The following is a 71,184-nucleotide window of genomic DNA, read 5'->3' on the forward strand; positions in this document are numbered from 1 at the left end:
AACAAGGTGTGCGCTAACTATGTCTACAGATGGTGAATGTAGGAAATGGTGCTTTCTGAGGCTCCTTACAGTTCTTCTTCATCAAGCGTAGGCTCCGGGATGATATTTACTACGATCCCATCACGTTGCACACCGGCCTGCAGGCAGTTGCCATCCATATTACTCTCCCCACTTTTACGTTTTCCTTTTGTACCATTTACACTCCATCGTCATCTGCCGTTACCAGGGCAGACATGATGCAACTTATTGCTCAGCTACCTACACCATTTTTGTTAACTGGAGACTTCATTGCCCACCATCCCCTTTGGGGCTTCTCAGCATCCTGCCCGAGGGGCTCCTTGTTAGCAGACCTTTTCAACCAGCTCAATCTTGTCTGCCTCAATACTGGCTCCCCTACATTTCTTTCAGACACATCTCACACCTATTCCCATTTAGACCTCTCTATCTGTACTCCCCAACTTGCACGCTGGTTTGAGTGGTATGCACTTTCTGATACATATTCGAGCGACCATTTCCCGTGTGTTATCCATCTCCTACAGCATTCCCCCTCTCCGTGCTCCTCTAGTTGGACCATCTCCAAGACAGACTGGGGGCTCTTCTCTTCCAGGGCGACCTTTCAGGATCAAACCTTCACAAGCTGCGATCGTCAATCGCACACCTCATGGAAGTCATTCTCGCTGCTGCTGAATATTCCATCCCTCACCCTACTCCTTCTCCACGTCGCGTACCGGTCCCCTGGTGGACCACAACATGTAGAGACGATTTACGTGCTCGTAGACGTGCTTTACGCACATTTAAACGCCACCCTCCAGTGGCGAATTGTATCAATTATAAACCATTACGTGCTCAGTGTCGTCGTATTATCAAAGAAAGCAAGAAAGCCAGCTGGGCTGCTTTCACAAGCACCTTCAACGGTTTTACTCCTTCTTCTGTTGTCTGGGGTAGCCTGCGCCGGCTATCTGGCACTAAGGTCCACTCACCAGTTTCTGGCTTGACGGTCGCGAATGACGTCCTTGTGGCCCCTGAGGCTGTCTCCAATGCCTTCGGCCGCTTTTTCGCAGAGGTTTCGAGCTCCGCTCATTACCACCCTGCCTTCCTCCCCCGCAAACAGGCAGAGGAGGCTAGGCCACCTAACTTCCGCTCCTCGAATTGTGAAAGTTATAATGCCCCGTTCACCATGCGGGAACTCGAAAACGCACTTGGCCGATCACGGTCCTCCGCTCCAGGGCCTGATTCTATTCATATTCAGATGCTGAAGAACCTTTCTCCTGCGGGTAAAGGTTTTCTTCTTCGTACATACAATCGCATCTGGATTGAGGGACATGTTCCCGCATGCTGGCGCGTGTCTATTGTTGTCCCGATTCCTGAGCCGGGGAAGGACAAGCACTTGCCTTCCAGTTATCGACCTATCTCGCTTACCAGCTGTGTCTGTAAAGTGATGCAGCGAATGGTTAACTCTCGATTGGTTTGGCTGCTCGACGCTCGACGCCTACTTACCAATGTACAATGTGGATTTCGTAGGCGCCGCTCTGCTGTTGACCATCTGATTACCTTGTCGACCTTCATTATGAATAACTTCTTGCGGAAGCGCCCGACCTCGGCTGTGTTCTTTGATTTGGAGAAGGCTTACGACACCTGTTGGAGGGCGGGCATTCTCCGCACCATGCATACATGGGGCCTTCGCGGTCGCCTCCCTCTTTTTATTCGTTCCTTTTTAATGGATCGACAGTTCAGGGTATGTGTGGGTTCTGTCCTGTCCGACACCTTTCGCCAGGAGAATGGGGTGCCACAGGGCTCAGTTTTGAGCGTCGCTCTCTTCGCCATCGCGATCAATCCAATAATGGATTGCCTCCCAGCTGATGTATCAGGCTCTCTTTTCATGGACGATTTTACCATCTATTGCAGCGCGCAGTGTACACGTGTCCTGGAGCGCTGTCTTCAGCGTTCTCTTGACCGTCTTTACTCCTGGAGTGTCGCCAATGGCTTCCGCTTTTCTGCCGATAAGACGGTCTGTATTAACTTCTGGCGCTACAAAGAGTTTCTCCCACCGTCCTTACGACTCGGTCCCTTTGCTCTCCCAATCGTGGAGACAAACAAATTTTTAGGCCTTACATTTGACAGGAAACTTAGCTGGTCTCAACATGTGTCATATTTGGCCGCCCGTTGTACCCGTTCTTTAAATGTCCTTCGTGTTCTCAGTGGTATGTCGTGGGGAGCGGATCGAACCGTCCTACTTCGTCTATATCGGTCGATCGTCCGCTCCAAGCTGGATTATGGGAGCTTCGTATACTCCTCTGCACGGCCATCCATCTTACGCCGCCTCAACTCCATACAAGATCGGGGTTTACGACTTGCGATCGGAGCATTTTATACTAGTCCCGTAGAGAGTCTTCATGCTGACGCTGGCGAATTGCCACTCACCTACCGGCGCAATATACTGCTTTGTCGGTATGCCTGTTGGCTACTGTCAATGCCCGACCACCCGTCTTATCGTTCATTTTTTTATGACTCTCTCGACCGTCAATACGGGTTGTATGTCTCTGCCCTGCTACCCCCTGGAGTTCGCTTTCATCGCCTCCTTCAACACCTTAATTTTTCACTCCCTGCAACCTTTCGAGTGGGCGAGAGCCACATGCCACCTTGGCTCCAGGCTCAGGTCCGTGTTCACCTTGACCTCAGCTCGCTCCCAAAAGAGGTTACCCCCGGTTTGGTCTACCACTCCCGTTTTTTGGAACTTCGTTCGAAGTTCATCAATATGACTTTCATTTATACAGATGGCTCTAAGACAAATGACGGGGTCGGGTGTTCTTTTATTGTCGGGGCACAAAGTTTCAAATACCGGCTCCATGACCATTGTTCGGTCTTCACAGCTGAGCTCTTTGCCCTCTACCAGGCTGTTCTTTACATCTGCCGCCACCGACATTCTGCTTATGTCATATGCTCAGATTGCCTGAGTGCCATCCAGAGCCTCAGTGATCCTTACCCGGTTCACCCTTTCGAACACCGGATCCAATGCTCTCTTCAGCAGCTTGTGGACGTCGGTTCTCTGGTTAGCTTTATGTGGGTTCCTGGCCATGTCGGTATCCCTGGGAACGAAGCTGCAGATGCCGCGGCCAAGGCTGCGGTCCTCCAGCCTCGGACAGCTTTTTGTTGTGTCCTTTCGTCCGATTTTAGCAGGGTCATTTGTCGGCGCATTTTATCGCTGTGGCATGCCTATTGGGCTGCACTTACAGCCAACAAGCTTCGGGCCTTAAAACCTCTTCCCGTGGCATGGACGTTCTCCTCACGCCCTTCTCGGCGGGAGGAGGTAGTTTTGGCCCGGTTAAGAATTGGCCACTGCCGGTTCAGCCATCGCCATCTGCTAACGGCTGCGCCGGTGCCATTCTGCCCATGTGGGCACTTGCTGACGGTTCGACACATTTTAATGTCCTGTCCAGATTTTAACACACTGCGACTAGATCTTAACCTGCCAAGTACTTTCGATGCCTTTTTAGCGGATGACCCACGAGCAGCTGCTCGTGTTCTTCGTTTTATCAATTTGACAAACCTCGCTAAGGACATTTGATGATGCTGTTTTTTAATCCTATGCCTGTCAGTCTGTCTTTTATCGTGTTTTCCCTTTTAGTTGTTGTTGTCAACTTGGGCCTCGCGGTGCATTCTTAGTCAGGGCGCTAATGACCATTGAAGTTGTGCGCCTTAAAATCACAAACAAAAAAAAAAAAAAAAAAAAAAAATCAAGCGTAGGAAGTAAGTGATGCAAGGTCAGGTGTGCGCTAACTATTTCTAGAGAAGGTGAATGTAGGAAATGGTGCTTTCTGAGGCTCCTTACAGTCCTCCTTCATCTAGGGTAGAAAGGAAGGGAAAAATATAAAGATCTGCGCTAGTAATGTCTACAGATGGTGAATGTTGGAAATGGTGCTTTCTGAGGCTCCTTACAGTTCTTCTTCATCAAGCGTAGAAAGTAAGGGAGGCAAGGTCAGGTGTGCGCTAACTATGTCTACAGATGGTGTATTAGGAAATGGTGCTTTCCGCAGTTCCTTACAGTCCTCCTTCACCTACGGTAGAAAGGAAGGGAGATATGTACAGCTGTGTGCTAGTAATGACTACAGATGGTGAATGTTGGAAATGGTGCTATCTGTGGCTCCTTACAATTCTTCTTCATCTAGCGTAGAAAGTAAGGGAGGCAAAGTCAGGTGTGCGCTAACTATGTCTAGGAAGGTGAATGTAGGAAATGGTGCTTTCTGAGGCTACTTACGGTACTCCTTCACCTAGGGTAGAAAGGAAGGGAGACATGTACAGCTGTGTGCTAGTAATGTCTACAGATGGTGAATGTTGGAAATGGTGCTTTCTGAGGCTCCTTACAGTTCTTCTACATCAAGCGTAGAAAGTAAGTGTGGCAAGGTCAGGTGTAAACTAACTATGTCTACAGATGGTGAATGTAGGAAATGGTGCTTTCCGCAGCTCCTTACAGTCCTCCTTCACCTAGGGTAGAAAGGAGGGGAGACATGTACAGCTGTGTGCTAGTAATGTCTACAGATGGTGAATGTTGGAAATGGTGCTTTCTGAGGCTCCTTACAGTTCTTCTTCATCAAGCGTAGAAAGTAAGTGTGGCAAGGTCAGGTGTAAACTAACTATGTCTACAGATGGTGAATGTTGGAAATGGAGCTTTCCGCAGCTCCTTACAGTCCTCCTTCACCTAGGGTAGAAAGGAAGGGAGACATGTAGAGCTGTGCGATAGTAAAGTATACAGATGGTGAATGTTGGAAATGGTGCTTTCTGAGGCTCCTTACAGTTCTTCTTCATCAAGCGTAGAAAGTAAGGGAGTTAAGGTCAGGTGTGCGCTAACGATGTCTAGAGAAGGTGAATGTAGGAAATGGTGCTTTCTGAGGCTCCTTACAATCCTCCTTCACCTAGGGTAGAAGGGAAGGGAGACATGTACAACTGTGCGCTAGTAATGTCTACAGATGGTGCATGTTGGAAATGGTGTTTTCTGAGGCTCCTTACAGTTCTTCTTCGTCAAGCGTAGAAACTAAGGGAGGCAAGGTCAGGTGTGCGCTAACTATGTCTACCGATGGTGAATGTTGGAATTGGTGCTTTCCGCAGCTCCTTACAGTACTCCTTCACCTAGGGTAGAAAGGAAGGGAGACATGTACAGCTGTGCGGTAGTAATGTCTACAGATGGTGAATGTAGGAAAAGGTGCCTTCTGAGGCTCCTTACAGTTCGTCTTCATCAAGCGTAGAAAGTAAATGAGGCAAGGTCAGGTGTGCGCTAACTATGTTTACAGATGGTGTATGTTGGAAATGGTGCTTTCCGCAGCTTCTTACAGTCCTCTTTCACCTAGGGTAGAAAGGAAGGGAGTCATTTACAGCTGTGCGCTAGTAATGTCTTCAGATGGTGAATGTTGGAAATGGTGCTTTCTGAGGCTCATTACGGTTCTTCTTCATCAAGTGTAGAAAGTAAGGGAGGCAAGGTCAGGTGTGCGCTAACTATGTCTACAGTGGGTGAATTTTGGAATTGGTGCTTTCCGCAGCTCCTTACAGTACTCCTTCACCTAGGGTAGAAAGGAAGGGAGACATGTACAGCTGTGCGGTAGTAATGTCTACAGATGGTGAATGTAGGAAAAGGTGCCTTCTGAGGCTCCTTACAGTTCGTCTTCATCAAGCGTAGAAAGTAAATGAGGCAAGGTCAGGTGTGCGCTAACTATGTTTACAGATGGTGTATGTTGGAAATGGTGCTTTCCGCAGCTTCTTACAGTCCTCCTTCACCTAGGGTAGATAGGAAGGGAGACTTGTACAGCTGTGCGCTAGTAATGTCTACAGATGGTGAATGTTGCAAATGGTGCATTCTGAAGCTCCTTTCAGTTATCTTCATCAAGCGTAGAAAGTAAGGGAGGCAAGGTCAGGTGTGCGCTAACTATGTCTACAGATGATGAATGTTGGAAATGGTGCTTTCCGCAGCTCCTTACAGTCCTCCTTCACCTAGGGTAGAAAGGAAGGGAGTCATTTACAGCTGTGCGCTAGTAATGTCTTCAGATGGTGAATTTTGGAAATGGTGCTTTCTGACGCTCATTACGGTTCTTCTTCATCAAGTGTAGAAAGTAAGGGAGGCAAGGTCAGGTGTGCGCTAACTATGTCTACAGAGGGTGAATTTTGGAATTGTTGCTTTCCGCAGCTACTCACAGTACTCCTTCACCTAGGGTAGAAAGGAAGGGAGACATGTACAGCTGTGCGCTAGTAATGTCTTCAAATGGTGAATGTAGGAAAAGGTGCCTTCTGAGGCTCCTTACAGTTCGTCTTCATCAAGCGTAGAAAGTAAATGCGGCAAATTCAGGTGTGCGCTAACTATGTCTACAAATGGTGTATGTCGGAAATGGTGCTTTCCGCAGCTCCTTACAGTCCTCCTTCACTTAGGGTAGAAAGGAAAGGAGACATGTACATCTGTGCGCTAGTAATGTCTACAGGTGGTGAATGTTGGAAATGGTGCTTTCTGAGGCTCCTTACAGTTATTCTTCATCAAGCGTAGAAAGTCAGGGAAGCAAGGTCAGGTGTGCGCTATCTATGTCTAGAGAAGGTGAATGTAGGAAATGGTGCTTTCTGAGGCTCCTTCCAGTCCTCCTCGACCTAGGGTAAGAAGGACGGGAGAGATGTACAGCTGTGCGCAACTAATGTCTACAAAGGGTGAATGTTGGAAATGGTGCTTTCTGAGGCTCCTTACAGTCCTCCTTCACCTAGGGTAGAAAGGAAGGGAGACACTTACATCTGTGCGCTAGTAATTACTACAGATGGTGTACGTTGGAAATGGTGCTTTCTGAGGCTCCTTACAATTCATCTTCATCAAGCATAGAAAGTAAGGGAGGCTAGGTCAGGTGTGCGATAACTATGTCTTCAGATGATGAATGTTGGAAATGGTGCTTTCCGCAGCTCCTTACAGTCCTCCTTCAGCTAGGGTAGAAAGGAAGGGAGACATGTACAGCTGTGCGCTAGTAATGTCTTCAGATGGTGAATTTTGGAAATGGTGTTTTCTGACGCTCATTACGTTTCTTCTTCATCAAGTGTAGAAAGTAAGGGAGGCAAGGTCAGGTGTGCGCTAACTATGTCTACAGAGGGTGAATTTTGGAATTGGTGCTTTCCGCAGCTACTTACAGTACTCCTTCACCTAGGGTAGAAAGGAAGGGAGACATGTACAGCTGTGCGCTAGTAATGTCTACAGATGGTGAATGTTGCAAATTGTGCTTTCTGAGGCTCCTTTCAGTTATCTTCATCAAGCATAGAAAGTAAGGGAGGCAAGGTCACGTGTGCGCTAACTATGTCTACAGATGATGAATGTTGGAAATGGTGCTTTCCGCAGCTCCTTACAGTCCTCCTTCACTTAGGGTAGAAAGGAAAGGAGACATGTACATCTGTATGCTAGTAATGTCTACAAATGGTGAATGTTGGAAATGGTGCTTTCTGAGGCTCCTTACAGTTATTCTTCATTAAGCATAGAAAGTAAGGGAAGCAAGGTATGGTGTGCGCTAACTATGTCTAGAGAAGGTGAATGTAGGAAATGGTGCTTTCTGAGGCTCCTTACAGTTCTTCTTCATCAAGCGTAGAAAGTAAGGGAGGCAATTTCAGGTGTGCGCTTACTATGTCTAGAGAAGGTGAATGTAGGAGACGGTGCTTTCTGAGGCTCCTTACAGTCCGCCTTCACCTAGGGTAGAAAGCAAGGGAGGCATGTACAGCTGTTCGCTAGTAATGTCTACAGATGGTGAATGTTGGAAATGGTGCTTTCTGTGGCTACTTACAGTCCTCCTTCACCTAGGGTAGAAAGGAAGGGAGATATGTACAGCTGTGCGCTAGTAATGTCTACAGATGGTGAATGTTGGAAATGATGCTTTCTGAGGCTCCTTACAGTCCTCCTTCACCTAGGGTAGAAAGGAAGGAACACATGTACAGCTGTGCACTAGTAATGTCTAAAGATGGTGAAAGTTGGAAATGGTGCTTTCTGAGGCTCCTTACTGTTCTTCTTCATCACGCGTGAAAGTAAGGGAGGCAAGGTCAGGTGTGCGCTAACTATGTCTAGAGAAGGTGAATGTAGGAAATAGTGCTTTCTGAGGCTCCTTACAGTCCTCCTTCACCTAGGGTAGAAACGAAGGGAGACATGCACAGCTGTGCGGTAGTAATGTCTACAGATAGTGAATGTTTGAAATTGTGCTTTCCGCAGATCCTTACAGTCCTCCTTCACCTAGGGTAGAAAGGAAGGGTGACATGTACAGCTGTGCGCTAGTAATGTCTACAGATAGTGAATGTAGGAAATGGTGCTTTCTGAGGCTCCTTACAGTCCTCCTTCACCTAGGGTAGAAAGGTACGGAGACATGTACAGCTGTGCGCTAGTAATGCCTACAGATGGTGAATGTTGGAAATGGCGCTTTCTGATGCTCTTTACAGTTCTTCTTCATCAATGGTAGAAAGTAAGGGAGACATGGTCAGATGTGCACTAACTATGTGTACAGATGGTGTATGTTGGAAATGGTGCTTTCTGCAGCTCCTTACAGTCCTCCTTCACCTAGGGTAGAAAGGAAGGGAGACATGTACAGCTGTGCGCTAGGAAAGACTACAGATGGTGAATGTTGGAAATGGTGCTTCCTGAGGCTCCTTACAGTTCTTCTTCATCAAGGGTAGAAAGTAAGGGAGACATGGTCAGATGTGCGCTAACTATGTCTACAGATGGTGAATGTTGGAAATGATTCTTTCTGCAGCTCCTTACAGTCCCCCTTCACCTAGGGTGGAAAGTAAGGGAGACATGTACAGCTGTGCGCTAACTATGTCTAAAGATGGTGAATATTGGAAATGGTGCCTTCTGAGCTCCTTACTGTTCTCCTTCACCTAGGGTAGAGAGTAAGGGAGACGTGTACAGCTGTACGCTAACTATGTCTACAGATGCTGAATGTTGGAAATGGTGCTTTCTGAGGCTCCTTACAGTTCTTCTTCATCTGGGGTAGAAAGTAAAGGAGACATGTTCAGTTGTGCGCTAACTATGTCTCCAGATGGTGAATGTTGGAAATGGTGCTGTCTGAGGCTCCTTACAGATCTTCTTCATCAAGGGTAGAAAGTAAGGGAGACAGGGTCTGATGTGCGCTAACTATGTCTACAGATGGTGAATGTTGGAAATGGTGCTTTCTGAGGCTCCTTACAGTTCTTGTGCACCAAGCGTAGAAAGTAAGGGAGGCAAGGTCAGGTGTCCGCTAACTATGTCTAGAGAAGGTGAATGTAGGAAATGGTGCTTTCTGAGGCTCCGTACAGTCCACCTTCACCTAGGGTAGAAAGGAAGGGAGACATGTACAGCTGTGCGCTAGTAATGTCTACAGATGGTGAATGTTGGGAATGGTTCTTTCTGAGGCTCTTACGTTCCTCCTTCACCTAGGGTAGAAAGGAAAGGTGACATGTACAGCTGTGTGCTAGTAATGTGTACAGATGATGAATGTTTTAAATGGTGCTTTCTGAGGCTCTTTACAGTTCTTCCTCATCAAGCGTAGAAATTAATGGAGGCTAGGTCAGGTATGCTCTAACTGTGCCGCCAGATGGTGAATGTTGGAAATGGTGCTTTGCGCAGCTCCTTACAGTCCTTCTTCACCTAGGGTAGAAAGGAAGTGAGACATGTACAGCTGTGCGCTAGTAATGTCTACAGATGGTGAATGTTGGAAATGGTGCTTTCTGAGACTCCTTACAGTTCTTCTTCATCAAGTGTAGAGAGTAAGGGAGGGAAGGTCAGGTGTGCGCTAACTATGTCTAGAGAAGGTAAATGTAGAAATGGTGCTTTCTGAGGGTCCTTACAGTCCTCCTTCACCTAGGGTAGAAAGGAAGGGAGTCATGTACAGCTGTGCACTAGTAATGTCTACAGTTGGTGAATGTTGGAAATGGTGCTTTCTGAGGCACCTTACAGTCCTCCTTCACCTAGGGTAGAAAAGAAGGGAGACATGTACAGCAGTGCGCCAGTAATGTCTACAGATGGTGAATGTTGGAAATGGTGGTTTCTTAGGCTCCTTACAGTCTTCCTTCACCTAGGGTAGAAAGGAAGGGAGACATCTACAGCTGTGTGCTAGTAATGTCTACAGATGGTGAATGTTGGAAATGGTGCTTTCTGAGGCTCCTTACAGTTCTTCTTCATCAAGCGTAGAAAGTAAGGGAGGCAATTTCAGGTGTGCGCTTACTATGTCTAGAGAAGGTGAATGTAGGAGACGGTGCTTTCTGAGGCTCCTTACAGTCCGCCTTCACCTAGGGTAGAAAGCAAGGGAGGCATGTACAGCTGTTCGCTAGTAATGTCTACAGATGGTGAATGTTGGAAATGGTGCTTTCTGTGGCTACTTACAGTCCTCCTTCACCTAGGGTAGAAAGGAAGGGAGATATGTACAGCTGTGCGCTAGTAATGTCTACAGATGGTGAATGTTGGAAATGGTGCTTTCTGAGGCTCCTTACAGTCCTCCTTCACCTAGGGTAGAAAGGAAGGGAGACATATACAGCTGTGCGCAAGTAATGTCTACAGATGGTGAATGTTGGAAATACTGCTTTATGAGGCTCCTTACAGTCCTCCTTCACCTAGTGTAGAAAGGAAGGGAGACAAGTACAGCTGTGCACTAGTAATTTTTACAGATGGTGAATGTTGAAAATGGTGCTTTCTGAGGCTCCTTACAGTCCTCCTTCACCTAGGGTAGAAAGGTAGGTAGACATGTACAGCTGTGCGCTAGTAATGTCTACAGATCGTAAATGTTGGAAATGGTGCTTTCTGAGGTTACTTACAGTCCTCCTTCACCTAGGGTAGAAAGGAAGGAACACATGTACAGCTGTGCACTAGTAATGTCTAAAGATGGTGAAAGTTGGAAATGGTGCTTTCTGAGGCTCCTTACTGTTCTTCTTCATCACGCGTGAAAGTAAGGGAGGCAAGGTCAGGTGTGCGCTAACTATGTCTAGAGAAGTTGAATGTAGGAAATAGTGCTTTCTGAGGCTCCTTACAGTCCTCCTTCACCTAGGGTAGAAACGAAGGGAGACATGCACAGCTGTGTGGTAGTAATGTCTACAGATGGTGAATGTTGGAAATGGTGCTTTCCACAGCTCCTTACAGTTCATCTTCATCAAGAGTAGAAAGAAAGGGAGGCAAGGTCAGGAGTGCCCTAACTATGTCTAGAGAAGGTGAATGTTGGAAATGGTTCTTTCTGAGGCTCCTTACAGTTCTTCTTCATCAAGCGTAGAAAGTAACGGAGGCAAGGTCAGGTGTATGCTAACTATGTCTACAGATGGTGAATGTTGGAAATGGTGCTTTCCGCAGCTCCTTACAGTCCTCCTTCACCTAGGGTAGAAAGGAAGGGAGACATGTACAGCTGTGCGCTAGTAATGTCTGCTGATGGTGAATGTTGGAAATGGTGCTTTCTGAGGCTCCTTACAGTCCTCCTTCACCTAGGGTAGAAAGGAAGGGAGACATGTACAGCTGTGCGCTAGTAATGTCTACAGATGGTGAATGTTGGAAATGGTGCTTTCTTAGGCTCCTTACAGTCCTCCTTCACCTAGGGGGAGAAAGGAAGTGAGACATATACAGCTGTGCGCTAGTAATGTCTACAGATGGTGAATGTTGGAAATGTTGCTTTCTGAGGCTCCTTACAGTCCTCCTTCACCTAGGAAAGAAAGGAAGGGAGACATATACAGCTGTGCGCTAGTAATGGCTACATATTGTGAATGTTGGAAATGGTGCTTTCTGAGGCTCCTTACAGTTCTTCTTCATCAAGCATAGAAAGTAAGGGAGGCAAGGTCATGTGTGCGCTAACTATGTCTACAGATGGTGAATGTTGGAAATCTTGCTTTCTAAGGCCCCTTACAGTCCACCTTCACCTAGGGTGGAAATGAATTGAGACATGTTCAGCTGTGTTCTTGTAATGTATACAGATAGCGAATGTTGTAAATGGTGGTTTCTGAGGCTCCTTGAGGTTCTTCTTCATCAAGCGTAGAAAGTAAGGGGGGCAAGGTCAGGTGTGCGCTAACTATGTCTAGAGAAGGTGAATGTTGGAAACGGTGCTTTCTGAGGCTTCTTACAGTCCTCCTACACCTAGGGTAGAAAGGAAGGGAGACATGTACACCTGTACGCTATTAATGTCTACAGATGGTGAATGTAGGAAATGGTGCTTTCTGAGGATCCTTACAGTTCTTCACCTAGGGTAAAAAGGAAGGGAGACATGTACAGCTGTGCGCTAGTAGTGTCTACACATGGTGAATGTTGGAAATGGTTCTTTCTGAGGCTCCTTACAGTCCTCTTTCACCTAGGGTAGTAAGGAAGGGAGACATGTACAGCTGCGCGCTAGTAATGTCTACAGATGGTGAATGTTGGGAATGGTGCTTTCTGAGGCTCCTTACAGTCCTCCTTCACCTAGGGTAGAAAGGAGGGCAGACATGTACAGCTGTGCGCTAGTAATGTCAACAGATGGTGAATGTTGGAAATGGTGCTTTCTGAGGCTCCTTACAGTCCTCCTTCACCTAGGGTAGAAAGGAAGGGAGACATGTACAGCTGTGCGCTATTATAGTCTACAGATGGTGAATGTTGTAAATGGTGCTTTCTGAGGCTCCTTACATTTCTTCTTCATCAAGCGTAGAAAGTAAGGGAGGCAAGGTCAGGTGTGCGCTAACTATCTCTAGTGATGTTGAATGTTGGAAATGGTTCTTTCTAAGGCTCCTTACAGTCCTCCTTCACCTAGGGTAGAAAGGAAGGGAGACATGTACAGCTGCGCGCTAATAATGTCTACAGATGGTGAATGTTGGAAATGGTTCTTTCTGAGGCTCCTTACAGTCCTCCTTAACCTAGGGTAGAAAGGAAGGGAGACATGTACAGCTGTGCGCTAGTAATGTCTACAGATGGTGAATGTTGTAAATGGTGCTTTCTGAGGCTCCCTACAGTTCTTCTTCATCAAGCGTTAAAAGTAAGGGAGGCAAGGTCAGGTGTGTGCTAACTATGTCTACAGATGGTGAATGTAGGAAATGGTGCTTTCTGAGGCTCCTTACGGTTCTTCCTCACCTATGGTATAACGGAAGGGAGACATGTATCGCATTGCGCTACTAATGTCTACAGATGGTGAATGTTGGAATTGGTGCTTTCTGAGGCACCTTACAGTTCTTCTTCATCAAGCGTAGTTAGTAAGGGAGGCAAGGTCAGGTGTGCGCCAACTATGTCTACAGATGGTGAATGTTGGAAATGGTGCTTTCCACAGCTCCTTACTGTCCTCCTTCACCTAGGGTAGAAAGGAAGGGAGACATGTACAGCTGTGCGCTAGCAATGTCTACAGATGGTTAATGTTGGAAATGGTGCTTTCTTAGGCTCCTTACAGACCTCCTTCACCTAGGTTAGAAAGGAAGGGACACATCTACAGCTGTGCCCTAGTAATGTCTACAGATGGTGAATGTTGAAAATGGTGCTTTCTCAGACTCCTTACAGTTCTTCTTCTTCAAGTGTAGAAAGTAAGGGAGGCAAGGTCAGGTGTGCGCTAACTATCTCTAGAGATGGTGAATGTTGGAAATGGTGCTTTCTAAGGCTCCTTACAGTCCTCCATCACCTAGGGTAGAAAGGAAGGGAGGCAAGTACAGCTGTGCGCTAGTAATGTCTACAGATGGTGAATGTAGCTAATGGTGCTTTCTGAGGCTCCTTTCAGTCCTCCTTCACCTAGGGTAGAAATTAATGGAAACATGTACAGCTGTGCGCTGGTAATGTCTACAGATGGTGAATGTTGGAAATGGTGCTTTCTGAGGCTCCTCACAGTTCTTCTTCATCAAGTGTAGAAAGTAAGGGAGGCAAGGTCAAGTGTGCACTAACTATGTCTAGAGAGGGTGAATGTTGGAAATGGTGCTTTCTGCAGCTCCTTACATTCCTCCTTCTCCTAGGGTAGAAAGGAAGGGAGACGTGTACAGCTGTGCGCTAGTAATGTCTACAGGTAGTGAATGTAGGAAATGGTGCTTTCTGAGGCTCCTTACAGTCCTCCTTCACCTAGGGTAGAAAGGAAGGGAGGCAAGTACAGCTGTGCGCTAGTAATGTCTACAGATGATGAATGTAGCTAATGGTGCTTTCTGAGGCTCCTTTCAGTCCTCCTTCACCTAGGGTAGAAATTAATGGAAACATGTACAGCTGTGCGCTGGTAATGTCTACAGATGGTGAATGTTGGAAATGGTGCTTTCTGAGGCTCCTCACAGTTCTTCTTCATCAAGTGTAGAAAGTAAGGGAGGCAAGGTCAAGTGTGCACTACCTATGTCTAGAGAGGGTGAATGTTGGAAATGGTGCTTTCTGCAGCTCCTTACATTCCTCCTCCTCCTAGGGTAGATAGGAAGGGAGACATGTACAGCTGTGCGCTAGTAATGTCTACAGGTTGTGAATGTCGGAATTGGTGCTTTCTGAGACTCCTTAGAGTTGTTCTTCTTCAAGCATAGAAACTAAGGGAGGCAAGGTCAGGTGTGCGCTAACCATCTCTAGAGATGGTGAATGTTGGAAATGGTGCTTTCTGAGGCTCCTTACAGTCCTCCTTCACCTAGGATAGAAAGGAAGGGAGGCAAGTACAGCTGTGCGCTAGTAATGTCTACAGATGGTGAATGTAGGAAATGGTGCTTTCTGAAACTCCTTACAGTTCTTCTTCTTCAAGTGTAGAAAGTAAGGGAGGCAAGGTCAGGTGTGCGCTAACTATCTCTAGAGATGGTGAATGTTGGAAATGGTGCTTTCTGAGGCTCCTTACAGTCCTCCATCACCTAGGGTAGAAAGGAAGGGAGGCAAGTACAGCTGTGCGCTAGTAATGTCTACAGATGGTGAATGTAGCTAATGGTGCTTTCTGAGGCTCCTTTCAGTCCTCCTTCACCTAGGGTAGAAATTAATGGAAACATGTACAGCTGTGCGCTGGTAATGTCTACAGATGGTGAATGTTGGAAATGGTGCTTTCTGAGGCTCCTCACAGTTCTTCTTCAGCAAGTGTAGAAAGTAAGGGAGGCAAGGTCAAGTGTGCACTAACTATGTCTAGAGAGGGTGAATGTTGGAAATGGTGCTTTCTGCAGCTCCTTACATTCCTCCTTCTCCTAGGGTAGATAGGAAGGGAGACATGTACAGCTGTGCGCTAGTAATGTCTACAGGTTGTGAATGTCGGAATTGGTGCTTTCTGAGACTCCTTAGAGTTCTTCTTCTTCAAGCGTAGAAACTAAGGGAGGCAATGTCAGGTGTGCGCTAACCATCTCTAGAGATGGTGAATGTTGGAAATGGTGCTTTCTGAGGCTCCTTACAGTCCTCCTTCACCTAGGATAGAAAGGAAGGGAGGCAAGTACAGCTGTGCGCTAGTAATGTCTACAGATGGTGAATGTAGGAAATGGTGCTTTCTGAGGATCCTTACAGTCCTCCTTCACCTAGGGTAGAAAGAAGGGAGACATGTACAGCTGCGCGCTAGTAATGTCTGCAGATTGTGAATGTTGGAATTGGTGCTTTCTGAGGCTCTTCACAGTTCTTCTTCATCAAGAATAAAATGTAAGGGAGGCAAGGTCAGGTGTGCCCCAACTATGTCTACAGATGGTGAATGTAGGAAATGGTGCTTTCCGAGGCTCCTTACAGTCCTCCTTCACCTACGGTAGAAAGGAAGGGAGACATGTACACCTGTGCGGTAGTAATGTCTACAGATGGTGAATGTTGGAAATGGTGCTTTCTGAGACTCCTTACAGTTCTTCATCAAGTCTAGGAAGTAAGGGAGGCAAGGTCAGGAGTACGGTAAGTATGTCTAGTGAAGGTGAAGGTTGGAATTGGTGTTTTCTGAGGCTCCTTACAGTCCTCCTTCTCCTAGGGTAGAAAGGAAGGGTGGCATCTACAGCTGTGCGCTAGTATTATCTACAGATGGTGAATGTAGGAAATGGTGCTTTCTGAGGCTCCTTACAGTCCTCCTTCACCAAGGGTAGAAGGGAAGGGAGACATGTACAGCTGTGCGCTGGTAATGTCTACAGATGGTGAATGTTGGAAATGGTGCTTTCTGAGGCTCCTTACAGTCCTACTACACCTAGGGTAGAAAGGAAGGGAGACATCTACAGCTGTGCGCTAGTAATGTCTACAGATGGTGAATGTTGTAAATGGTGCTTTCTGAGGCTCCTTACAGTTCTTATGCATCAAGAGTTAAAAGTAAGGGAGGCAAGGTCAGGTGTGCGCTAACTATGTCTACAGATGGTGAATGTAGGAAATGGTGATTTCTGAGGCTCCTTACAGTCCTCCTTCACCTATGGTAGAAAGGAACGGAGACATGTACAGCTGTGCGCTGGTAATGTCTACAGATGGTGAATGTTGGAAATGGTACTTTCTGAGGCTCCTTATAGTTCTTCTTCATCAAGTGTAGAAAGTAAGGGAGGCAATGTCAGGTGTGCCCTAACTATGTCTAGAGATGGTGATTGTTGGTAATTGTGGTTTCCGCAGCTACTTACAGTCCTCCTTCACCTAGGGTAGAAAGGAAGGGAGACATGTACAGCTGTGCGCTAGTAATGTCTACAGATGGTGAATGTTGGTAATGGCGCTTTCTGAGGCTCCTTACAGTTCTTCTACATAAAGCGTAGAAAGTAAGGGAGGCATGTTCAGGTGTGCGCAAACTATGTCTAGAAAAGGTAAATGTTGGAAATGGTGCTTTCTGAGGCTCCTTACAGTACTCCTTCACCTAGGGTAGAAAGGAAGGGAGGCATGTACAGCTGTGCGCTAGTAATATCTACAGATTGTGAATGTAGGAAATGGTGCTTTCTGAGGCTCCTTACAGTCCTCCTTCACCTAGGGTAGAAAGGAAGAGAGACATGTACAGCTGTGCGCTAGTAATGTCTACAGATGGTGAATGTTGGAAATGGTGTTTTCTGAGACTCCTTACAGTCCTCCTTCACATAGGGTAGAAAGGAAGGGAGACACGTACAGCTGTGCGCTAGTAATGTCTACAGATGGTGAATGTAGCAAATGGTGCTTTCTGAGGCTCTTTACAGTCCTCCTTCACCTAGGGTAGAAACGAAGGGAGACATGTACAGCTGTGCGCTAGTAATGTCTACTGATGGTAAATGTTGGAAATGATGCTTCCTGAGGCTCCTTACAGTTCTTCCACATCAAGTGTAGAAAAAAAGGGAGCCAAGGTCAGGTGTGCTCTAACTATGTCTAGAGAAGCTGAATGTTGGAAATGATGCCTTCTGAGGCTCTTTACAGTCCTCCTTCACCTTGGGTAGAAAGGAAGCGAGACACGTACAGCTGTGCGCTAGTAATGTCTACAGATGGTGAATGTAGCAAATGGTGCTTTCTGAGGCTCTTTTCAGTCCTCCTTCACCTAGGGTAGAAACGAAGGGAGACATGTACAGCTGTGCGCTAGTAATGTCTACTGATGGTAAATGTTGGAAATGATGCTTCCTGAGGCTCCTTACAGTCCTCTTTCACCTAGGGTAGAAAGGAAGGGTGACATGTACAGCTGTGCGCTAGTAATGTCTACAGGTGGTAAATGTTGGAAATGGTGCTTTCTGATGCTCCTTACATTTCTTCTTCATCAAGCATAGAAAGTAAGGGAGGCAAGGTCAGGTGGGCGCTAACTATGTCTACAGATGGTGAATGTTGGAAATGGTGCTTTCCGCAGCGCCTACAGTCCTCCTTCACCTAGGGTAGAAAGGAAGGGACACATGTACAGCTGTGCGCTAGTAATGTCTACAGATGGCTAATGTTGGAAATGGTCCTTTCTGAGGCTCCTTACAGTTCATCTACAACAAGTGTAGAAAGTAAGGGAGGCAAGGTCAGGTGTGCGCTAACTATGTCTAGAGAAGGTGAATGTAGGAAATGGTGCTTTCTGAGGCTCCTTACATTCCTCCTTCACCTAGGGTGGAAAGGAAGGGAGACATGTACAGTTGTGCGCTAGTAATGTGTACAGTTGATGAATGTTGGAAATAATGCTTTCTGAGGCTCCTTACAGTCCTCCTTCACTTAGGTAAGAAAGCAAGGGTGACATGTACAGCTGTGCACTAGTGATGCCTACAGATGGTGAATGTTGGAAATGGTGCTTTCTGAGACTCGTTACAGTTCTTCTTCATCCAGAGTAGAAAGTAAGGGAGGCAAGGTCAGGTGTGCGCTAACTATGTCTACAGATGGTGAATGTTGGAAATGGTGCTGTCCGCAGCTCCTTACAGTCTTCCTTCACCTAGGGTAGAAAGGAAGGGAGACATGTACAGCTGTGCGCTAGTAATGTCTACAGATGGTGAATGTTGGAAATGGTGCTTTCTGAGGCTCCTTACAGTCCTCCTTCACCTAGGATAGAATGGAAGGGAGACATGTACAGCTGTGCGCTAGTAATGTCTACAGATGGTGAATGTTTGAAATGGAGCTTTCTGAGGCTCCTTACAGTTCTCTTTCATCAAGCGTCGAAAGTAAGGGAGGCAAGGTCAGGTGTGCGCTAACTATGTCTAGAGATGGTGAATTTTGGAAATGGTGCTTTCTGCAGCTCCTTACAGTCCTCCTTCACCTAGGGTAGAAAGGAAGGGCGACATGTACAGCTGTGCGCTAGTAATGTCTACAAATGGTGAATGTTGGAAATGGTGTTTTCTGAGGCTCCTTGCAGTCCTCCTTCACCTAAGGTAGAAAGGAAGTGAGATTTGTACAGCTGTGCGCTAGTAATGTCTACTGATGGTGAATGTTGGAAATGGTGCATTATGAGGCTCCTTACAGTTCTTTTCATCAAGCGTAGAAAGTAAGGGAGGCAAGATCAGGTGTGCGCTAATTATGTCTACAGATGGAGAATGTAGGAAATGGGGCTTTCTGAGTCTCCTTACAGTTCTTCTTCATCAAGCGTAGGAAGTATCGGAGGCAAGGTTAGGTGTGGGCTAACTATGTCTACAGATGGTGAATGTTAGAAATGGTGCTTTCCGCAGCTCCTTACAGTCCTCCTTCACCTAGGGTAGAAAGGAAGGGAGACATGTACAGCTGTGCGCTAGTAATGTCTACAGATAGTGAATGTAGGAAATGGTGCTTTCTGAGGCTCCTTACAGTCCTCCTTCACCTAGGGTAGAAAGGAAGGGAGACATGTACAGCTGTGCGCTAGTAATGTCTACAGATGGTGAATGTTGGAAATGGTGCTTTCTGAGGCTCCTTACAGTCCTCCTTCACCTAGGATAGAATGGAATGGAGACATGTACAGCTGTGCGCTAGTAATGTCTACAGATGGTGAATGTTTAAAATGGAGCCTTCTGAGGCTCCTACAGTTCTCTTTCATCAAGCGTCGAAAGTAAGGGAGGCAAGGTCAGGTGTGCGCTAACTATGTCTAGAGATGGTGAATGTTGGAAATGGTGCTTTCTGCAGCTCCTTACAGTCCTCCTTCACCTAGGGTAGAAAGGAAGGGCGACATGTACAGCTGTGCGCTAGTAATGTCTACAAATGGTGAATGTTGGAAATGGTGTTTTCTGAGGCTCCTTACAGTCCTCCTTCACCTAAGGTAGAAAGGAAGTGAGATTTGTACAGCTGTGCGCTAGTAATGTCTACTGATGGTGAATGTTGGAAATGGTGCATTATGAGGCTCCTTACAGTTCTTCTTCATCAAGCGTAGAAAGTAAGGGAGGCAAGATCAGGTGTGCGCTAATTATGTCTACAGATGGAGAATGTAGGAAATGGTGCTTTCTGAGGCTCCTTACAGTTTTTCTTCATCAAGCGTAGGAAGTATGGGAGGCAAGGTTAGGTGTGGGCTAACTATGTCTACAGATGGTGAATGTTGGAAATGGTGCTTTCCGCAGCTCCTTACAGTCCTCCTTCACCTAGGGTAGAAAGGAAGGGAGACATGTACAGCTGTGCGCTAGTAATGTCTAGAGATGGTGAATGTTGGAAATGCTGCTTCCTGAGACTCCTTACAGATCTTCTTCATCAAGAGTTAGAAAGTAAGGAGGGCAAGGTCAGGAGTGCGCTAAGTATGTGTATAGAAGGTGAAAGTTTGAAATGGTGCTTCCTGAGGCTCCTTACAGTTCTTCTTCATCAAGCGTAAAAAGTAATGGAGGCAAGGTCAGGTGTGCGCTAACTATGTCGAGACATGGTGAATGTTGGAAATGGGGCTTTCCGCAGCTCCTTACAGTCCTCCTTCACCTAGGGTAGAAAAAAAATGAGACATGTACAGCTGTGCGCTAGTAATGTCTACAGATGGTGAATGTTGGAATCGGTGCTTTCTGAGGCTCCTTACAGTTCTTCTTCATCAAGCGTAGAAAGTAAGGGAGCAAGGTCAGGTGTGTGATAACTATGTCTTGAGATCGTGAATGTAGGAAATGGTGCTTTCTGAGGCTCCTTACAGTCCTCCCTCACCTAGGGTAGAAACGAAGGGAGCACTGTACAGCTGTGCGCTAGTAATGTCTACAGATGGTGAATGTTGGAAATGGTGCTTTCTGAGGCTCCTTACAGTCCTCCTTCACCTAGGGTACAAAGGAACGGAGACAGGTTCAGCTGTGCGCTAGTAATGTCTACAGATGGTGAATGTAGGAAATGCTGCTTTCTGAGGCATCTTACAGTCCTCCTTCACCTAGGGTAGAAAGGAAGGGAGACATGTACAGCTGTGCGCTAGTAGTGTTTACAGATGGTGAATGTTGGAAATGGTGCTTTCTGAGGCTCCTTACAGTCCTCCTTCACCTAGGGTAGAACGGAAGGGAGACATGTACATCCGTGCGCTAGTAATGTCTACAGATGGTGAATGTTGGAAATGGTGCTTTCTAAGGCTCCTTACAGTTCTTCTTCATCAAGCGTAGAAAGCAACGGAGGCAAGGTCAGGTGTGCGCTAACTATGTCAAGAGAAGGTGAATGTAGGAAATGCTGCTTTCTGAGGCTCCTTACAAAGGTCCTTCACCTAGGGTAGAAACGAAGGGAGAAATGTACAGCTGTGCGCTAACTATGTCTACATATGGAGAATGTTGGATATGGTGCTTTCCACAGCTCCTTACCGTCCTCCTTCACCTAAGGTAGAACGGAAGGGAGACATGTACAGCCGTGCGCTTGTAATGTCTACAGATGGTGAATGTTGGAAATGGTGCTTTCTAAGGCTCCTTACAGTTCTTCTTCATCAAGCGTAGAAAGTAAGGGAGGCCAGGTCAGGTGTGCGCTAACTATGTCTAGAGATGGTGAATGTTGGAAATGGTGCTTTCCGCAGCTCCTTCAGTCCTCCTTCACCTAGGGTAAAAAGGAAGGGAGACATGTACCGCTGTGCGCTAGTAATGTCTACAGATGGGGAATGTTGGAAATGTTTCTTTCTAAGGCTCCTTACAGTCCTCCTTCACCTAGTGTAGAAAGGAAGGGAGACATGTACAGCTGCGCGCTAGTAATGTCTACAGATGGTGAATGTTGGAAATGGTGCTTTCTGAGGCTCCTTACAGTTCTTCTTCATCAAGCGTAGAAAGTAAGTGAGGCAAGGTCAGGTGTGCGCTAACTATCTCTAGAGATGTTGAATGTTGGAAATGGTGCTTTCCGAGGCTCCTTACAGTCCTCCTTCACCTATGGTAGAAAGGAACGGAGACATGTACAGCTGTGCGCTGGTAATGTCTACAAATGGTGAATGTTGGAAATGGTGTTTTCTGAGGCTCCTTACAGTTCTTCTTCATCAAGTGTAGAAAGCAAGGGAGGCAAGGTCAAGTGTGCGCTAACTATGTCTAGAGATGGTGAATTTTGGAAATGGTGCTTTCCGCAGCTCCTTACAGTCCTCCTTCACCTAGGGTAGAACGGAAGGGAGATTTCTACAGCTGTGCGCTAGTAATGTCTACAGATGGTGAATGTTGGAAATGGTTCTTTCTGAGGCTCCTTACAGTCCTCCTTCACCTAGGGTAGAACGGAAGGGAGACATAAACAGCTGTGCGCTAGTATTGTCTTCAGATGGTGAATGTTGGAAATTGTGCTTTCTGAGGCTCGTTACAGTTCTTCTTCATCAAGCATAGAAAGTAAGAAATGCAAGGTCAGTTGTGCGCTAACTATGTCTACAGATGGTGAATGTTGGAAATGGAGCTTTCTGAGGTTCCTTACAGTTCTTCTTCATCAAGCGTAGACAGTAAGGGAGGCTAGGTCAGGTGTGCGCTAACTATGACTAGAGATGGTGAATGTTGGAAATGGTGCTTTCTGCAGCTCCTTACAGTCCTCCTTCACCTAGGGTAGAAAGGAAGGGCGACATGTACAGCTGTGCGCTTTTAATGTTGGAAATGGTGCTCTCTGAGGCTCCTAACAGTCCTACTTCACCTAGGGTAGAAAGGAAGGAAGACATGTACAGCTGTGCGCTAGTAATGTCTACAGATGTTGAATGTTAAAAAAGGTGCTTTCTGAGGCTCCTTACAGTTCTTCTTCATCAAGCGTAGAAAGTAAGGGAGGCAAGGTCAGGTGTGCGCTAACTATGTCTACAGATGGTGAATGTAGGAAATGGTGCTTTCTGAGGTTCCTTACAGTTCTTCTTCATCAAGCGTAGAAAGCAAGGGAGGCAAGGTCAGGTGTGCGCTAACTATGTCTACAGACGGTGAATGTTGGAAATGGTGCTTTCCGCAGTGCCTTACAGTCCTCCTTCACCTAGGGTAGAAAGGAAGGGACACATGTACAGCTGTGCGCTAGTAATGTCTACAGATGGCTAATGTTGGAAATGGTGCTTTCTGAGGCTCCTTACAGTTCTCCTTCATCAAGTGTAGAAAGTAAGGGAGGCTAGGTCAGGTGTGCGCTAACTATGACTAGAGATGGTGAATGTTGGAAATGGTGCTTTCTGCAGCTCCTTACAGTCCTCCTTCACCTAGGGTAGAAAGGAAGGGCGACATGTACAGCTGTGCGCTTTTAATGTTGGAAATGGTGCTCTCTGAGGCTCCTAACAGTCCTACTTCACCTAGGGTAGAAAGGAAGGAAGACATGTACAGCTGTGCGCTAGTAATGTCTACAGATGTTGAATGTTAAAAAAGGTGCTTTCTGAGGCTCCTTACAGTTCTTCTTCATCAAGCGTAGAAAGTAAGGGAGGCAAGGTCAGGTGTGCGCTAACTATGTCTACAGATGGTGAATGTAGGAAATGGTGCTTTCTGAGGTTCCTTACAGTTCTTCTTCATCAAGCGTAGACAGTAAGGGAGGCTAGGTCAGGTGTGCGCTAACTATGACTAGAGATGGTGAATGTTGGAAATGGTGCTTTCTGCAGCTCCTTACAGTCCTCCTTCACCTAGGATAGAAAGGAAGGGAGACATGTACAGCTGTGCGCCAGTAATGTCTACAGATGGTGAATGTTGGAAATGGTGCTTTCTGAGGCTCCTTACAGTCCTCCTTCTCCTAGGATAGAAAGGAAGGGAGACATGTACAGCTGTGCGCTAGTAATTCCTACAGATGGTGAATGTTGAAAATGGTGCTTTCTGAGGCTCCTTACAGTTCTTCTTCATCAAGCGTAGACAGTAAGGGAGGCTAGGTCAGGTGTGCGCTAACTATGACTAGAGATGGTGAATGTTGGAAATGGTGCTTTCAGCAGCTCCTTACTGTCCTTCTCCACCTAGGGTAGAAAGGAAGGGAGACATGTACAGCTGTGCGCTAGTAATGTCTACAGATTGTGAATGCTCGAAATGGTGCTTTCTGAGGCTCCTTACAGTTCTACTTCATCAAGCGTAGGAAGTAAAAGAGGCAAGGTCAGGTGTGCGCTAACTATGTCCAGAGAAGCTGAATGTTGGAAATGGTGCTTTCTGAGGCTCCTTACAGTCCTCCTTCACCTAGGGTAGAAAGGAAGGGAGACATGTACAGCTGTGAGCTAGTAATGTCTACAGATGGTCAATGTAGGAAATGGTGCTTTCTGAGGCTCCTTACCGTCCTCCTTCACCTAGGGTAGAAAGGAAGGGAGACATGTACAGCTGTGCGCTAGTAATGTCTACAGATGTTGAATGTTCGAAATGGTGCTTTCTGAGGCTTCTTACAGTTCTTCCTCATCAAGCGTAGAGAGAAAGGCAGGCAAGGGCAGGTGTGCGCTAACTATGTCTAGAGTAGCTGAGTGTTGGAAATGGTGCCTTCTGAGGCTCCTTACAGTCCTCCTTCACTTAGGGTAGAAAGGAAGGGTGACATGTACAGCTGTGCACTAGTAATGTCTACAGATGGTGAATGTTGGAAATGGTGCTTTCTGAGACACCTTACAGTTCTTCTTCATCAAGAGTAGAAAGTAAGGGAGGCAAGGTCAGGTGTACGCTAACTATGTCCACATATGGTGATTGTTGGAAATGGTGCTTTCCGCAGCTCCTTACAGTCCTCCTTCACCTAGGGTAGAAAGGAAGGAAGCCATGTACAGCTGTGTGCTAGTAATGTCTACAGATGGTGAATGTTGGAAATGGTGCTCTCTGAGGCTCCTTACAGTCCTACTTCACCTAGGGTAGAAAGGAAGAAAGACATGTACTGCTGTGCGCTATTAATGTCTACAGATGGTGAATGTTGAAAAAGGTGCTTTCTGAGACACCTTACAGTTCTTCTTCATCAAGCGTAGAAAGTAAGGGAGGCAAGGTCAGGTGTGCGCTAACTATGTCTACAGATGGTGAATGTAGGAAATGGTGCTTTCTGAGGCTCTTTACAGTCCTCCTCCACCTAGGGTAGAATGGAAGGGAGACATGTACAGCTGTGCGCTAGTAATGTCTACTGATGGTGAATGTTGGAAATGGTGCATTAGGAGGCTCTTTACAGTTCTTCTTCATCAAGCGTAGAAAGTAAGGGATTCAAGGTCAGGTGTGCGCTAACTATATCAATAGAAGGTGAATACTGGAAATGGTGCTTTCTGAAGCTCCTTACAGTCCTCATTCACCTAGGGTAGTATGGAAGGGAGACATGTACAGCTGTGCGCTAGTAATGTCTACAGATGGTGAATGTTGGAAATAGTGCTTTCTGAGACTCCTTACAGTTCTTCTTCATCAAGCGTAGAAAATACGGGAGGCAAGGTCAGGTATGCGCTAACTATCTCTAGAGAAGGTGAATGTTGGAAATGGTGCTTTCTGAGGCTCCTTACAGTTCTTCTTCATCAAGTGTAGAAAGTAAGGTAGGCAAGGTCAGGTGTGCCCTGAATATGTCTAGAGCTGGTGAATGTTGGAAATGGTGCTTTCCGCAGCTCCTTACAGTCCTCCTTCACCTAGGGTAGAAAGGAAGGGAGCCATGTACAGCTGTGCGCTACTAATTCCTACAGATGGTGAATGTTCAAAATGATGCTTTCTGAGGCTCCTTACAGTTCTTCTTCATCAAGCGTAGACAGTAAGGGAGGCAAGGTCAGGTGTGCACTAAATATGTCTTGAGATGGTGAATGTTGGAAATGGTGCTTTCAGCAGCTCCTTACTGTCCTCCTCCACCTAGGGTAGAAAGGAAGGAAGACATGTACAGCTGTGCGCTAGTAATGTAACAGATTGTGAATGCTCGATATGGTGCTTTCTGAGGCTCCTTACAGTTCTACTTCATCAAGCGTAGGAAGTAAAAGAGGCAAGGTCAGGTGTGCGCTAACTATATCTAGAGAAGCTGAATGTTGGAAATGGTACTTTCTGAGGCTCCTTACAGTCCTCCTTCACCTAGGGTAGAAAGGAAGGGAGACATGTACAGCTGTGCGCTAGTAATGTCTACAGATGGTCAATGTAGGAAATGGTGCTTTCTGAGGCTCCTTACCGTCCTCCTTCACCTGGGGTAGAAAGGAAGGGAGACATGTACAGCTGTGCGCTAGTAATGTCTACAGATGGTGAATGTTGGAAATGGTGCATTATGAGGCTCATTACAGGTCTCCTTTATCAAGCATAGAAAGTAAGGGAGGCAAGGTCAGGTGTGCGCTAACTATGTCTAGAGAAGCTGAATGTTGGAAATGGTGCTTTCTGAGGCTCTTTACAGTCCTCCTTCACCTAGGGTAGAAAGGAAGGGCGACATGTACAGCTGTGCGCTTTTAATGTTGGAAATGGTGCTCTCTGAGGCTCCTTACAGTCCTACTTCACCTAGGGTAGAAAGGAAGGAAGACATGTACAGCTGTGCGCTAGTAATGTCTACAGATGTTGAATGTTGAAAAAGGTGCTTTCTGAGGCTCCTTACAGTTCTTCTTCATCAAGCGTAGAAAGTAAGGGAGGCAAGGTCAGGTGTGCGCTAACTATGTCTACAGATGGTGAATGTAGGAAATGGTGCTTTCTGAGGTTTCTTACAGTTCTTCTTCAACAAGCGTAGGAAGTAAGGGAGGCAAGGTCAGGTGTGTGCTAACTATGTCTACAGATGGTGAATGTTGGAAATGGTGCTTTCCGCAGCTCCTTACAGTCCTCCTTCACCTAGGATAGAAAGGAAGGGAGACATGTACAGCTGTGCGCCAGTAATGTCTACAGATGGTGAATGTTGGAAATGGTGCTTTCTGAGGCTCCTTACAGTCCTCCTTCTCCTAGGATAGAAAGGAAGGGAGACATGTACAGCTATGCGCTAGTAATTCCTACAGATGGTGAATGTTGAAAATGGTGCTTTCTGAGACACCTTACAGTTCTTCTTCATCAAGAGTAGAAAGTAAGGGAGGCAAGGTCAGGTGTGCGCTAACTATGTCTAGCAAAAGTGAATACTGGAAATGGTGCTTTCTGAGGCTCCTTACAGTCCTCCTTCACCTAGGATAGAAAGGAAGGGAGACATGTATAGCTGTGCGCTAGTAATGTCTACAGATAGTGAATTTTGGAAATGGTGCATTATGAGGCTCCTTACATTTCTTCTTCATCAACCGTAGAAAGTAAAGGAGACAAGGTCCTGTGTGCGCTAACTAAGTCTAGAGATGGTGAATGTTGGAAATGGTGCTTTCTGAGGCTCGTTACAGTCCTCCTTCACCTAGGGTAGAACAGAAGGGAGACATGTACAGCTGTGCGCTAGTAATGTCTACATATGGTGAATGTTGGAAATTGTGCTTTCTGAGGCTCCTTACAGTCCTCCGTCACCTAGGGTAGAAAGGAAGGGAGACATGTACAGCAGTGCGCTATTAATGTCTACAGATGGTGAATGTTGTAAATGGTGCTTTCTGAGGCTCCTTACAGTTCTTCTTCATCAAGCGTAGAAAGTAAGGGAGACAAGGTCAGGTGTGCGCTAACTATGTCTACAGATGGTGAATGTAGGAAATGGTCTTTCTGGGGCTCCTTACAGTTCTTCTTCATCAAGCGTTGGAAGTAAGGGAGGCAAGGTCAGGTATGCGCTAACTATGTCTACATATGGTGAATGTTGGAAATGGTGCTTTCTGTGGCTCCTTACAGTCCTCCTCCACCTAGGGTAGAATGGAAGGGAGACATGTACAGCTGTGCGCTAGTAATGTCTACAGATGGTGAATGTAGGAAATGGTGCTTTCTGAGGCTCCTTACAGTCCTCCTTCACCTAGGGTAGAAAGAAAGGGAGGCATGTACAGCTGTGCGCTAGTAATGTCTACAGATGGTGAATGTAGGAAATGGTGCTTTCTGAGGCTCGTTACAGTCCTCCTTCACCTAGGGTAGTAAGGAAGGGAGACATGTACAGCAGTGCACTAGTAATGTCTACAGATGGTGAATGTTGGAAATGGTGCTCTCTGAGGCTCCTTACAGTTCTTCTTCATCAAGCGTAGAAAGTAAGGAAGGCAAGGTCAGGTGTGTGCTAACTATGTCTAGAGATGGTGAATGATGGAAATGGTGCTTTCCGCAGCTCCTTACAGACCTCCTTCACCTAGGGTAGAAAGGAAGGGAGACATGTACAGCTGTGCGCTAGTAATGTCTACAGATGGTGAATGTTCGATATGGTGCTTTCTGAGGCTCTTTACAGTTCTTCTTCATCAAGCGTAGACAGTAAGGGAGGCAAGGTCAGGGGTGCACTAACTATGTCTAGAGATGGTGAATGTTGGAAATGGTGCTTTCCGCAGCTCCTTACAGTCCTCCTTCACCTAGGGTAGAAACGAAGGGAGACATGTACAGCTGTGCGCTAGTAATGCCTACAGATGGTGAATGTAGGAAATGGTGCTTTCTGAGGCTCCTTACAGTCCTCTATCACCTAGGGTAGAAAGGAAGGGAGACATGTACAGCTGTGCGCTAGTAATGTCTACAGATGGTGAATGTTGGAAATGGTGCTTTCTGAGGCTCCTTACAGTTCTTCCTCATCAAGCGTAGAAATTAAGGGAGGCAAGGTCAGGTGTATGCTAAGTAAGTCTAGAGAAGGAGAATGTAGGAAATGGTGCTTTCTGAGGCTCTTTACAGTTCTCCTTCACCTAGGGTAGAAAGGAAGGGAGACATGTACAGCTGTGCGCTAGTAATGTCAACAGATGGTGAATGTTGTAAATGGTGCTTTCTGAGGCTCCTTACAGTTCTTCTTCATCAAGCGTAGAAAGTAAGGGAGACAAGGTCAGGTGTGCGCTAACTATGTCTACAGATGGTGAATGTAGGAAATGGTCTTTCTGGGGCTCCTTACAGTTCTTCTTCATCAAGCGTTGGAAGTAAGGGAGGCAAGGTCAGGTATGCGCTAACTATGTCTACATATGGTGAATGTTGGAAATGGTGCTTTCTGTGGCTCCTTACAGTCCTCCTCCACCTAGGGTAGAATGGAAGGGAGACATGTACAGCTGTGCGCTAGTAATGTCTACAGATGGTGAATGTAGGAAATGGTGCTTTCTGAGGCTCCTTACAGTCCTCCTTCACCTAGGGTAGAAAGAAAGGGAGGCATGTACAGCTGTGCGCTAGTAATGTCTACAGATGGTGAATGTAGGAAATGGTGCTTTCTGAGGCTCGTTACAGTCCTCCTTCACCTAGGGTAGTAAGGAAGGGAGACATGTACAGCAGTGCACTAGTAATGTCTACAGATTGTGAATGTTGGAAATGGTGCTCTCTGAGGCTCCTTACAGTTCTTCTTCATCAAGCGTAGAAAGTAAGGAAGGCAAGGTCAGGTGTGTGCTAACTATGTCTAGAGATGGTGAATGATGGAAATGGTGCTTTCCGCAGCTCCTTACAGACCTCCTTCACCTAGGGTAGAAAGGAAGGGAGACATGTACAGCTGTGCGCTAGTAATGTCTACAGATGGTGAATGTTCGATATGGTGCTTTCTGAGGCTCCTTACAGTTCTTCTTCATCAAGCGTAGACAGTAAGGGAGGCAAGGTCAGGGGTGCACTAACTATGTCTAGAGATGGTGAATGTTGGAAATGGTGCTTTCCGCAGCTCCTTACAGTCCTCCTTCACCTAGGGTAGAAACGAAGGGAGACATGTACAGCTGTGCGCTAGTAATGCCTACAGATGGTGAATGTAGGAAATGGTGCTTTCTGAGGCTCCTTACAGTCCTCTATCACCTAGGGTAGAAAGGAAGGGAGACATGTACAGCTGTGCGCTAGTAATGTCTACAGATGGTGAATGTTGGAAATGGTGCTTTCTGAGGCTCCTTACAGTTCTTCCTCATCAAGCGTAGAAATTAAGGGAGGCAAGGTCAGGTGTATGCTAAGTAAGTCTAGAGAAGGAGAATGTAGGAAATGGTGCTTTCTGAGGCTCTTTACAGTTCTCCTTCACCTAGGGTAGAAAGGAAGGGAGACATGTACAGCTGTGCGCTAGTAATGTCAACAGATGGTGAATGTTGTAAATGGTGCTTTCTGAGGCTCCTTACAGTTCTTCTTCATCAAGCGTAGAAAGTAAGGGAGGCAAGGTTAGGTGTGCGCTAACTATGTCTACAGATGGTGAATGTAGGAAATGGTGCGTTCTGAGGCTCCTTACAGTTCTTCTTCATCAAGCGTAGGAAGTAAGGGAGGCAAGGTCAGGTGTTCGCAAACTATGTCTACAGATTGTGAATGTTCGAAATGGTGCTTTCTGCAGCTCCTTACAGTCCTCCTTCACCTAGGGTAGAAAGGAAGGGAGACATGTACAGCTGTGCGCTAGTAATGTCTACAGATGGTGAATATCGGAAATGGTGCTTTCTGAGGCTCCTTACAGTCCTCCTTCACCTAGGGTAGAAACGAAGGGAGACATGTACAGCTGTGCGCTAGTAACGTCTACAGATGGTGAATGTTGGAAATGGTGCTTCATGAGGCTCCTTACAGTTCTTCTTCATCAAGCATAGAAAGTAAGGGAGGCAAGGTCAGGTGTGTGCTAACTATGTCTAGAGATGGTGAATGATGGAAATGGTGCTTTCCGCAGCTCCTTACAGACCTCCTTCACCTAGGGTAGAAAGGAAGGGAGACATGTACAGCTGTGCGCTAGTAATGTCTACAGATGGTGAATGTTCGATATGGATCTTTCTGAGGCTCCTTACAGTTCTTCTTCATCAAGCGTAGACAGTAAGGGAGGCAAGGTCAGGGGTGCACTAACTATGTCTAGAGATGGTGAATGTTGGAAATGGTGCTTTCCGCAGCTCCTTACAGTCCTCCTTCACCTAGGGTAGAAAGGAAGGGAGACATGTACAGCTGTGCGCTAGTAATGTCTACAGATGGTGTATGATGGAAATGGTGCTTTCTGAGGCTCCTTACAGTTCTTCCTCATCAAGCGTAAAAATTAAGGGAGGCATGGTCAGGTGTATGCTAAGTAAGTCTAGAGAAGGAGAATGTAGGAAATGGTGCTTTCTGAGGCTCTTTACAGTTCTCCTTCACCTAATGTAGAAAGGAAGGGAGACATGTACAGCTGTGCGCTAGTAATGTCAACAGATGGTGAATGTTGGAAATGGTGCTCTCTGAGGCTCCTTACAGTCCTCCTTCACCTAGGGTAGAAAGGAAGCGAGACATGTACAGCTGCGCGCTAGTAATGTCTACAGATGGTGAAAGTTGGAATTGGTGCTTTCTGAGGCTCCTTACAGTCCTCAGTCACCTAGGGTAGAAAGGAAGGGAGATATGTACAGCTGTGCGCTATTAATGTCTACAGTTGGGGAATGTTGTAAATGGTGCTTTCTGAGGCTCCTTACAGTTCTTCTTCGTCAAACGTAGAAAGTAAGGGAGTCAAGGTTAGGTGTGCGCTAACTATGTCTACAGATGGTGAATGTAGGAAATGGTGCTTTCTGAGGCTCCTTACAGTTCTTCTTCATCAAGCGTTGGAAGTAAGGGAGGCAAGGTCAGGTGTTCGCAAACTATGTCTACAGATTGTGAATGTTGGAAATGGTGCTTTCTGCAGCTCCTTACAGTCTTCCTTCACCTAGGGTAGAAAGGAAGGGAGACATGTACAGCTGTGCGCTAAAAATGTCTACAGATGGTGAATATCGGAAATGGTGCTTTCTGAGGCTCCTTACAGTCCTCCTTCACCTAGGGTAGAAACGAAGGGAGACATGTACAGCTGTGCGCTAGTAATGTCTACATATGGTGAATGTTGGAAATGGTGCTTTCTGAGGCTCCTTACAGTCCTCCTTCACCTAGGATGGAAAGGAAGGGAGACATGTACAGCTGTGCGCTAGTAACGTCTACAGATGGTGAATGTTGGAAATGGTGCTTTATGAGGCTCCTTACAGTTCTTCTTCATCAAGCATAGAAAGTAAGGGAGGCAAGGTCAGGTGTGTGCTAACTATGTCTAGAGATGGTGAATGAAGGAAACGGTGCTTTCCGCAGCTCCTTACAGTCCTCCTTCACCTAGGGTAGAAAGGACCGGAGACATGTACAGCTGTGCGCTAGTAATGTCTACAGATACTGGATGTTGGAAATGGTGCATTCTGAGGCTCCTTACAGTTCTTCTTCATCCAGCGTAGAAATAAAGGGAGGCAAGGTCAGGTGTGCGCTAACTATGTCTAGAGAAGGTGAATGTCGGAAATGGTGCTTTCTGAGGCTCCTTACAGTCCACCTTCACCTAGGGTAGAAAGGAAGAAAGACATGTACAGCTGTGCGCTGGTAATGTCTACAGATCGTGAATGTTGGAAATGGTGCTTTATGAGGCTCCTTACAGTTCTTCTTCATCAAGCGTAGAAATTAAGGGGGGCAAGGTCAGGTGTGCGCCAACTATGTCTAGAGGAAGTGAATACTGGAAATGGTGCTTTCTGAGGCTCCTTACAGTCCTCCTTCACCTAGGGTAGAAAGGAAGGAAGACATGTACAGCAGTGCGCTAGTGATGTCTACAGATGGTGAATGTTGGAAACGGTGCTTTCTGAGGCTCCTTACAGTCCCCCTTCACCTAGGGTAGAAAGGAAGGGAGACATGTACAGCTGTGCGCTAGTAATGTCTACAGATGGTGAATGTTGGAAATGGTGCTTTCTGAGGCTCCTTACAGTACTTCTTCATCAGGCGTAGAAAGTAAGGGAGGCAAGGTCAGGTGTGCGCTAACTATGACTAGAAAAAGTGAATGTAGAAATGGTGCTTTCTGAGGCTCCATACAGTCCTCCTTCACCTAGGGAAGTAAGGAAGGGAGACATGTACAGCTCTGCACAAGTACTGTCTACAGATGGTGAATGTTAAAAATGGTGCTTTCCGCAGCTCCTTACAGTTATCCTTCACCTAGGGTAGAAAGGAGGGAGACATATACAGCTGTGCACTAGTATTGTCTACAGATGGTGAATGTTGGAAATGGTGCTTTCTGATGCTCCTTACAGTTCTTCTTCATCAAGCGTAGAAAGTAAGGGAGGCAAGGTCAGGTGTGCGCTAACTATGTCGGGAGATGGTGAATGTTGGAAATGGTGCTTTCCGCAGCACCTTACTGTCCTCCTTCACCTAGGGTTGAAAGGAAGGGAGACATGTACAGCTGTGCGCTAGTAATGTCTACAGATGGTGAATGTTGGAAATGGTGCTTTCTGAGGCTCCTTACAGTCCTCCTTCACCTAGGGTAGAAAGGAAGGGAGACATGTACAGCTGTGCGCTGGTAATGTCTACAGATGGTGAATGTTGGAAATGGCGCTTTCTGAGGCTCCTTACAGTTCTTCTTCATCAAGCGTGGAAAGTAAGGGTGGCAAGGTCTGGTGTGCGCTAACAATGTACAGAGAAGGTGAATGTTGGAAATGGTGCTTTCTGAGGCTCCTTACAGTCCTCCTTCACCTAGGGTAGAAAGGAAGAGAGACATGTACAGCTGTGCGCTAGTAATGTCTACAGATGGTGAATGTTGGAAATGGTACTTTTTTAGACTCCTTACAGTTCTTCATCAAGAGTAGTAAATAAGGGAGGCAAGGTCAGGTGTGCGCTAACTATGTCTAGAGAAGGTGAATGTTGGAAATGGTGCTTTCTGAGGCTCCTTACAGTCCTCCTTCACCTAGGGTAGAAAGGAAGGGAGACATCTGCAGCTGTGCGCTAGTAATGTCTACAGATCGTAAATGTTGGAAATTGTGCTTTCTGAGGCCCCTTACAGTTCTTCTTCATCAAGTGTAGAAAGTAATGGAGGCAAGGTCAGGTGTGCGCTTACTATGTCTAGAGAAGGTGAATGTAGGGAATGGTGCTTTCTGAGGTTCCTTGCAGTCACCCTTCACCTAGGTTAGAAAGGAAGGGAGACATGTACAGCTGTGCGCTAGTAATGTCTACAGATGGTGAACGTTGGAAATGGTGCTTTCTGGAGCTTCTGACAGTTCTTCTTCATCAGGCGTAGAAATTAAGGGAGGCAAGGTCAGGTGTGCGCTAACTATGACTAGAGAAGGTGAATGTAGAAATTGTGCTTTCTGAGGCTCCTTACAGTCCTCCTTCACCTAGTGTAGAAAGTAAGGGAGACATGTACAGCTGTGCGCCAAAATGTCTACAGATGGTGAATGTTGAAAATGGTGCTTTTTGAGGCTCCTTACAGTCCTCCTTCACCTAGGGTAAAAAGGAAGGGACACATGTACAGCTGTGCGCTAGTAATGTCTACAGGTGGTGAATGTTGGAAATGATGCTTTCTGAGGCGCCTTACAGTTCTTCTACATCAAGCGTAGAAAGAAAGGGGGGCAAGGTCAGGTGTGCGCTAACTATGTCTAGAGAAGATAAATGTTGGAAATGGTGGCTTCTGAGGCTCCTTACAATGCTCCTTCACCTAGGGTAGAAATGAAGGGAGACATGTACAGCTGTGCACTAGTAATGTCTACAGATGGTGAATCTTGGAAATGGTGCTTTCTGAGGCTCCTTCCAGTTCTTCTTCATCAAGCGTAGAAAGTAAGGGAGGCAAGGTCGGGTGTGAGCTAACTATGTCTAGAGAAGGTGAATGTAGGGAATGGTGCTTTCTGAGGTTCCTTACAGTCACCCTTCACCTAGGGTACAAAGGAAGGGAGACATGTACAGCTGTGCGCTAGTAATGTCTACATATGGAGAATGCTGGAAATGGTGCTTTCTGAGGCACCTTACAGTTCTTCTTCATCAAGTTTAGAAAGTAAGGGAGGCAAGGTGAGGTGTGCGCTAACTACGTTTAGAGAAGGTGAATGTAGGAAATGGTGCTTTCTGAGGCTCCTCACACTCTGCCTAACCTAGGGTAGAAAGGAAGGGAGACATGTACAGCTGTGCGATAGTAGTGTCTACAGATGGTGAATGTTGGAAATGGTGCTTTCTGAGGCTCCTTACAGTCCTCCTTCACCTATGGTAAAAAGGAAGGGTGACATGTACAGCTGTGCGATAGTAATGTCTACAGATTGTGAACGTTGGAAATGGTGCTTTCTGAGGCTCCTTGCAGTTCTTCTTCATCAAGTGTGGAATGTAAGGGAGGCAAGGTCATGTGTGCCATAACTATGTCTAGAGATGGTGAATGATGGAACTAGTGCTTTCCGCAGCTCCTTACAGTCCTCCTTCACCTAATGTGGAAAGGAAGGGAAACATGTACAGCTGTGCGCTAGTAAAGTCTACAGATGAAGAATGTTGAAAATGGTGCTTTCTGAGGCTCCTTACAGTTCTTCTTCATCAAGCATAGATAGTAAGGGAGGCAAGGTCAGGTGTGCTCTAACTATGTCTAGAGATGGTGAATGTTGGAAATGGTGCTTTCCGCAGCTTCTTACAGTCCTCCTTCACTTAGGGTATAAAGGAAGGGGACATGTACAGCTGTCGCTAGTAATGTCTAAAGATGGTGAATTTTGGAAATGGTGCTTTCTAAGGCTCCTTACAGTTCTTCTACATCAAGCCAAAAACGTAACAAAAGCAAGGTCAGGTGTGCACTAACTATGTCTAGAGAAGGTGAATGTTGGAAATGGTGCTTTCTGAGGCTCCTTACAGTCCTCCTTCACCTAGGGTAGAAAGGAAGGGAGACATGTACAGCTGTGCGCTAGTAATGTCTACAGATAATGAATGTTGGAAATGGAGCTTTCTGAGGCTCCTTACAGTCCTACATGACCTAGGGTAGAAAGGAAGGGAGACATGTACAGCTGTGCGCTAGTAATGTCTACAGAAGGTGAATGTTGGAAATGGTGCTTTCTGAGGCTCCTAACAGTTCTTCTTCATGAAGCGTAGAAAGTAAGGGAGGGAAGGTAAGGTGTGCGCTAACTATGTCTACAGATGGTGAATGTAGGAAATGGTGATTTCTGAGGCTCCTTACAGTTTTCCTTCATCAAGCGTAGAAAGTAAGGGAGGCAAGTTCAGGTGTGCGCTAACTATGTCTAGAGAAGGTTAATGTAGGAAATGCTGCCTTCTGAGGCTCCTTACAATGCTCCTTCACCTAGGGTAGAAATGAAGGGAGACATGTACAGCTGTGCACTAGTAATGTCTACAGATGGTGAATCTTGGAAATGGTGCTTTCTGAGGCTCCTTACAGTCCTCCATCACCTAGGGTAGAAAGGAAGGGAGACAAGTACAGCTGTGCGCTAGTAATTTCTACAGATAATGAATGTTGGAAATGGAGCTTACTGAGGCTCCTTACAGTCCTCCATGACCTAGGGTAGAAAGGAAGGGAGACATGTACAGCTGTGCGCTAGTAATGTCTACAGAAGGTGAATGTTGGAAATGGTGCTTTCTGAGACTCCTTTCAGTTCTTCTTCATCAAGGGTAGAGAGGAAGGGAGATATGTACAGCTGTGCGCTAACTATGTCTACAGATGTTGAATGTTGGAAATGGTGCTTTCCGCAGCTCCTTACAGTCCTCCTTCACCTAGAGTAGAAAGGAGGGAGACACATACAGCTGTGCGCTAGTAATGTCTACAGATGGTGAATGTTGGAAATGGTGCTTTCTGAAGCTTCTGACAGTTCTTCTTTATCAGGCGTAGAAATTAAGGGAGGCATGGTCAGGTGTGCGCTAACTATGACTAGAGAAGGTGAATGTGGAAATGGTGCTTTCTGAGGCTCCTTACAGTCTTCCTTCACCTAGTGTAGAAAGTAAGGGAGACGTGTACAGCTGTGCGCTATAATGTCTACAGATGGTGAATGTTGGAAATGGTGCTTTTTGAGGCTCCTTACAGTCCTCCTTCACCTAGGGTAGAAAGGAAGGGACACATGTACAGCTGTGCGCTAGTAATGTCTAAAGATGGTGAATCTTGGAAATGGTGCTTTCTGAGGCCCCTTACAGTCCTCCTTCACCTAGTGTAGAGAGGAAGGGAGACATGCACAGCTGTGCGCTAGGAATGTCTACAGGTGGTGAATGTTGGAAATGATGCTTTCTGAGGCGCCTTACAGATCTTCTACATCAAGCATAGAAAGAAAGGGAGGCAAGGTCAGGTGTGCACTAACTATGTCTAGAGAAGATAAATGTTGGAAATGGTGCCTTCTGAGGCTCCTTACAGTCCTCCTTCACCTAGGGTAGAAAGGAAGGGAGACATGTACAGCTGTGCGCTAGTAATGTCTACAGATGGTGAATGTTGGAAATGGTGCTTTCTGAGGCTCCTTCCAGTTCTTCTTCATCAAGCGTAGAAAGTAAGGGAGGCAAGGTCAGGTGTGCGCTAACTATGTCGGGAGATGGTGAATGTTGGAAATGGTGCTTTCCGCAGCTCCTTACTTTCCTCCTTCACCTAGGGTAGAAAGGAAGGGAGACATGTAGAGCTGTGCGCTAGTAATTTCTACAGATGGTGAATGTCGGAAATGGTGCTTTCTGAGGCTACTTACAGTTCTTCTTCATCAAGTGTAGAAAGTAAGGGAGGCAAAGTCAGGTGTGCGCTAACTATGTGGAGAGATGGTGAATGTTGGAAATGGTGCTTTCCGCAGCTCCTTACAGTCCTCTTTCACCTAGGATAGAAAGGAAGGGAGACATCAGCAGCTGTGCGATAGTAATGTCTACAGATGGTAAATGTTGGAAATTGTGCTTTCTGAGGCCCCTTACAGTTCTTCTTCATCAAGTTTAGAAAGTAAGGGAGGCAAGGTGAGGTGTGCGCTAACTACGTTTAGAGAAGGTGAATGTAGGAAATGGTGCTTTCTGAGGCTCCTCACACTCTGCCTTCACCTAGGGTAGAAAGGAAGGGAGACATGTACAGCTGTGCGCTAGTAATGTCTACAGATGGTGAATGTTGGAAATGGTGCTTTCTGAGGCTTCTGACTGTTCTTCTTCATCAGGCGTAGAAATTAAGGGAGGCAAGGTCAGGTGTGCGCTAACTATGACTAGAGAAGGTGAATGTAGAAATGGTGCTTTCTGAGGCTCCTTACAGTCCTCCTTCACCTAGTGTAGAAAGTAAGGGAGACATGTACAGCTGTGCGCCAAAATGTCTACAGATGGTGAATGTTAAAAATGGTGCTTTTTGAGGCTCCTTACAGTCCTCCTTCACCTAGGGTAAAAAGGAAGGGACACATGTACAGCTGTGCGCTAGTAATGTCTACAGGTGGTGAATGTTGGAAATGATGCTTTCTGAGGCGCCTTACAGTTCTTCTACATCAAGCGTAGAAAGAAAGGGAGGCAAGGTCAGGTGTGCGCTAACTATGTCTAGAGAAGATAAATGTTGGAAATGGTGCCTTCTGAGGCTCCTTACAGTCCTCCATCACCTAGGGTAGAAAGGAAGGGAGACATGTACAGCTGTGCGCTAGTAATGTCTACAGACGGTGAATGTTGGAAATGGTGCTTTCTGAGGATCCTTACAGGTCATCTTCATCATGCGTAGAAAGTAAGGGAGGCAAGGTCAGGTGTGCACTAACTATGTCAGGAGAAGGCGAATGTAGGAAATTGTGCTTTCTGAAGCTCTTAACAGTCCTCATTCACCTAGGGTAGAAAGGAAGGGAGACATGTACAGCTGTGCGCTAGTAATGTCTACAGATGGTGAATGTTGGAAATGGTGCTTTCTGAGGCTCCTTCCAGTTCTTCTTCATCAAGCGTAGAAAGTAAGGGAGGCAAGGTCAGGTGTGCGCTAACTATGTCGGGAGATGGTGAATGTTGGAAATGGTGCTTTCCCCAGCTCCTTACTGTCCTCCTTCACCTAGGGTAGAATGGAAGGGAGACATGTACAGCTGTGCGCTAGTAATGTCTACAGATGGTGAATGTCGGAAATGGTGCTTTCTGAGGCTCCTTACAGTTCTTCTTCATCAAGTGTAGAAAGTAAGGGAGGCAAAGTCAGGTGTGCGCTAATTATGTGGAGAGATGGTGAATGTTGGAAATGGTGCTTTCCGCAGCTCCTTACAGTCCTCCTTCACCTAGGGTAGAAAGGAAGGGAGACATCTGCAGCTGTGCGCTAGTAATGTCTACAGATGGTCAATGTTGGAAATTGTGCTTTCTGAGGCCCCTTACAGTTCTTCCTCATCAAGTGTAGAAAGTAATGGAGGCAAGGTCAGGTGTGCGCTAACTATGTCAGGAGAAGGTGAATGTAGGGAATGGTGCTTTCTGAGGTTCCTTACAGTCACCCTTCACCTAGGGTACAAAGGAAGGGAGACATGTACAGCTGTGCACTAGTAATGTCTACATATGGAGAATGCTGGAAATGGTGCTTTCTGAGGCACCTTACAGTTCTTCTTCATCAAGTTTAGAAAGTAAGGGAGGCAAGGTGAGGTGTGCGCTAACTACGTTTAGAGAAGGTGAATGTAGGAAATGGTGCTTTCTGAGGCTCCTCACACTCTGCCTTCACCTAGGGTAGAAAGGAAGGGAGACATGTACAGCTGTGCGCTAGTAATGTCTACAGATTGTGAATGTTGCAAATGGTGCTTTCTGAGGCTACTTACAGTCCTCCTTCACCTAGGGTAAAAAGGAAGGGACACGTGTACAGCTGTGCACTAGTAATGTCTACAGATGGTGAATGTTGGAAATGGTGCTTTCTGGAGCTCCTTACAATCCTCCTTCACCTATGGTAAAAAGGAAGGGTTACATGTACAGCTGTGCGATAGTACTGTCTACAGATTGTGAACGTTGGAAATGGTGCTTTCTGAGGCTCCTCACACTCTGCCTTCACCTAGGGTAGAAACGAAGGGAGACATGTACAGCTGTGCGATAGTAGTGTCTACAGATGGTGAATGTTGGAAATGGTGCTTTCTGAGGCTCCTTACAGTCCTCCTTCACCTATGGTAAAAAGGAAGGGTTACATGTACAGCTGTGCGATAGTAATGTCTACAGATTGTGAACGTTGGAAATGGTGCTTTCTGAGGCTCCTTACAGTTCTTCTTCATCAAGTGTGGAAAGTAAGGGAGGCAAGGTCATGTGTGCCATAACTATGTCTAGAGATGGTGAATGATGGAACTAGTGCTTTCCGCAGCTCCTTACAGTCCTCCTTCACCTAATGTGGAAAGGAAGGGAAACATGTACAGCTGTGCGCTAGTAAAGTCTACAGATGAAGAATGTTGAAAATGGTGCTTTCTGAGGCTCCTTACAGTTCTGTTTCATCAAGCATAGATAGTAAGGGCGGCAAGGTCAGGTGTGCTCTAACTATGTCTAGAGATGGTGAATGTTGGAAATGGTGCTTTCCGCAGCTTCTTACAGTCCGCCTTCACCTAGGGTATAAAGGAAGGGGACATGTACAGCTGTGCGCTAGTAATGTCTACAGATAATGAATGTTGGAAATGGAGCTTTCTGAGGCTCCTTACAGTCCTCCATGACCTAGGGTAGAAAGGAAGGGAGACATGTACAGCTGTGCGCTAGTAATGTCTACAGAAGGTGAATGTTGGAAATGGTGCTTTCTGAGGCTCCTAACAGTTCTTCTCCATGAAGCGTAGAAAGTAAGGGAGGGAAGGTAAGGTGTGCGCTAACTATGTCTACAGATGGTGAATGTAGGAAATGGTGATTTCTGAGGCTCCTTACAGTTTTCCTTCATCAAGCGTAGAAAGAAAGGGAGGCAAGGTCAGGTGTGCGCTAACTATGTCTAGAGAAGGTGAATGTAGGAAATGCTGCCTTCTGAGGCTCCTTACAATGCTCCTTCACCTAGGGTAGAAATGAAGGGAGACATGTACAGCTGTGCACTAGTAATGTCTACAGATGGTGAATCTTGGAAATGGTGCTTTCTGAGGCTCCTTACAGTCCTCCATCACCTAGGGTAGAAAGGAAGGGAGACATGTACAGCTGTGCGCTAGTAATGTCTACAGATAATGAATGTTGGAAATGGAGCTTACTGAGGCTCCTTACAGTCCTCCATGACCTAGGGTAGAAAGGAAGGGAGACATGTACAGCTGTGCGCTATAATGTCTACAGATGGTGAATGTTGGAAATGGTGCTTTTTGAGGCTCCTTCCAGTCCTCCTTCACCTAGGGTAGAAAGGAAGGGACACATGTACAGCTGTGCGCTAGTAATGTCTAAAGATGGTGAATCTTGGAAATGGTGCTTTCTGAGGATCCTTACAGGTCTTCTACATCAAGCATAGAAAGAAAGGGAGGCAAGGTCAGGTGTGCACTAACTATGTCTAGAGAAGATAAATGTTGGAAATGGTGCCTTCTGAGGCTCCTTACAGTCCTCCATTACCTAGGGTAGAAAGGAAGGGAGACATGTACAGCTGTGCGCTAGTAATGTCTACAGACGGTGAATGTTGGAAATGGTGCTTTCTGAGGATCCTTACAGGTCTTCTTCATCAAGCGTAGAAAGTAAGGGAGGCAAGGTCAGGTGTGCGCTAACTATGTCGGGAGATGGTGAATGTTGGAAATGGTGCTTTCCGCAGCTCCTTACTGTCCTCCTTCACCTAGGGTAGAAAGGAAGGGAGACATGTAGAGCTGTGCGCTAGTAATTTCTACAGATGGTGAATGTCGGAAATGGTGCTTTCTGAGGCTCCTTACAGTTCTTCTTCATCAAGTGTAGAAAGTAAGGGAGGCAAAGTCAGGTGCGCGCTAACTATGTGGAGAGATGGTGAATGTTGGAAATGGTGCTTTCCGCAGCTCCTTACAGTCCTCTTTCACCTAGGATAGAAAGGTAGGGAGACATCTGCAGCTGTGCGATAGTAATGTCTACAGATGGTAAATGTTGGAAATTGTGCTTTCTGAGGCCCCTTACAGTTCTTCTTCATCAAGCATAGATAGTAACGGAGGCAAGGTCAGGTGTGCTCTAACTATGTCTAGAGATGGTGAATGTTGGAAATGGTTCTTTCTGCAGCTCCTTACAGTCATCCTTCACCTAGGGTAGAAAGGTAGGGAGACATGTACAGCTGTGCGCTAGTAATGTCTACAGATGGTGAATGTTGCAAATGGTGCTTTCTGAGGCTCATAACAGTTCTTCTTCATGAAGCGTAGAAAGTAAGGGAGGGATGGTCAGGTGTGCGCTAACTATGTCTACAGATGGTGAATGTAGGAAATGGTGCGTTCTGAGGCTCCTTACAGTTTTCCTTCATCAGGCGTAGAAAGTAAGGGAGGCAAGGTCAGGTGTGCGCTAACTATGTCTAAAGAAGGTGAATGTAGGAAACGGTGCTTTCTAAGGCTCCTTACAATGCTCCTTCACCTAGGGTAGAAATGAAGGGAGACATGTACAGCTGTGCGCTAGTAATGTCTACAGATGGTGAATGTTGTAAATGGTGCTTTCTGAGGCTCCTTACAGTTCTTCTTCATCAAGTGTAGAAAGTAAGGGAGGCAAGGTCAGGTGTGCGCTAACTATGTCTAGAGAAGGTGAATGTAGGAAATAATGCTTTCTGAGGCTCCTTACAGTCCTCCTCCACCTAGGGTAGAAGGGAGGGAGACATATACAGCTGTGCGCTAGTAATGTCTACAGATGATGAATGTTGGAAATGGTGCTTTCTGAGGCTGCTTACAGTCCTCCTTCACATTGGGTACAAAGGAAGGGAGACATGTACAGCTGTGCGCTAGTAATGTCTACAGATGGAGAATGCTGGAAATGGTGCTTTCTGAGGCTCCTTATAATTCTTCTTCATAAAGTTTAGAAAGTAAGGGAGGCAAGGTCAGGTGTGCGCTAACTATGTTTAGAGAAGGTGAATGTAGGAAATGGTGCTTTCTAAGGCTCCTTACAATGCTCCTTCACCTAGGGTAGAAATGAAGGGAGACATGTACAGCTGTGCGCTAGTAATGTCTACAGATGGTGAATGTTGTAAATGGTGCTTCCTGAAGCTTCTGACAGTTCTTCTTCATCAGGCGTAGAAATTAAGGGAGGCAAGGTCAGGTGTGCGCTAACTATGACTAGAGAAGGTGAATGTAGAAATGGTGCTTTCTGAGGCTCCTTACAGTCCTCCTTCACCTAGTGTAGAAAGTAAGGGAGATATGTACAGCTGTGCGCTATAATGTGTACAGATGGTGAATGTTGGAAATGGTGCTTTTTGCGGCTCCTTACAGTCCTCCTTCACCTAGGGTAGAAAGGAAGGGACACATGTACAGCTGTGCGCTAGTAATGTCTAAAGATGGTGAATCTTGGAAATGGTGCTTTCTCAGGACCAATTACAGTCCTCCTTCACCTAACGTGGAAAGGAAGGGAGACATGTACAGCTGTGCGCTAGTAAAGTCTACAGATGAAGAATGTTGAAAATGGTGCTTTCTGAGGCTCCTTACAGTTCTTCTTCATCAAGCATAGATAGTAAGGGAGGCAAGGTCAGGTGTGCTCTAACTATGTCTAGAGATGGTGAATGTTGGAAATGGTTCTTTCCGCAGCTCCTTACAGTCATCCTTCACCTAGGGTAGAAAGGAAGGGAGACATGTACAGCTGTGCGCTAGTAATGTCTACAGATGGTGAAGTTTGGAAATGGTGCTTTCTGAGGCTCCTTGCAGTTCTTCTACATCAAGCCAAAAAAGTAACGAAGGCAAGGTCAGGTGTGCACTAACTATGTTTAGAGAAGGTGAATGTTGGAAATGGTGCTTTCTGAGGCTCCTAACAGTTCTTCTTCATGAAGCGTAGAAAGTAAGGGAGGGAAGGTCAGGTGTGCGCTAACTATGTCTACAGATGGTGAATGTAAGAAATGGTGCTTTCTGAGGATCCTTACAGTTCTTCTTCATCAAGCATAGATAGCAAGGGAGACACGTACAGCTATGCGCTAACTATGTCTACAGATGTTGAATGTTGGAAATGGTGCTTTCCGCAACTTCTTACAGTCCTCCTTCACCTAGGGTATAAAGGAAGGGGACATGTACAGCTGTGCGCTAGTAATGTCTAAAGATGGTGAATGTTGGTAATGGTGTTTTTTGAGGCTCCTTACAGTCCTCCTTCACCTAGGGTAGAAAGGAAGGGAAACATGTACAGCTGTGCGCTAGGAATGTCTACAGGTGGTGAATGTTGGAAATGATGCTTTCTGAGGCGCCTTAGAGGTTTTTCTACATCAAGCGTAGAAAGAAAGGGAGGCAAGGTCAGGTGTGCGCTAACTATGTCTAGAGAAGATAAATGTTGGAAATGGTGCCTTCTGAGGCTCCTTACAGTCCTCCATCACCTAGGGTAGAAAGGAAGGGAGACATGTACAACTGTGCGCTAGTAATGTCTACAGACGGTGTATGTTGGAAATGGTGCGTTCTGAGGATCCTTACAGGTCTTTTTCATCAAGCGTAGAAAGTAAGGGAGGCAAGGTCAGGTGTGCACTATCTATGTCAGGAGAAGGCTAATGTAGGAAATTGTGCTTTCTGAGGCTCCTTACACTCCTCCTTCACCTAGGGTAGAAAGGAAGGGACACATGTACAGCTGTGCGCTAACAATGTCTACAGATGGTGAATGTAGGAAATGGTGCTTTCTGAGGCTCCTTACAGTCCTCCTTCACCTAGGGTAGAAAGGAAGGGAGACATGTACAGCTGTGCGCTAGTAATGTCTACAGATGGTTAATGTTGGAAATGGTGCTTTCTGAGGCTCTTTCCAGTTCTTCTTCATCAAGCATAGAAAGTAAGGGAGGCAAGGTCAGGTGTGCGCTAACTATGTCTGGAGATGGTGAATGTTGGAAATGGTGCTTTCCACAGCTCCTTACTGTCCGCCTTCACCTAGGGTAGAAAGGAAGGGGGACATGTACAGCTGTGCGCTAGTAATGTCTACAGATGGTAAATGTTGGAAATTGTGCTTTCTGAGGCTGCTTACAGTCCTCCTTCACATAGGGTACAAAGGAAGGGAGACATGTACAGCTGTGCGCTAGTAATGTCTACAGATGGTGAATGTTGGAAATGGTGCTTTCTGAGGCTCCTTACAGTTCTTCTTCATCAAGAGTAGATAGTAAGGGAGGCAAGGTCATGTGTGCCCTAACTATGTCTAGAGATGGTGAATGATGGAACTAGTGCTTTCCACAGCTCCTTACAGTCCTCCTTCACCTAATGTGGAAAGGAAGGGAGACATGTACAGCTGTGCGTTAGTAATGTCTACAGATGGTGAATTTTGGATATGGTGCTTTCTGAGGCTCCTTACAGTTCTTCTACATCAAGCCAAAAAAGTAACGAAGGCAAGGTCAGGTGTGCACTAACTATGTCTAGAGAAGGTGAATGTAGGAAATGGTCCTTTCTGAGGCTCCTTACAATGCTCCTTCTCCTAGGGTAGAAATGAAGGGAGACATGTACAGCTGTGCGCTAGTAATGTCTACAGATGGTGAATGTTGGAAATGGTGCTTTCTGAGGCTCCTTACAGTTCTTCTTCATCAAGAGTAGATAGTAAGGGAGGGAAGGTCAGGTGTGCGCTAACTATGTATATAGATGGTGGATGTCGGAAACGGTGGTTTCCGCAGCTCCTTACAGTCCTCCTTCACCCAGGGTAGAAAGGAATGGAGACATGTACAGCTGTGCGCTAGTAATGTCTACAGATGGTGAATGTTGGAAATGGTGCTTTCTGAGGCTCCTTACAGTTCTTCTTCATCAAGCGTACAAAGTAAGGGAGGCCAGGTCAGGTGTGCGCTAACTATGACTAGGGAAGGTGAATGTAGGAAATGGTGCTTTCTTAGGCTCCTTACAGTCCTCCTTCACCTAAAGTAGAAAGTAAGGGAGACATGTACAGCTGAGCGCTAGTAATGTCTACAGATGGTGAATGTTTGAAATGGTGCTTTCTGAGGCTCCTTACAGTTCTTCTTCATCAAGCGTAGAAAGTAAGGGAGGCAAGGTCAGGTGTGCGCTAACTATGTCTAGAGAAGGTGAATGTTGGAAATAGTGCTTTCTGAGGCTCCTTACAGTCCTCCTTCACCTAGGGTAGAAAGGAAAGGAGACATGTACAGCTGTGCGCTAGTAATGTCTACAGATGGTGAATGTTGGAAATGGTGCTTTCTGAGGCTCCTTACAGTTCTTCTTCATCAAGTGTAGAAAGTAAGGGAGGCAAGGTCAGGTGTGCGCTAACTATGTCTAGAGAAGGTGAATGTAGGAAATGGTGCTTTCGGAGGCTCCTTACAGCCCTCCTTCACCTAGGGTAGAAAGGAAGGGAGACATGTACAGCCGTGCGCTAGTAATGTCTACAGATGGTGAATGTTGGAAATGGTGCTTTATGAGGCTCCTTACAGTTCTTTATCATCAAGCGTAGAAAGTAAGGGAGGCAAGGTCAGGTGTACGCTAACCATGTCTACAGATGGTCAATGTTGGAAATGGTACTTTCCACAGCTCGTTTCAGTCCTCCTTCACCTATGGTAGAAAGGAAGGGAAAGATGTACAGCTTTGTGCTAGTAATGTCTACAGATGGTGAATGTTGGTAATGGTTCTTTCTGAGGCTCCTTACAGTCCTTCTTCACCTAGGGTAGAAAGGAATGGAGACATGTACAGCTGTGCGCTAGTAATGTCTACAGATGGTGAATGTTGGAAATGGTGCTTTATGAGGCTCCTTACAGTCCTCCTTCACCTAGGGTAGTAAGGAAGGGAGACATGTACAGCTGTGCGCTAGTAATGTCTAAAGATGATGAATCTTGGAAATGGTGCTTTCTGTGGCTCCTTACAGTCCTCCATCACCTAGTGTAGAAAGGAAGGGAGACATGTACAGCTGTGCGCAAGTAATGTCTACAGATAATGATTGTTGGAAATGGAGCTTTCTGAGGCTCCTTACAGTCCTCCATGACCTAGGGTAGAAAGGAAGGGAGACATGTACAGCTGTGCGCTAGTAATGTCTACAGAAGGTGAATGTTGGAAATGGTGCTTTCTGAGACTCCTTTCAGTTCTTCTTCATCAAGGGTAGATAGGAAGGGAGACACGTACAGCTGTGCGCTAACTATGTCTACAGATGTTGAATGTTGGAAATGGTGCTTTCCGCAGCTCCTTACAGTCTTCCTTCACCTAGGGTATAAAGGAAGGGGACATGTACAGCTGTGCGCTAGTAATGTCTACAGATGGTGAATGTTGGAAATGGTGCTTTCTGAGGCTCCTTACAGTCCTCCTTCACCTAGGGTAGAAAGGAAGGGACACATGTACAGCTGTGCGCTAATAATGTCTACAGTTTGTGAATGTAGGAAATGGTGCTTTCTTCGGCTCCTTACAGTCCTCCTTCACCTAGGGTATAAAGGAAGGGGACATGTACAGCTGTGCGCTAGTAATGTCTAAAGATGGTGAATCTTGGAAATGGTGCTTTCTGAGGCTCCTTACAGTCCTTCTTCATCTAGTCTAGAAAGGAAGGGAGACATTGACAGCTGTGCGCTAGGAATGTCTACAGGTGGTGAATGTTGGAAATGTTGCTTTCTGATGCGCCTTACAGTTCTTCTACATCAAGCGTAGAAATAAAGTGAGGCAAGGTCAGGTGTGCGCTAACTATGACTAGAGATGGTGAATGTACAAATGGTGCTTTCTGAGGCTCCTTACAGTCCTAATTCACCTAGTGTAGAAACTAAGGGAGACATGTACAGGTGTGCGCTAGTAATGTCTACAGATGGTGAATGTTGGAAATGGTGCTTTCTGAAGATCCTTACAGTTCTTCTTCATCAAGCGTAGAAAGTAAGGGAGGCCAGGTCAGGTGTGCGCTAACTATGTCTAGAGAATGCGAATGTAGGAAATGGTGCTTTCTGAGGCTCCTTAAAGTCCGCCTTCACCTAGGGTGGAAAGGAAGGGAGACATGTACAGCTGTGCGCTAGTAATGTCTACAGATGGTGAATGTGAAAATGGTGCTTTCTGAGGCTCCTTACAGTTCTTCTTCATCAAGCGTAGAAAGTAAGGGAGGGAAGGTCAGGTGTGCGCTAACTATGTCGAGAGATGGTGAATGTTGGAAATGGTGCTTTCTGAGGCTCCTTACAGTTCTTCTTCATCAAGTGTAGAAATTAAGGGAGGCAAGGTCAGGTGTGCGCTAATTATGTGGAGAGATGGTGAATGTTGGAAATGGTACTTTCCGCAGCTCCTTACAGTCCTCCTTCACCTAGGGTAGAAAGGAAGGGAGACATCTGCAGCTGTGCGCTAGTAATGTCTACAGATGGTAAATGTTGGAAATTGTGCTTTCTGAGGCCCCTTACAGTTCTTCCTCATCAAGTGTAGAAAGTAATGGAGGCAAGGTCAGGTGTGCGCTAACTATATCTAGAGAAGGTGAATGTAGGGAATGGTGCTTTCTGAGGTTCCTTACAGTCACCCTTCACCTAGGGTAGAAGGGAAGGGAGACATGTACAGCTGTGCGCTAGTAATGTCTACAGATGGTGAATGTAGGAAATGGTGCTTTCTGAGGCTCCTTAAAGTCCGCCTTCACCTAGGGTAGAAAGGAAGGGAGACATGTATGAATGATGGAACTAGTGCTTTCCGCAGCTCCTTACGGTCCTCCTTCACCTAATGTGGAAAGGAAGGGAGACATGTACAGCTGTGCGCTAGTAAAGTCTACAGATGGAGAATGTTGAAAATGGTGCTTTCTGAGGCTCCTTACAGTTCTTCTTCATCAAGGGTTGAAAGTAAGGGAGACATGGTCAGATGTGCGCTAACTACACTCCTGGAAATGGAAAAAAGAACACATTGACACCGATGTGTCAGACCCACCATACTTGCTCCGGACACTGCGAGAGGGCTGTACAAGCAATGATCACACGCACGGCACAGCGGACACACCAGGATCCGCGGTGTTGGCCGTCGAATGGCGCTAGCTGCGCAGCGTTTGTGCACCGCCGCCGTCAGTGTCAGCCAGTTTGCCGTGGCATATGGAGCTCCATCGCAGTCTTTAACACTGGTAGCATGCCGCGACAGCGTGGACGTGAACCGTATGTGCAGTTGACGGACTTTGAGCGAGGGCGTATAGTGGGCATGCGGGAGGCCGGGTGGACGTACCGCCGAATTGCTCAACACGTGGGGCGTGAGGTCTCCACAGTACATCGATGTTGTCGCCAGTGGTCGGCGGAAGGTGCACGTGCCCGTCGACCTGGGACCGGACCGCAGCGACGCACGGTTGCACGCCAAGACCGTAGGATCCTACGCAGTGCCGTAGGGGACCGCACCGCCACTTCCCAGCAAATTAGGGACACTGTTGCTCCTGGGGTATCGGCGAGGACCATTCGCAACCGTCTCCATGAAGCTGGGATACGCTCCCGCACACCGTTAGGCCGTCTTCCGCTCACGCCCCAACATTCGTGCAGCCCGCCTCCAGTGGTGTCGCGACAGGCGTGAATGGAGGGACGAATGGAGACGTGTCGTCTTCAGCGATGAGAGTCGCTTCTGCCATGGTGCCAATGATGGTCGTATGCGTGTTTGGCGCCGTGCAGGTGAGCGCCACAATCAGGACTGCATACGACCGAGGCACACAGGGCCAACACCCGGCATCATGGTGTGGGGAGCGATCTCCTACACTGGCCGTACATTACTGGTGATCGTCGAGGGGACACTGAATAGTGCGCGGTACATCCAAACCGTCATCGAACCCATCGTTCTACCATTCCTAGACCGGCAAGGGAACTTGCTGTTCCAACAGGACAATGCACGTCCGCATGTATCCCGTGCCACCCAACGTGCTCTAGAAGGTGTAAGTCAACTACCCTGGCCAGCAAGATCTCCGGATCTGTCCCCCATTGAGCATGTTTGGGACTGGATGAAGCGTCGTCTCACGCGGTCTGCACGTCCAGCACGAACGCTGGTCCAACTGATGCGCCAGGTGGAAGTGGCATGGCAAGCCGTTCCACAGGACTACATCCAGCATCTCTACGATCGTCTCCATGGGAGAATAGCAGCCTGCATTACTGCGAAAGGTGGATATACACTGTACAAGTGCCGACATTGTGCATCCTCTGTTGCCTGTGTCTATGTGCCTGTGGTGCTGTCAGTGTGATCATGTGATGTATCTGACCCCAGGAATGTGTCAAGAAGTTTCCCCTTCCTGGGACAATGAACTCACGGTGTTCTTATTTCAATTTCCAGGAGTGTATGTCTACAGATGGTGAATGTTGGAAATGGTGCTTTCTGCCGCTGCTTACAGACCTCCTTCACCTAGGGTAGAAAGGAAGGGAGACATGTACAGCTGTGTGCTAATAATGTCTACAGATGGTTAATGTTGGAAATGGTGCTTTCTGAGGTTCCTTACAGTTCTTCTTCATCAAGCGTAGGAAGTAACGAAGGCAAGGTCAGGTGTGCACTAACTATGTCTAGAGAAGGTGAATGTAGGAAATGGTGCTTTCGGAGGCTCCTTACGGTCCTCCTTCACCTAGGATAGAAAGGAAGGGAGACATGTACAGCTGTGCACTAGTAATGTCTACAGATGGTGAATGTTGGAAATGGTGCTTTACGCAGCTCCTTACAGTCATCCTTCACCTAGGGTAGAAAGTAAGGGAGACATGTACAACTGTGCGCTAGTAATTTCTACAGATGGTGAATGTTGGAAATGGTGCTTTCTGAGGCTCCTTACAGTTCTTCTTCATCAAGCGTAGGAAGTAAGGGAGGCAAGGTCAGGTGTACGCTAACTATGTCTACAGATGGTCAATGTTGGAAATGGTGCTTTCCACAGCTCCTTTCAGTCCTCCTTCACCTATGGTACAAAGGAAGGGAGACATGTACAGCTTTGTGCTAGTAATGTCTACAGATGGTGAATGTTGGTAATGGTTCTTTCTGAGGCTCCTTACAGTCCTTCTTCACCTAGGGTAGAAAGGAAGGGAGACATGTACAGCTGTGCGCTAGTAATGTCTACAGATGGTGAATGTTGGAAATGGTGCTTCATGAGGCTCCTTACAGTCCTCCTTCACCTAGGGTAGAAAGGAAGGGAGACATGTACAGCTGTGCGCTATTAATGTCTACAGATGGTCAATGTTGTAAATGGTGCTTTCTGAGGCTCCTTACAGTTCTTTTTAGTCAAGCGTAGAAAGTAAGGGAGGCAAGTTCTGGTGTGTGCTAACTATGTCTAGAGAAGGTGAATGTTGGAAATGGTGTTTTCTGAGGCCCCTTACAGTCCTCCTTCACCTAGGGTAGAAAGGAAGAGACACATGTACAGCAGTGCGCTAGTAATGTCTACAGATTGTGAATGTTGAAAATGGTACCTTCTGAGACTCCTTACAGTTCTTCTTCATCAAGAGTAGAAAGTAAGGGAGGCAAGGTCAGGTGTGCGCTAACTATGTCTAGAGAAGGTGAATGTTGGAAATTGTGCTTTCTGAGGCTCCTTACAGTCCTCCTTCACCTAGGGTAGAAAGGAAGGGACACATGTACAGTTGTGCGCTAACAATGTCTACAGATGGTGAATGTAGGAAATGGTGCTTTCTGAGGCTCCTTACAGTCCTCCTTCATCAAGGGTAGAAAGGAAGGGACACATGTACAGCTGTGCGCTAGTAATGTCTACAGATGGTGAATGTTGGAAATGGTGCATTCTGAGGCTCCTTACAGTCCTCCTTCACCTAGGGTAGAAAGGAAGGGACACATGTACAGCTGTGCGCTAATAATGTCTACAGATGGTGAATGTAGGAAATAGTGCTTTCTTCGGCTCCTTACAGTCCTCCTTAACCTAGGGTATAAAGGAAGGGGACATGTACAGCTGTGCGCTAGTAATGTCTAAAGATGGTGAATCTTGGGAATGGTGCTTTCTGAGGCTCCTTACAGTCCTCCTTCACCTAGGGTAGAAAGGAAGGGAGACATGTACAGCTGTGCGCTAGTAATGTCTACAAATGGTGAATGTTGCAAATGGTGCTTTCTGAGGCTACTTACAGTCCTCCTTCACCTAGGGTAAAAAGGAAGGGACACGTGTACAGCTGTGCACTAGTAATGTCTACAGATGGTGAATGTTGGAGATAGTGCTTTGTGAGGCTCCTTACAGTCCTCCTTCACCTAGGGTGGAAAGGAAGGGTGACATGCACAGCTGTGCGATAGTAATGTCTACAGATAGTGAATGTTGGAAATGGTGCTTTCTGAGGCTCCTTACAGTTCTCCTTCATCAAGTGTAGAAAGTAAGGGAGGCAAGGTCAGGTGTGCCCTAACTATGTCTAGAGATGGTGAATGATGGAACTAGTGCTTTCCGCAGCTCCTTACAGTCCTCCTTCACCTAATGTGGAAAGGAAGGGAGACATGTACAGCTGTGCGGTAGTAATGTCTACAGATGGTGAATGTTCGAAATTGTGCTTTCTGAGTCTCCTTACAGTTCTTCTTCATCAAGCGTAGAAAGTAAGGGAGGCAAGGTCAGGTGCACGCTTAACTATGTCTAGAGAAGGTGAATGTTGGAAATGGTGCTTTCTGAGGCTCCTTACAGCCCTCCTTCACCTAGGGTAGAAAGGAAGGGAGACATGTACAGCTGTGTGCTAGTAATGTCTACAGCTGGTGGATGTAGGAAATGGTGCTTTCTGAGGCTCCTTACAGTCCTCCTTCAATTAGGGTAGAAAGGAAGGGAGACATGTACAGCTGTGGGCTTGTAATGCCTACAGATGGTGAATGTTGGAAATGGTGCTTTCTGAGGCTCCTTACAGTCCTCCTTCATCTAGGGTAGAAAGGAAGGGAGACATGTACAGCTGTGCGCTAGTAATGTCTACAGATGGTGAATGTTGGAAATGGTGCTTTCTGAGGCTCCTAACAGTTCTTCTTCATGAAGCGTAGAAAGTAAGGGATGGAAGGTCAGGTGTGCGCTCACTATGTCTACAGATGGTGAATGTAGGAAATGGTACTTTCTGAGGCTCCTTACAGTTCTCCTTCATCAAGCGTAGAAAGTAAGGGAGGCAAGGTCAGGTGTGCTCTAACTATGTCTAGAGAAGGTGAATGTAGGAAATGGTGCTTTCTGAGGCTCCTTACAGTGCTCCTTCACCTAGGGTAGAAAGGAAGGGAGACATGTACAGCTTTGTGCTAGTAATGTCTACAGATGGTGAATGTTGGTAATGGTTCCTTCTGAGGCTCCTTACAGTCCTTCTTCACCTAGGGTAGAAAGGAAGGGAGACATGTACTGCTGTGCGCTAGTAATGTCTACAGATGGTGAATGTTGGAAATGGTGCTTTCTGAGGCTCCTTACAGTCCTCCTTCACCTAGGGTAGAAAGGAAGGGAGACATGTACAGCTGTGCGCTATTAATGTCTACAGATGGTCAATGTTGTAAATGGTGCTTTCTGAGGCTCCTTACAGTTCTTCTTCATCAAGCGTAGAAAGAAAAGGGAACAAGGTGTGCGCTAACTATGTCTACAGATGGTGAATGTAGGAAATGGTGCTTTCTGAGGCTCCTTACAGTTCTTCTTCATCAAGCGTAGGCTCCGGGATGATATTTACTACGATCCCATCACGTTGCACACCGGCCTGCAGGCAGTTGCCATCCATATTACTCTCCCCACTTTTACGTTTTCCTTTTGTACCATTTACACTCCATCGTCATCTGCCGTTACCAGGGCAGACATGATGCAACTTATTGCTCAGCTACCTACACCATTTTTGTTAACTGGAGACTTCATTGCCCACCATCCCCTTTGGGGCTTCTCAGCATCCTGCCCGAGGGGCTCCTTGTTAGCAGACCTTTTCAACCAGCTCAATCTTGTCTGCCTCAATACTGGCTCCCCTACATTTCTTTCAGACACATCTCACACCTATTCCCATTTAGACCTCTCTATCTGTACTCCCCAACTTGCACGCTGGTTTGAGTGGTATGCACTTTCTGATACATATTCGAGCGACCATTTCCCGTGTGTTATCCATCTCCTACAGCATTCCCCCTCTCCGTGCTCCTCTAGTTGGACCATCTCCAAGACAGACTGGGGGCTCTTCTCTTCCAGGGCGACCTTTCAGGATCAAACCTTCACAAGCTGCGATCGTCAATCGCACACCTCATGGAAGTCATTCTCGCTGCTGCTGAATATTCCATCCCTCACCCTACTCCTTCTCCACGTCGCGTACCGGTCCCCTGGTGGACCACAACATGTAGAGACGATTTACGTGCTCGTAGACGTGCTTTACGCACATTTAAACGCCACCCTCCAGTGGCGAATTGTATCAATTATAAACCATTACGTGCTCAGTGTCGTCGTATTATCAAAGAAAGCAAGAAAGCCAGCTGGGCTGCTTTCACAAGCACCTTCAACGGTTTTACTCCTTCTTCTGTTGTCTGGGGTAGCCTGCGCCGGCTATCTGGCACTAAGGTCCACTCACCAGTTTCTGGCTTGACGGTCGCGAATGACGTCCTTGTGGCCCCTGAGGCTGTCTCCAATGCCTTCGGCCGCTTTTTCGCAGAGGTTTCGAGCTCCGCTCATTACCACCCTGCCTTCCTCCCCCGCAAACAGGCAGAGGAGGCTAGGCCACCTAACTTCCGCTCCTCGAATTGTGAAAGTTATAATGCCCCGTTCACCATGCGGGAACTCGAAAACGCACTTGGCCGATCACGGTCCTCCGCTCCAGGGCCTGATTCTATTCATATTCAGATGCTGAAGAACCTTTCTCCTGCGGGTAAAGGTTTTCTTCTTCGTACATACAATCGCATCTGGATTGAGGGACATGTTCCCGCATGCTGGCGCGTGTCTATTGTTGTCCCGATTCCTGAGCCGGGGAAGGACAAGCACTTGCCTTCCAGTTATCGACCTATCTCGCTTACCAGCTGTGTCTGTAAAGTGATGCAGCGAATGGTTAACTCTCGATTGGTTTGGCTGCTCGACGCTCGACGCCTACTTACCAATGTACAATGTGGATTTCGTAGGCGCCGCTCTGCTGTTGACCATCTGATTACCTTGTCGACCTTCATTATGAATAACTTCTTGCGGAAGCGCCCGACCTCGGCTGTGTTCTTTGATTTGGAGAAGGCTTACGACACCTGTTGGAGGGCGGGCATTCTCCGCACCATGCATACATGGGGCCTTCGCGGTCGCCTCCCTCTTTTTATTCGTTCCTTTTTAATGGATCGACAGTTCAGGGTATGTGTGGGTTCTGTCCTGTCCGACACCTTTCGCCAGGAGAATGGGGTGCCACAGGGCTCAGTTTTGAGCGTCGCTCTCTTCGCCATCGCGATCAATCCAATAATGGATTGCCTCCCAGCTGATGTATCAGGCTCTCTTTTCATGGACGATTTTACCATCTATTGCAGCGCGCAGTGTACACGTGTCCTGGAGCGCTGTCTTCAGCGTTCTCTTGACCGTCTTTACTCCTGGAGTGTCGCCAATGGCTTCCGCTTTTCTGCCGATAAGACGGTCTGTATTAACTTCTGGCGCTACAAAGAGTTTCTCCCACCGTCCTTACGACTCGGTCCCTTTGCTCTCCCAATCGTGGAGACAAACAAATTTTTAGGCCTTACATTTGACAGGAAACTTAGCTGGTCTCAACATGTGTCATATTTGGCCGCCCGTTGTACCCGTTCTTTAAATGTCCTTCGTGTTCTCAGTGGTATGTCGTGGGGAGCGGATCGAACCGTCCTACTTCGTCTATATCGGTCGATCGTCCGCTCCAAGCTGGATTATGGGAGCTTCGTATACTCCTCTGCACGGCCATCCATCTTACGCCGCCTCAACTCCATACAAGATCGGGGTTTACGACTTGCGATCGGAGCATTTTATACTAGTCCCGTAGAGAGTCTTCATGCTGACGCTGGCGAATTGCCACTCACCTACCGGCGCAATATACTGCTTTGTCGGTATGCCTGTTGGCTACTGTCAATGCCCGACCACCCGTCTTATCGTTCATTTTTTTATGACTCTCTCGACCGTCAATACGGGTTGTATGTCTCTGCCCTGCTACCCCCTGGAGTTCGCTTTCATCGCCTCCTTCAACACCTTAATTTTTCACTCCCTGCAACCTTTCGAGTGGGCGAGAGCCACATGCCACCTTGGCTCCAGGCTCAGGTCCGTGTTCACCTTGACCTCAGCTCGCTCCCAAAAGAGGTTACCCCCGGTTTGGTCTACCACTCCCGTTTTTTGGAACTTCGTTCGAAGTTCATCAATATGACTTTCATTTATACAGATGGCTCTAAGACAAATGACGGGGTCGGGTGTTCTTTTATTGTCGGGGCACAAAGTTTCAAATACCGGCTCCATGACCATTGTTCGGTCTTCACAGCTGAGCTCTTTGCCCTCTACCAGGCTGTTCTTTACATCTGCCGCCACCGACATTCTGCTTATGTCATATGCTCAGATTGCCTGAGTGCCATCCAGAGCCTCAGTGATCCTTACCCGGTTCACCCTTTCGAACACCGGATCCAATGCTCTCTTCAGCAGCTTGTGGACGTCGGTTCTCTGGTTAGCTTTATGTGGGTTCCTGGCCATGTCGGTATCCCTGGGAACGAAGCTGCAGATGCCGCGGCCAAGGCTGCGGTCCTCCAGCCTCGGACAGCTTTTTGTTGTGTCCTTTCGTCCGATTTTAGCAGGGTCATTTGTCGGCGCATTTTATCGCTGTGGCATGCCTATTGGGCTGCACTTACAGCCAACAAGCTTCGGGCCTTAAAACCTCTTCCCGTGGCATGGACGTTCTCCTCACGCCCTTCTCGGCGGGAGGAGGTAGTTTTGGCCCGGTTAAGAATTGGCCACTGCCGGTTCAGCCATCGCCATCTGCTAACGGCTGCGCCGGTGCCATTCTGCCCATGTGGGCACTTGCTGACGGTTCGACACATTTTAATGTCCTGTCCAGATTTTAACACACTGCGACTAGATCTTAACCTGCCAAGTACTTTCGATGCCTTTTTAGCGGATGACCCACGAGCAGCTGCTCGTGTTCTTCGTTTTATCAATTTGACAAACCTCGCTAAGGACATTTGATGATGCTGTTTTTTAATCCTATGCCTGTCAGTCTGTCTTTTATCGTGTTTTCCCTTTTAGTTGTTGTTGTCAACTTGTGCCTCGCGGTGCATTCTTAGTCAGGGCGCTAATGACCATTGAAGTTGTGCGCCTTAAAATCACAAACAAAAAAAAAAAAAAAAAAAAAAAAATCAAGCGTAGGAAGTAAGTGATGCAAGGTCAGGTGTGCGCTAACTATTTCTAGAGAAGGTGAATGTAGGAAATGGTGCTTTCTGAGGCTCCTTACAGTCCTCCTTCATCTAGGGTAGAAAGGAAGGGAAAAATATAAAGATCTGCGCTAGTAATGTCTACAGATGGTGAATGTTGGAAATGGTGCTTTCTGAGGCTCCTTACAGTTCTTCTTCATCAAGCGTAGAAAGTAAGGGAGGCAAGGTCAGGTGTGCGCTAACTATGTCTACAGATGGTGTATTAGGAAATGGTGCTTTCCGCAGTTCCTTACAGTCCTCCTTCACCTACGGTAGAAAGGAAGGGAGATATGTACAGCTGTGTGCTAGTAATGACTACAGATGGTGAATGTTGGAAATGGTGCTATCTGTGGCTCCTTACAATTCTTCTTCATCTAGCGTAGAAAGTAAGGGAGGCAAAGTCAGGTGTGCGCTAACTATGTCTAGGAAGGTGAATGTAGGAAATGGTGCTTTCTGAGGCTACTTACGGTACTCCTTCACCTAGGGTAGAAAGGAAGGGAGACATGTACAGCTGTGTGCTAGTAATGTCTACAGATGGTGAATGTTGGAAATGGTGCTTTCTGAGGCTCCTTACAGTTCTTCTACATCAAGCGTAGAAAGTAAGTGTGGCAAGGTCAGGTGTAAACTAACTATGTCTACAGATGGTGAATGTAGGAAATGGTGCTTTCCGCAGCTCCTTACAGTCCTCCTTCACCTAGGGTAGAAAGGAGGGGAGACATGTACAGCTGTGTGCTAGTAATGTCTACAGATGGTGAATGTTGGAAATGGTGCTTTCTGAGGCTCCTTACAGTTCTTCTTCATCAAGCGTAGAAAGTAAGTGTGGCAAGGTCAGGTGTAAACTAACTATGTCTACAGATGGTGAATGTTGGAAATGGAGCTTTCCGCAGCTCCTTACAGTCCTCCTTCACCTAGGGTAGAAAGGAAGGGAGACATGTAGAGCTGTGCGATAGTAAAGTATACAGATGGTGAATGTTGGAAATGGTGCTTTCTGAGGCTCCTTACAGTTCTTCTTCATCAAGCGTAGAAAGTAAGGGAGTTAAGGTCAGGTGTGCGCTAACGATGTCTAGAGAAGGTGAATGTAGGAAATGGTGCTTTCTGAGGCTCCTTACAATCCTCCTTCACCTAGGGTAGAAGGGAAGGGAGACATGTACAACTGTGCGCTAGTAATGTCTACAGATGGTGCATGTTGGAAATGGTGTTTTCTGAGGCTCCTTACAGTTCTTCTTCGTCAAGCGTAGAAACTAAGGGAGGCAAGGTCAGGTGTGCGCTAACTATGTCTACCGATGGTGAATGTTGGAATTGGTGCTTTCCGCAGCTCCTTACAGTACTCCTTCACCTAGGGTAGAAAGGAAGGGAGACATGTACAGCTGTGCGGTAGTAATGTCTACAGATGGTGAATGTAGGAAAAGGTGCCTTCTGAGGCTCCTTACAGTTCGTCTTCATCAAGCGTAGAAAGTAAATGAGGCAAGGTCAGGTGTGCGCTAACTATGTTTACAGATGGTGTATGTTGGAAATGGTGCTTTCCGCAGCTTCTTACAGTCCTCTTTCACCTAGGGTAGAAAGGAAGGGAGTCATTTACAGCTGTGCGCTAGTAATGTCTTCAGATGGTGAATGTTGGAAATGGTGCTTTCTGAGGCTCATTACGGTTCTTCTTCATCAAGTGTAGAAAGTAAGGGAGGCAAGGTCAGGTGTGCGCTAACTATGTCTACAGTGGGTGAATTTTGGAATTGGTGCTTTCCGCAGCTCCTTACAGTACTCCTTCACCTAGGGTAGAAAGGAAGGGAGACATGTACAGCTGTGCGGTAGTAATGTCTACAGATGGTGAATGTAGGAAAAGGTGCCTTCTGAGGCTCCTTACAGTTCGTCTTCATCAAGCGTAGAAAGTAAATGAGGCAAGGTCAGGTGTGCGCTAACTATGTTTACAGATGGTGTATGTTGGAAATGGTGCTTTCCGCAGCTTCTTACAGTCCTCCTTCACCTAGGGTAGATAGGAAGGGAGACTTGTACAGCTGTGCGCTAGTAATGTCTACAGATGGTGAATGTTGCAAATGGTGCATTCTGAAGCTCCTTTCAGTTATCTTCATCAAGCGTAGAAAGTAAGGGAGGCAAGGTCAGGTGTGCGCTAACTATGTCTACAGATGATGAATGTTGGAAATGGTGCTTTCCGCAGCTCCTTACAGTCCTCCTTCACCTAGGGTAGAAAGGAAGGGAGTCATTTACAGCTGTGCGCTAGTAATGTCTTCAGATGGTGAATTTTGGAAATGGTGCTTTCTGACGCTCATTACGGTTCTTCTTCATCAAGTGTAGAAAGTAAGGGAGGCAAGGTCAGGTGTGCGCTAACTATGTCTACAGAGGGTGAATTTTGGAATTGTTGCTTTCCGCAGCTACTCACAGTACTCCTTCACCTAGGGTAGAAAGGAAGGGAGACATGTACAGCTGTGCGCTAGTAATGTCTTCAAATGGTGAATGTAGGAAAAGGTGCCTTCTGAGGCTCCTTACAGTTCGTCTTCATCAAGCGTAGAAAGTAAATGCGGCAAATTCAGGTGTGCGCTAACTATGTCTACAAATGGTGTATGTCGGAAATGGTGCTTTCCGCAGCTCCTTACAGTCCTCCTTCACTTAGGGTAGAAAGGAAAGGAGACATGTACATCTGTGCGCTAGTAATGTCTACAGGTGGTGAATGTTGGAAATGGTGCTTTCTGAGGCTCCTTACAGTTATTCTTCATCAAGCGTAGAAAGTCAGGGAAGCAAGGTCAGGTGTGCGCTATCTATGTCTAGAGAAGGTGAATGTAGGAAATGGTGCTTTCTGAGGCTCCTTCCAGTCCTCCTCGACCTAGGGTAAGAAGGACGGGAGAGATGTACAGCTGTGCGCAACTAATGTCTACAAAGGGTGAATGTTGGAAATGGTGCTTTCTGAGGCTCCTTACAGTCCTCCTTCACCTAGGGTAGAAAGGAAGGGAGACACTTACATCTGTGCGCTAGTAATTACTACAGATGGTGTACGTTGGAAATGGTGCTTTCTGAGGCTCCTTACAATTCATCTTCATCAAGCATAGAAAGTAAGGGAGGCTAGGTCAGGTGTGCGATAACTATGTCTTCAGATGATGAATGTTGGAAATGGTGCTTTCCGCAGCTCCTTACAGTCCTCCTTCAGCTAGGGTAGAAAGGAAGGGAGACATGTACAGCTGTGCGCTAGTAATGTCTTCAGATGGTGAATTTTGGAAATGGTGTTTTCTGACGCTCATTACGTTTCTTCTTCATCAAGTGTAGAAAGTAAGGGAGGCAAGGTCAGGTGTGCGCTAACTATGTCTACAGAGGGTGAATTTTGGAATTGGTGCTTTCCGCAGCTACTTACAGTACTCCTTCACCTAGGGTAGAAAGGAAGGGAGACATGTACAGCTGTGCGCTAGTAATGTCTACAGATGGTGAATGTTGCAAATTGTGCTTTCTGAGGCTCCTTTCAGTTATCTTCATCAAGCATAGAAAGTAAGGGAGGCAAGGTCACGTGTGCGCTAACTATGTCTACAGATGATGAATGTTGGAAATGGTGCTTTCCGCAGCTCCTTACAGTCCTCCTTCACTTAGGGTAGAAAGGAAAGGAGACATGTACATCTGTATGCTAGTAATGTCTACAAATGGTGAATGTTGGAAATGGTGCTTTCTGAGGCTCCTTACAGTTATTCTTCATTAAGCATAGAAAGTAAGGGAAGCAAGGTATGGTGTGCGCTAACTATGTCTAGAGAAGGTGAATGTAGGAAATGGTGCTTTCTGAGGCTCCTTCCAGTCCTCCTCGACCTAGGGTAAGAAGGACGGGAAACATGTACAGCTGTGCGCTAGTAATGTCTACAGATGGTGAATGTTGGAAATGGTGCTTTCTGAGGCTCCTTACAGTTCTTCTTCATCAAGCGTAGAAAGTAAGTGTGGCAAGGTCAGGTGTAAACTAACTATGTCTACAGATGGTGAATGTTGGAAATGGTGCTTTCCGCAGCTCCTTACAGTCCTCCTTCACCTAGGGTAGAAAGGAGGGGAGACATGTACAGCTGTGTACTAGTAATGTCTACAGATGGTGAATGTTGGAAATGGTGCTTTCTGAGGCTCCTTACAGTTCTTCTTCATCAAGCGTAGAAAGTAAGGGAGTTAAGGTCAGGTGTACGCTAACTATGTCTACAGATGGTGAATGTTGGAAATGGAGCTTTCCGCAGCTCCTTACAGTCCTCCTTCACCTAGGGTAGAAAGGAAGGGAGACATGTACAGCTTTGCGATAGTAAAGTATACAGATGGTGAATGTTGGAAATGGTGCTTTCTGAGGCTCCTTACAGTTCTTCTTCATCAACCGTAGAAAGTAAGGGAGTTAAGGTCAGGTGTGCGCTAACGATGTCTAGAGAACGTGAATGTAGGAAATGGTGCTTTCTGAGGCTCCTTACAATCCTCCTTCACCTAGGGTAGAAGGGAAGGGAGACATGGACAACTGTGCGCTAGTAATGTCTACAGATGGTGCATGTTGGAAATGGTGTTTTCTGAGGCTCCTTACAGTTCTTCTTCGTCAAGCGTAGAAACTAAGGGAGGCAAGGTCAGGTGTGCGCTAACTATGTCTACCGATGGTGAATGTTGGAATTGGCGCGTTCCGCAGCTCGTTACAGTCCTCCTTATCCTAGGGTAGAAAGGAAGGGAGACATGTACAGCTGTGCGCTAGTAATGTCTACAGATGGTGAATGTAGGAAAAGGTGCCTTCTGAGGCTCCTTACAGTTCGTCTTCATCAAGCGTAGAAAGTAAATGAGGCAAGGTCAGGTGTGCGCTAACTATGTTTACAGATGGTGTATGTTGGAAATGGTGCTTTCCGCAGCTTCTTACAGTCCTCTTTCACCTAGGGTAGAAAGGAAGGGAGTCATTTACAGCTGTGCGCTAGTAATGTCTTCAGATGGTGAATGTTGGAAATGGTGCTTTCTGAGGCTCATTACGGTTCTTCTTCATCAAGTGTAGAAAGTAAGGGAGGCAAGGTCAGGTGTGCGCTAACTATGTCTACAGAGGGTGAATTTTGGAATTGGTGCTTTCCGCAGCTCCTTACTGTACTCCTTCACTTAGGGTAGAAAGGAAGGGAGACATGTACAGCTGTGCGGTAGTAATGTCTACAGATGGTGAATGTAGGAAAAGGTGCCTTCTGAGGCTCCTTACAGTTCGTCTTCATCAAGCGTAGAAAGTAAATGAGGCAAGGTCAGGTGTGCGCTAACTATGTTTACAGATGGTGTATGTTGGAAATGCTGCTTTCCGCAGCTTCTTACAGTCCTCCTTCACCTAGGGTAGAAAGGAAGGGAGACTTTTACAGCTGTGCGCTAGTAATGTCTACAGATGTTGAATGTTGGAAATGGTGCTTTCTAAGGCTCCTTACAGTTCTTCTTCATCAAGCGTAGAAAGTAAGGGAGGCAAGGTCAGGTGTGCGCTAACTATGTCTACAGATGATGAATGTTGGAAATGGTGCTTTCCGCAGCTCCTTACAGTCCTCCTTCAGCAAGGGTAGAATGGAAGGGAGACATGTACAGCTGTGCGCTAGTAATGTCTTCAGATGGTGAATGTTGGAAATGGTGCTTTCTGACGCTCATTACGGTTCTTCTTCATCAAGTGTAGAAAGTAAGGGAAGCAAGGTCAGGTGTGCGCTAACTATGTCTTGAGAAGGTGAATGTAGGAAATGGTGCTTTCTGAGGCTCCTTCCAGTCCTCCTCGACCAAGGGTAGGAAGGACGGGAGACATGTACAGCTGTGCGCTACTAATGTCTACAAAGGGTGAATGTTGGCAATGGTGCTTTCTGAGGCTCCTTACAGCTCTTCTTCATCAAGCGTAGAAAGTAAGGGAGGCAAGGTCAAGTGTGCGCTAACTATGTCTACAGATGGTGAATTTTCGAAATGGTGCTTTCCGCACCTCCTTACAGTCCTCCTTCACCTACTGTAGAAAGGAAGGGAGGCATGTACAGCTGTGCGCTAGTAATGTCTACAGATGGTGAATGTTGGAAATGGTGCTTTCTGAGGCTCCTTACAGTCCTCCTTCACCTAGGGTAGAAAGGAAGAGAGACATGTACAGCTGTGCGCTAGTAATATCTACAGATGGTGAATGTTGGAAATGGTGCTTTCCGCAGTTCCTTACAGTCCTCCTTCACCTAGGGTGGAAGGGAAGGGAGATATCTACAGCTGTGCGCTAGTAATGTCTACAGATGTTGAATATTGGAAATGGTGCTTCCTGAGGCTCCTTACAGTTCTTCTTCATCAAGCGTAGAAAGTAAGGGAGGCATGGTCAGGTGAGCGCTAACTATGTCTAAGAAGGTGAATGTCGGAAATGGTGCTTTCTGAGGCTACTTACGGTACTCCTTCACCTAGGGTAGAAAGGAAGGGAGATGTTTACAGCTGTGCGCTAGTAATGTCTACAGACGGTGAATGTTGGAAATGGTGCTTTCTGATGCTCCTTACAGTTCTTCTTCATCAAGCGTAGAAAGTAAGTGTGGCAAGGTCAGGTGTAAACTAACTATGTCTACAGATGGTGAATGTTGGAAATGGTGCGTTCCACAGCTCCTTACAGTCCTCCTTCACCTAGGGTAGAAAGGAGGGGAGATATGTACAGCTGTGTGCTAGTAATGTCTACAGATGGTGAATGTTGGAAATGGTGCTTTCTGAGGCTCCTTACAGTTCTTCTTCATCAAGCGTAGAAAGTAAGGGAGTTAAGGTCAGGTGTGCGCTAACGATGTATAGAGAAGGTGAATGTAGGAAATGGTGCTTTCTGAGGCTCCTTACAATCCTCCTTCACCTAGGGTAGAAGGGAAGGGAGACATGTACAACTGTGCGCTAGTAATGTCTACAGATGGTGCATGTTGGAAATGGTGTTTTCTGAGGCTCCTTACAGTTCTTCTTCGTCAAGCGTAGAAACTAAGGGAGGCAAGGTCAGGTGTGCGCTAACTATGTCTACCGATGGTGAATGTTGGAATTGGCGCGTTCCGCAGCTCGTTACAGTCCTCCTTATCCTAGGGTAGAAAGGAAGGGAGTCATTTACAGCTGTGCGCTAGTAATGTCTACAGGTGGTGAATGTTGGAAATGGTGCTTTCTGAGGCTCCTTACAGTTCTTCTTCAGCAATCATAGAATGTAAGGGAGGCAAGGTCAGGTGTGCGCTAACTATGTCTACAGATGGTGAATGTTGGAAATGGTGCTTTCCGCAGCTCCTTACAGTCCTCCTCCACCTAGGGTAGAAAGGAAGGGAGACATGTAGAGCTTATCGCTAGTAATGTCTACAGATGGTGAATGTTGGAAATGATGCTATCTGAGGCTCCTTACAGTTCTACTTCATCAAGCGTAGAAAGTAAGGGAGGCAAGGTCACGTGTGCGCTAACTATGTCTACCGATGGTGAATGTTGGAAATGGCGGGTTCCGCAGCTCCTTACAGAGCTCTTTATCCTAGGGTAGAAAGGAAGGGAGACATGTACAGCTGTGCGCTAGTAATGTCTACAGATAGTGAATGTAGGAAAAGGTGCCTTCTGAGGCTCCTTACAGTTCGTCTTCATCAAGCGTAGAAAGAAAATGAGGCAAGGTCAGGTGTGCGCTAACTATGTTTACAGATGGTGTATGTTGGAAATGGTGCTTTCCGCAGCTTCTTACAGTCCTCCTTCACCTAGGGTAGAAAGGAAGGGAGACTTGTACAGCTGTGCGCTAGTAATGTCTACAGATGGTGAATGTTGCAAATGGTGCAATCTGAGGCTCCTTTCAGTTATCTTCATCAAGCGTAGAAAGTAAGGGAGGCAAGGTCAGGTGTGCGCTAACTATGTCTACAGATGATGAATGTTGGAAATGGTGCTTTCCGCAGCTCCTTACAGTCCTCCTTCACTTAGGGTAGAAAGGAAAGGAGACATGTACATCTGTGCGCTAGGAATGTCTACAGATGGTGAATGTTGGAAATGGTGCTTTCTGAGGCTCCTTACAGTTATTCTTCATCAAGCGTAGAAAGTCAGGGAAGCAAGGTCAGGTGTGCGCTAACTATGTCTAGAGAAGGTGAATGTAGGAAATGGTGCTTTCTGAGGCTCCTTCCAGTCCTCCACGACCTAGGGTAAGAAGGACGGGAGACATGTACAGCTGTGCGCAACTAATGTCTACAAAGGGTGAATGTTGGAAATGGTGCTTTCTGAGGCTCCTTACAGTCCTCCTTCACCTAGGGTAGAAAGGAAGGGAGACACTTACAGCTGTGCGCTAGTAATTACTACAGATGGTGTACGTTGGAAGTGGTGCTCTCTGAGGCTCCTTACAATTCATCTTCATCAAGCATAGAAGGTAAGGGAGGCTAGGTCAGGTGTGCGATAACTATGTCTACAGATGATGAATGTTGGAAATGGTGCTTTCCGCAGCTCCTTACAGTCCTCCTTCAGCTAGGGTAGAAAGGAAGGGAGACATGTACTGCTGTGAGCTAGTAATGTCTTCAGATGGTGAATTTTGGAAATGGTGCTTTCTGACGCTCATTACGGTTCTTCTTCATCATGTGTAGAAAGTAAGGGAGGCAAGGTCAGGTGTGCGCTAACTATGTCTACAGAGGGTGAATTTTGGAATTGGTGCTTTCCGCAGCTACTTACAGTACTCCTTCACCTAGGGTAGAAAGGAAGGGAGACATGTTCAGCTGTGCGCTAGTAATGTCTTCAAATGGTGAATGTAGGAAAAGGTGCCTTCTGAGGCTCCTTACAGTTCGTCTTCATCAAGCGTAGAAAGTAAATGAGGCAAGGTCAGGTGTGCGCTAACTATGTCTACAAATGGTGTATGTCGGAAATGGTGCTTTCCGCAGCTTCTTACAGTCCTCCTTCACCTAGTGTAGAAAGGAAGGGAGACTTGTACAGCTGTGCGCTAGTAATGTCTACAGATGGTGAATGTTGCAAATTGTGCTTCCTGAGGCTCCTTTCAGTTATCTTCATCAAGCGTAGAAAGTAAGGGAGGCAAGGTCAGGTGTGCGCTAACTATGTCTAGAGAAGGTGAATGTAGGAAATGGTGCTTTCTGAGGCTCCTTCCAGTCCTCCTCGACCTAGGGTAAGAAGGACGGGAGACATGTACAGCTGTGCGCAACTAATGTCTACAAAAGGTGAATGTTGGATATGGTGCTTTCTGAGGCTCCTTACAGTCCTCCTTCACCTAGGGTAGAAAGGAAGGGAGACACTTACAGCTGTGCGCTAGTAATTACTACAGATGGTGTACGTTGGAAATGGTGCTTTCTGAGGCTCCTTACAATTCATCTTCATCAAGCATAGAAAGTAAGGGAGGCAAGGTCAGGTGTGCGCTAGTAATGTCTACAGATGGTGAATGTTGGAAATGGTGCTTTCTGAGGCTCCTTACAGTCCTCCTTCACCTAGGGTAGAAAGGAAGAGAGACATGTACAGCTGTGCGCTAGTAATATCTACAGATGGTGAATGTTGGAAATGGTGCTTTCCGCAGTTCCTTACAGTCCTCCTTCACCTAGGGTAGAAAGGAAGGGATATATGTACAGGTGTGCGCTAGTAATGTCTACCGGTGGTGAATGTTGGAAATGGTGCATTCTGAGCCTTCTTTTAGTTATTCTTCATCAAGCGTAGAAAGTAAGGGAGGCATGTTCAGGTGTGTTCTAACTATGTCTACAGATGGTGAATATTCGAAATGGTGCTTTCCGCAGCTCCTTACAGTCCTCCTTCACCTAGGGTGGAAAGGAAGGGAGTTATCTACAGCTGTGCGCTAGTAATGTCTACAGATGTTGAATATTGGAAATGGTGCTTTCTGAGGCTCCTTACAGTTCTTCTTCATCAAGCGTAGAAAGTAAGGGAGGCATGGTCAGGTGAGCGCTAACTATGTCTAGAGAAGGTGAATGTAGGAAATGGTGCTTTCTGAGGCTCCTTCCAGTCCTCCTTCACCTAGGGTAGAATGGAAGGGAGACATGTACAGCTGTGCGCTAGTAATGTCTACAGATGGTGAATGTTGGAAATGATTCTATCTGAGGCTCCTTACAGTTCTTCTTCATGAAGCATTGAAAGTAACGGAGGCAAGGTCAGGTGTGTGCTAACTATGCCTACAGATGGTGAATGTTGGATATGGTGCTTTCTGAGGCTTCTTGCAGTCCTCCTTCACATAGGGTAGAAAGGAAGGGAGACATGTACAGCTGTGCGCTAGTAATGTCTACAGATGGTGAATGTTGGAAATGGTTGTTTCTGAGGCTCATTACAGTTATTCTTCATTAAGCGTAGAAAGTAAGGGAGGCAAGGTCAGGTGTGCGCTAACTATGTCTACAGATGGTGAATGTTGGCAATGGTGCTTTCCGCAGCTCCTTAGTCCTTCTTCACCTAGGGTAGAATGGAAGGGAGACATGTACAGCTGTGCGCTAGTAATGTCTACAGATGCTGAAAGTTGGAAATGGTACTTTCTGAGGCTCCTCACAGCTGTTCTTCATCAAGCGTAGAAAGTAAGGGAGGCAACGTCAAGTGTGCGCTAACTATGTCTACAGATGGGGAATGTTGGAAATGGTGCTTTCTGAGGCTCCTTACAGTCCTCCTTCACCTAGGGTAGAAAGGAAGGGGGACATGTACAGCTATGCGCTAGTAATGTCTACAGATGGTGAATGTTGGAAATGGTGCTTTCTGAGGCTCCTTACAGTTATTCTTCATCAAGCGTAGAAAGTAAGGGAGGCAAGGACAGGTGTGCGCTAACTATGTCTACCGATGGTTAATGTTGGAAATGGCGCGTTCCGCAACTCCTTACAGTCCCCCATATCCTAGGGTAGAAAGGAAGGGAGACATGTACAGATGTGCGCTAGTAATGTCTACAAATGGTGAATGTTGGAAATGGTGCTTTCTGAGGCTCCTTTCAGTTATCTTCATCAAGCGTAGAAAGTAAGGGAGGCAAGGTCAGGTGTGCGCTAACTATGTCTACAGATGGTGAAAGTTGGAAATGGTGCTTTCTGCAGCTCCTTACAGTTCTCCTTCACCTAGGGTAGAAAGGAAGGGACACATGTACAGCTGAGTGCTAGTAATGTCTCCAGATGGTGAATGTTGGAAATGGTGCTTTCTGAGGCTCCTTACGGTAGTCCTTCACCTAGGGTAGAAAGGATGGGAGACATGTACAGCTGTGCGCTAGTAATGTCTACAGATGGTGAATGTTGGAAATGGTGCTTTCTGAGGCTCCTTACAGTCCTCCTTCACCTAGGGTAGAAAGGAAGGGAGACAAGTACAGCTGTGCGCTAGTAATGTCTACAGATGGTGAATGTTGGAAATGGTGCTTTCTGAGGGTCCTTACAGTTCTTATACACCAAGCATAGAAAGTAAGGGTGGCAAGGTCAGGTGTGCACTAACTATGTCTACAGATGGTGAATGTTGGAAATGGTGCTTTCCCAAGTTCCTTACAGTCTCCTTCACCTAGGGTGGAAAGTAAGGGAGACACTACAGCTGTGCGCTAGTAATGTCTACAGATGTTGAATATTGGAAATGGTGCTTTCTGAGGCTCTTTACAGTTCTTCTTCACCTAGGGTAGAAAGGAAGGGAGACGTGTACAGCTGTGCGCTAGTAATGTCTACAGATGGTGAATGTTGGAAATTGTGCTTTCTGAGACTCCTTACAGTTCTTCTTCATCAAGCATAGAAAGTAAGGGAGGCATGGTCAGGTCTGCGCTAACTATGTCTACTGATAGTGAATGTTGGAAATGGTGCTTTCCGCAGCTCCGTACAGTTCTCCTTCACCTAGGGTAGAAAGGAAGGGAGACGTGTACAGCTGAGTGTTAGTAATGTCTCCAGGTGGTGAATGTTGGAAATGGTGCTATCTAAGGCTCCTTACAGTTCTTCTTCATCAAGCGTAGAAAGTAAGGGAGCCAAGGTCAGGTGTGTGCTAACTATGTCTAGAGAAGGTGAATGTAGGAAATGGTGCTTTCTGAGGCTGCTAACAGTCCTCTTTCACCTAGGGTAGAAAGGAAGGCAGACATGTACAGCTGTGCGCTAGTAATGTCTACAGGTGGTGAATGTTGGAAATGGTGCTTCCTGGGGCTCCTTACAGCCGTCCATCACCTAGGGTATAAATGAAAGGAGACATGTACAGCTGTGCGCTAAAATGTCTACAGATGGTGAATGTTGGAAATGGTGCTTTCTGAGGCTCCTTACAGTTCTTCTTCATCAAGCGTAGAAAGTATGGGAGGCAAGGTCAGGTGTGCGCTAACTATGACTGGAGATGGTGAATGTTCGAAATGGTGCTTTCCGGAGCTCCTTACAGTCCTCCTTCACCTAGGGTAGAAAGGAAGGGAAACATGTACAGCTGTGCGCTAGTAATGTCTACAGATGGTGAATGTTGGAAGTGGTGCTATCTGAGGCTCCTTACAGTTCTTCTTCATCAAGCGTAGAAAGTATGGGAGGCAAGGTCAGCTGTGCGATAACTATGTCTACAGATGGTGATTGTTGGAAATGGTGCTTTCTGAGGCTCCTTACAGTTCTTCTTCATCAACCGTAGAAAGTAAGGGAGGCAAGTTCAGGTGTGCGCTAACCATGTCTAGAGAAGGGGAATGTAGGAAATGGTGTTTTCTGAGGCTCCTTACAGTCCTCCTTCACCTAGGGTAGAATGGAAGGGAGACATGTTTAGCTGTGCGCTACTAATGTCTACAGATGGTAAATGTTGGAAATGGTGCTTTCTGAGGCTCCTTACAGTTCTTCTTCCTCAAGGGTAGAAAGTAAGGGAGACATGGTCAGATGTGCGCTAACTATGTCTACAGATGGTGAATGTTGGAAATGGTGCTCTCTGAGGCTCCTTACAGTTCTTCTTCATCAAGCGTAGGAAGTAAGGGAGGAAATTTCAGATGTGCGCTAACTATGTCTAGAGATGGTGAATGTTGGAAATGGTGCTTTCCGCAGTTCCATACAGTCCACCTTCACCTATGCTAGAAAGGAAGGGAGACATGTACAGCTGTGCGCTAGTAATGTTTACAGATGGTGAATGTTGGAAATGGTGCTTTCTGAGGCTCCTTACATTTCTTCTTCATCAAGGGATGAAAGAAAGAGAGACATGGTCAGGTGTGCTCTATCTATGTCTAAAGATGGTGAATGTAGGAAATGGTGCTTTCTGAGGCTCCTTACAGTTCTTCTTAATCAAACGTAGAAAGTAAGGGAGACATGGTCTGATGTGCGCTAACTATGTCGACAGATGGTGAATGTTTGAAATGGTGCTTTCTAAGGCTCCTTACAGATCTTCTTCATCAAGCGTAGAAAGTAAGGGAGACATGGTCAGATGTGCGCTAACTATGTCTACAGATGGTGAATGTCGGAAATGCTGCTTTCCGCAGGTCCTTACAGTCCTCCTTCACCTAGGGTAGAAAGGAAGGGAGACATGTACAGCTGGGTGCTAGTAATGTCTACTAATGGTGAATGTAGGAAATGGTGCTTACTGAGGCTCCTTACAGCTCGTCATCAAGTGTAGAAAGTAAGGGAGGCAAGGTCAGGTGTGCGCTATCTATGTCTACAGATGGCGAATGTTGGAAATGGTGCTTTCTGAGGCTCCTTGCAGTCCTCCCTGCAGTCCCCCTTCACTTAGGGTAGAAAGGAAGAGAGACATGTACAGCTGTGCGCTAGTAATGTCTACAGATGGTGAATGTTGGAAATGGTGCTTTCAGAGCCTCGTTACAGTTCTTCTTCATCAAGTGTAGAAAGTAAGGGAGGCAAGGTCAAGTGTGCGCTAACTATGTCTAGAGAAGGTGAATGTAGGAAATGGTGTTTTCTGAGGCTCCTTACAGTCCTCATTCACCTAAGGTAGAAAGGAAGGGAGACATGTACATCTGTGCGCTAGTAACGTCTACAGATGGCGAATGTTGGAAATGGTGCTTTCTGAGGCTCCTTACAGTTCTTCTTCATCAAATGTAGAAAGTAAGGGAGGTAAGGTCAGGTGTGCGCTAACTATGTCTAGAGAAGGTGAATGTAGGAAATGCTGCATTCCGCAGCTCCTTACAGTCCTCCTTCGCCTAGGGTAGAAAGGAAGGGAGACATGTACACCTGTGCGCTGGTAATGTCTAGAGATGGTGAATGTTGCAAATGGTGCTTTCTTAGGTTCCTTACAGTTCTCCTTCATCAAGCGTAGAAAGTAAGTGAGGCAAGGTCAGGTGTGCGCTAACTATGTCTAGAGATGGTGAATGTTGGAAATGGTGCTTTCCGCAGCTGCTTACAGTCCTCCTTCACCTAGGGTAGAAAGGATGGAGACATGTACACCTGGCGCTAGTAATGTCTACAGATGGTGAATGTTGGAAATGGTGATTTCTGAGGCTCCTTTCAGTTATTCTTCATCAAGCATAGAAAGTAAGGGAGGCAAGGTAAGGTGTGCGCTAACTATGTCTACGGATGTTGAATGTTGGAAATGGTGCTTTCCGCAGCTCCTTACAGTCCTCCTTCACCTAGGGTAGAAAGAAAGGGAGACATGTGCAGCTGTGTGATAGTAATGTCTACAGATGCTGAATGTTGGAAATGGTGCTTTCTGAGGCTTCTTACAGCTCTTCTTTATCACGCGTAGAAAGTAAGGGAGGCAAGGTCAGGTGTGCGCTAACTATGTCTAGAGAAAGTGAATGTAGGAAATGGTGCTTTCTGAGGCTCCTTACAGTCCTCCTTCACCTAGGGCAGAAAGGAAGGGAGACATGTACAGCTGTGCGCCAGTAATGTCTACAGATGGTGAATGTAGGAAATGGTGCTTTCTGAAGCTCCTTACAGTTCTTCTTCATCAGGCGTAGAATGTAAGGGAGGCAAGGTCCGGTGTCCGCTAAATATGTCTACAGATGGTTAATGTTGGAAATGGTGCTTTCTGGTTCTCCTTACAGATCTTGTTAATCAAAGGTAGAAATTAAGGGAGACATGATCTTGTGGTGTCACCGCCAGACACCACACTTGCTAGGTGGTAGCTTAAATCGGCCGCGGTCCATTAGTACATGTCGGACCCGCGTGTCGCCGCCATCAGT

The sequence above is a fragment of the Schistocerca cancellata genome, chromosome 1 (assembly GCF_023864275.1).
Source record: "Schistocerca cancellata isolate TAMUIC-IGC-003103 chromosome 1, iqSchCanc2.1, whole genome shotgun sequence".
In the NCBI taxonomy this organism is placed as follows: domain Eukaryota; kingdom Metazoa; phylum Arthropoda; class Insecta; order Orthoptera; family Acrididae; genus Schistocerca; species Schistocerca cancellata.